This window comes from Scomber japonicus, chromosome 5, assembly GCF_027409825.1.
Source record: "Scomber japonicus isolate fScoJap1 chromosome 5, fScoJap1.pri, whole genome shotgun sequence".
NCBI classification, from domain to species: Eukaryota; Metazoa; Chordata; class Actinopteri; order Scombriformes; family Scombridae; genus Scomber; species Scomber japonicus.
Window position 1 is genome coordinate 28905312 of NC_070582.1, and position 72089 is coordinate 28977400.

At 39.1% G+C, this 72089-nt stretch overlaps 1 protein-coding gene across 1 annotated transcript; it reads right to left on the reverse strand.

The window, feature by feature from the left end:
- Positions 1–3818: 3818 nt before the first annotated feature.
- Positions 3819–58497, reverse strand: nrn1la (neuritin 1-like a). The gene is made up of 4 exons (XM_053319979.1): positions 58355–58497; positions 29203–29264; positions 27371–27521; positions 3819–4110 (listed from the first exon to the last, which is right to left on the reverse strand). Exons 1-4 carry the CDS (start codon positions 58495–58497, stop codon positions 3819–3821), a joined length of 648 nt encoding a protein of 215 aa, XP_053175954.1.
- Positions 58498–72089: the final 13592 nt, after the last annotated feature.

A 72089-nucleotide genomic window follows, 5' to 3' on the forward strand; every position in this document is an offset into this window, starting at 1 on the left:
ACTAAATGTACTGTACCGTTAATGTGACAATGATACATTGGTGTTTAATCATGTTTCTCCTGCAGTCCTTCCTGTCCAATTTAACCTATTTGTCAGAGCGCCAAGGTTTTGCTGGAGGCGAAGAGATGTACAGTCTCAAATGCAGTGCTGGAGAAGAATTCCCTGCTCTGCTTTGGTCAATAACGTTGCATTTTCACTGCAGTCTTATTGAAAACCTCTCTGAAATCAGATTTGTCCATCTGCCTTACATGAAACATATCTTCTCATAAAAGAGTTTTCATGAGGTTTTTTGTGTGCGTGCTTTAGACCACTGTGGAAGTAACACCTCTAAAATCTAATCTGAACTAGTTATATTCCCATAAAAACGATGATATTGGTGAGGTTATGAGGACTGAGCTCACTGAAGACATGGATTTACACACCAACACATGCAATCTGATTTTCAAACATACAGTACGTAGCCACATGTTTATGATTTACTCAGATTTAGCTTCCAGTGACAACACCTTATCCGAGCTCCATGGAGATATTTTTCAGATTGTTGCACCATAGTGATTTAGCCATTGAGGCCTCTAATTGCTAATTCTGTCAGTTTAATTAAAGTTCAAAACTACAGCAGCCTCTTTAAACCATCCAAGCATATCTGTGGATATCCCTTATGTAAAAAAAAAAAATAGCTGTGGGCTGATTGGAGGTTTTTTTTTCCATTTTGAAAGCTTACTCTCTTTCTGCACAGTTCCTTTAGCCTATGAGATTTCCTCACAGTGTTGCTACTGGGTTTAGTGAGTGTGTGTAAATCCAGGGTCAATATGTACATAAAACTGGTAAAAAAAAGAAGAAGAAGAAGAAGAATAACAAAGCTATAACAAGCTTTAGATGAAAAGTTTACATTTGATATATATATCCAAAACCGAATAAGACAAAAAATATCTCACATCTTTATAACTGTCTCCGGATCTGTTTTCCACAATGAATTCAACCCTGTAGGTATGTCTAATGAATTTGATCTGGCGAGGTAGACAGGCTCAATCAGTTCTACTTGTGTAACCTGTTTTTATTTATTTTCACCTCTCTTAAAGTCAGCATACCGTTGCAGCCTCTGAGAATTTTAGGTACTTCAACACATTCTAGCATAACCCTTTAAAGTTGGGCTGCTTTGATTTTTTGATTTTTTATTTGTGAAGAAAGAAAACTAAACCTACAACCTAAAGCCCCCTGTGTAACACACACTTACTGCTAGACAGGTGGATTCAATCTACTGCTTCTCAACTAGGCAGAACAGTGTTTGTTTTCCAGGTGTACTCATCTCTCCTTTTTCTGTGTCTGTCTCTAATCTGATGGTATTTCTGATCCTGGGCCAGACAGAAACAACTGTTACCCACAGCCACTTAGAATAATAAGCAGCTTCAGCAGGCCTGCAGGGCCAAACTATGATTCCTGGAGCATGAAATACATTTGGCATGTAAGAGGATTGTGAGTCTAACTGGAGTACATATTGGTCCCATACTGTAGGGCTACAATATAGGATGCCAAGGAGGAACCCTGGAGGATTTCATACCTGGGCAAGCACCAAATAAAAACAACTCTAGCACACTCTGTCTTCACTTAAACTTCAGCTAAAAAGTCGTGTTTCTGCAGCTGCTGCACAGGAAGCTGTTATATCTTCCTGGAATCCATGACAGTCCATTTTTCATGGTTTGATATGTAAAAGAGAAATGACTATGTATTTTCTCAGGAAATATAGCCAAAGTCAAATTGTATACATTGTCTAAAAAAAAGAAGAAAAAAGACTAGAGTATTAAAGGACCATTCTCTGATTGAAACTATTGATATGCATGAATGTCTTCCCAGCAATATAGCTGAGACCTACACAAATCTAAATCATCTTTAATTTCTTCAGTGTTTCCTTCCTATTTGCCTTTCTACTAACTGTCTGTACAATATGAGCTGTGATGATGTTCATAACGCACAGTGCTGCACAAGCCTTTCCTAAGAACCTTTACAATCAGAGAAACAAAGTAAGGCTTTGTAACACAAAATAGTTCCTTTTTTGGAGGAGAGTACACTATTCCATTCTCTGTTTCTGAAGCATTGTTCTGATAATTGACTTTGGGCTTTTGTTTGTTCACTATATTGAGCCAGGACCATTGAGAGAGACTATATTTAGTTTATATGTACAGTACCGTCAAGGCAAATGGAAAAACCTCTATTCTTGTGTTTAACCAGACTGATGACGACACTACAATTATGCTATCACAGAGGAAAGGCCTTGAGGAACCCACTCTCACTCTGCAGCAGGTACACACAAACATTCTAAGATGTTTGAATCTTTTAGACCAATCAAAATCATGAAGGCTTTAAAGACACAATGAAATATCAGAGCCAATATAAACCTAATGTAATTTGATGTATTTTTGAGTGAAATAGATAGATGGGTTCATGGATTTGACCAGATTGTTGGGGGATTTGATGGGTGCAATATAGCAAAAATGAAGTCTGGAGGATCTTCAAGCTCAAGAAGCAGATGGCTCTGTTCAAAATCTGCCTGACACAAAACACTCTTGACAGAATTGCAAGACTTCACAGTATTTTAATGCAGGACTGCAGATGAGATTTTGGAAACATTTTTTATTTTTATTTCAATGTGTCTCTACAGCCCAGTATCCCCAGGAATTTAGCTGTATTGGACAAGTATGAACCTCACAATTCAGGACGAAAGCCAACGCTCATTGCCAACGCAGGAAGTAGTGTGTCTTTTATGCACTAAGGCGAAAAGTAAGGGTTTGGATAGGCTTGTAGCAAGTTTGACTTTCATATAGGCGACTGCAATTTGCATCCTGACACAGATCTGTTGTCAGTGTACCAACTGTAACCATAATATCTCCCTACCCTTAACCAAATATTTCAGTTGCTATTTAACATTTTGATTAAAAATGTCATTAAACATTTTTGCAGAATTGTCCAATTTAGATAGACGCAGTGTTCAGAAAGCAGAGAGGAATTTGGAGTTAGTCAACCAGTTGGGTCTAAAATCAAATGGTTAATATTAAGTGATAAATGAGTGAGTTTAGCTGGAGCTAGTCGTGGCATCTGGCCTCACCTCTTTTTTTTTAGTTTTATCAAGCGGGACATTTAATATTCTGCTCCTATTACTCTCAGGAAGACAAACTCCCCTGGAAACATCATATACAAGCTCATATTTATGACATACGGAGATAGCATATAAAGACAGATGACATGTAGCCCCTGTTATTCAGGGATTCCACACTATTGCCATGAAGAAGACCTGTCATTATGACAACTTTGCTTTTTTACACTGAACCAAAAAAAGCTGACATAATGCCGCTCCCATGTGTCATTTTAGATAGCATGCCGGTATTTCAGACTCAGAGGCTGGATGTGTAACAAAACAGCGTTAGTGTCTAGTGTGTATAGTCCCAACATGCCGGCTCTCCCTTTGACACAGATGTCAATCTGACAATGTGACTACCTCCACTGCCAACCTAATGGTGGAACAATAATGCATCCTCATTTCATGTTTACAGGCTAAATAACAGCACCACATTCCCACCTTGAACAGGCTGTGTGAAAGGGGCTTGTGTATGTGTTTGCAGGTCTGTTTGTAGAGTGTTATTTTCTATCTCTGTATGATATTTTGTGTTTTTCCAACAGGGTAACTAATTAAAAAGGCAGAGAATATGCATGAAACAGCCTCTCTAGCAGAGCAGAGGCAAAACAGTGAAAAGTCTATGGACTTGAGGAGGAAAAAATACATAAAGTTTATATCTATTTACATTAGTTCCATTTCTTAAGGGGAGTTATATCCAAAACAGCAGCAGCAGCAGAGGAGACAGTAGCATGAGACAGTGGGGGCAGAAATGACCGGCACGCCCTCTTAGGGACTCTTGGTTGATCTCTTCCTGGTTGGGCGAGCCGTGTGGGGAGACTGAAGCTATTGGATGGCTGTTGCGGTTGGAGCACATGTCGTAGAGGTTCCCTGAGAACTGCATCTTCTTGGACTCCTGACGCAGAGACTCCCAGACAGCTGCTGCTTCTTCTGGACAGCCAGCCATCGCCACGTTGGCACAATCATGGAACTCATCCCATGACCTAAAGAAACAAAGATGAAAAGGAACATAGAGACACATGAAAGGGTGTTTCTCAGACATGACATCAAAATCAATTAGTAGTTTGACTAATTTGGGACAAAAACAACTGACAGTTTCAATTACCATTTTCATTTTTAAGACAAATTATTGGGGTGAGGACTTCCCGACAGGACAAGGTTGCTCACCACAGATAGGGCCACAAATAATATTATTGTTGTTGCTGTGCTTCTCTGTGTCTCTCTCCCTCTCTCTCAACCCAACCAGTTAAGGCAGATGGACGTCTACCTAGACCCCACTTGTGCTCACGGTTTTGTCCCATTAAAGAGAAGTTTATGCCACTGTCACCAAGTGATTGTTGATGGGGGAATGTTGGGTCTCTGTAAATGAAAGAGTACGATCTAGAGCTGCTACCATGGCTGTAAAAGGTTAGTCTTGTTTTGCTTACTCTTTATTTTCTGCTCGCTTTCAACATAGACACCAGCATTGTATGAAGTATGTGTCATGTTTTTCAGTTCACACTTTGACTGAGTTGACTTTCTCATATTCAATGAAAAACTCAGACCTACTTTTTTTTGTTGCCTTTATGCATTCATGAATTAGTTCCATAAAGCCTTGGAGTAAGTGCAATTTCTTAGCTCAAGTTGAACATTAAATTTGTACAGACAGCTTTGACTGCATATTCAATGTAGCTGCATTTAAAATTCACCTGAGCCAAGAAGACACATGATCACACTGACTGGTGCACACTAACATGATTTAACAAAATGAAGATCTGAAAATAACTGATGAAGATGCAGCGAACGTGAAGCAATACTCTTGTCACTGAGAAAATCAGATTTGATCGATCTGTTTGCTCCTTTGACTTCTTTTGGTAGTTGCCAAGAGACCATCTGCTCATCTTCACCACTCTGAGGGCAAAGGTCATCTTGTGGGTTAGACGGAAACTTGGAAAACCTTCATTAGTTAACAGAGAGTGGTAAAGCTGTCATGAACTGGGTGTTTGTTGAATCACTGCTGTGTTATATCCATCAGGACCAAAACGTACATTTGAAACACACTGTGATGTGAGAGGAATGATAATAGGAAAGAAGAGTTGGGGAAGATGAGAGACAAAAGTAATATTGAAGAGGGCCGACTCTTTTTTTCAATGAAGCTCAGCATTAAACTTTATTCCAATAAACATTCAGATGCTAGAACAATTGTATAGGTAGCATATTTATGTCATTGTGTCTATACACAGTATCCCCAGGAATTATGTCCGTATTGGACATGGTATGAATCTCACAATTTAGGATGAAAGCCAACATTCATTGCCAATGCAGGAAGTACTGTGTCCTTCATGTAGTCAGGCGAAAAGTAAGGTTTTGGATGGGCTTGTAGCACATTTTATTTTCATGTAGGGGACTGCAGTTTGCAGTTTACTGTAACCAAAATCTTTCCCTACCCTTAGCCAAGTTTTTCAGTTGCCATTTAACATTTTCATTAAAAACATCATAAAACATTTTCTGTGGTTTTGCAGAATTGCACAAGATTGACATTGTCTGACAACAGGATTGGTCACAAAGCATAGATTAAACTGCTATCTAATGCTGGTCACAGGGAACATCTTGACCATGACTCTGTATATTTAAAGCAATCCACAAAATGAACCGAGCAAGCAAATCTTACTGAACAACTCATGTCTTTGTCAAAGACCTTTTCTTTATTAGCAATCATGTTTTTAGTAATTGAAGTTGGTCACAGAGATGTGGACTTTGATGGACACAGTGTTCAGAAACCAGAGAGGGAGTTGGAGTTGCGCTCCACATCTGCTAAGTCAAAACTGGTAACCAAGATAGGTCTAATATCAAATGGTTCATATTAAGTGATAAATGAGTGAGTTTAGCTGGAGCTAGTCGTGGCATCTGGCCTCATCACTTTTTTTTAGGTTTATCAAGCAGGAAGTTTAATATTCTGCTCTTATTACTCTCAGGAAGACAAACTCCCCCTGGAAACATCATATACAAGCTCATACTAATTAGATTTAAGGAGATAGGAAATAAAGACAGATGATATGTAGCTGCTATAAGCATCTGTTTAACTATGTATGTGTTTGCAGGTCTGTGTCTACCGTGTTATTTTCTATCTCTGTATGATTTTGTGTGTTTTTCCAACAGGGTAACTAATTAAAAAGGCAAAGAAAAATCATGAAACAGCCTCTCTGGCAGAACAGTGGACAAACAGTGGAAAGTCTACGGACTTGTGGTAGAAAAAATACACAATGTTTATATCTGTTCACATCAGTCCCATTACTTTGGGGTAGTTATCACTAAAACAGCAGAAGCAGCAGAGGAGACCCTAGAATGAGAAGGTGGGGGCAGAAGTGACTAATGCTCCCTCTTAGATAGCTAATAGAAATATCCAATTTCATAAAACTTTACTTCTTTCCTTAACTGACCATACGTTTTTTGATGGGATTGTCTCAACCCAAACCACATCACACCTTTTATCCACTAAGACTGAACCAACACCCCGGCATTGCCTTTACAGTATGATGCCCTTAAAGTTCTGATTTTGGTTACCCTACCTCAAAATCTACAAGACTACAAAGCAACAGACGCAAAGTTCCTCCACCCAAGTCAAGTCCTTTTGTAAAGGATCTGTTACAGTACCATTGCTTCCCAACAAGAAGAAGACCAAGGTTGAAAAGGTATTGTTCATCAGTTTAGTTACTGGTTTGCAGCCGTCCAGGCGTATGATTTCAAAACGTTAGGCCCAAACACTGTTGAACAAGGCATTCAAGGAAAATAATTAGGACCTGTTGGCTGAACCTTCTGAAGTTGATGCTGTATGCACAACAGCAGATGTGTCTCAGAGAAGCTCTGCAGTACTTGCATGCCAGCTTTTCAAAGGAGAACACATACAATGGGTTTGAAAAAGCGATGTCAGATGTGCATAAAAAATTTAAAATCCAAAACAAGATTGTGTGTACCATGATGGACACACTGCAAATTTTGTTTTGGGCAAATGTTGCTGTTGATTATCCAGAACCAGGTGTTAACAATGATGAAGACCAAAAATCATGATGTAGGGCTCAGATGAAGATGATGAAATGGAACTTAAGCATCTCTCTGCTTTAGAAGATCCCTGTTGTCCGTCTCACAGAAGATGCATGGCTCACACCTTAAATTTAATTGCCAAAGATGTGGAAAAGATCATCAAAAGACAATACAAAACACGGTCTATAGGGCTGTTTTTGCACAGGTGTCTGCTCTGTGGAATGGGTACACAAAGCCCAAAAGCATCTCATTTTGTCAAGGAAAAGCTTGGCCTTTGACACACAATGGAACTCTACAGATCTGGCTATGAAGCAACAGTCTCACATTGCAACATTAAGCCCCAAGGCAGATACCATTTAGACTGATATTGTGGCCTTTTCTGCATATGACAAACTTATCCTGCACACTGCTTGTGATGAGTCAATTCTCTCCAGAGGAAATCAACTTCATACACAAGTTTGTGGATGTAATGAGGCCCTTATGATGTGCACTGAACATCCTCCAGGGGGAGAAAAACATCTTTCTTGGGTACTTGGCTGCAACCATTGCACAACTGCTAAGTGATGTGAATGGCTTGTTGGTTAAGTGCACAAAGCCTACTCCTACACAAGATCTGATTGCATGCCGTCCCCTCATAAAGAACAGCATGAAATTACTAAAAACAAGACTGGGAGGCTTGCTCACACCTGCAGTTCAGAGCAATGTTAAAACAAGAATTTAAAACTGTGGTGACATTGACAAGAAATACGAGGCAGCATCACATTTCAGATCTAAAAGAAATCCACAGAATCCTTTGAAAACTTTATTTGGACGCACCAATCACAGATGGGTTTGCTGAGTTCATGCTGCTGCCTAATCTCAAAAAGCTGTTAATAAAGTACAACACTGCACTCCCCTCAAGCGCTACAGTGGAGACGCTCTTCAGCACTGGTGGTTAAATATTTAGGCTTGGTGATGCCAACTTTGAGAAGCAACTGCTCTTGAATGCCAACAAAAAGATTTAAACTCCTTTTATCGGTGGGTTGTACTGTCAGTATCTATTGTTGTAACCTTTTTTGTGGAGCTATAGAAGTGGTACAACATATTGGAAACGAATGTATTGGTGTGCAGAGATGTAGCTGCATGATAACATCAAAAAATGAATTACTTTTTTTTATGTTTGTCTACTCAATGTTTACTTTTTCTTTTTAGAGGATGTTAAAATATGTTGGCTGAATATTGCTCTGTAAAGCTTTGGCTAGAGCCTCTGACTTGTACACAGGGGAAATCTGCCCCTAAAATAGAGTTGTGTTGAAAACTGTATGTGTGTTAAAAGCTGGAGCTGTGTGTTTCTGAGATTTAAGAGCTGTGCTTTTTTGTAAGGGCTAACAACAAGTCAGTGAGATAGAAAATCAAACCGAATGAGAATGACTTACTCATTGTTTACTCAGTGTTTACTTTCAGTTCTTTTCTTTTTAGAGGATGTTAAAATATGTTGTCTGAATATTGTACCCTAAACAGACTAGGCTACACTTTAGTTTACATTTCCTTTCCTTGGTACTTAGGATCTTGTTGATACTTGGCATCTTCTGGACTCTGGTGTTCATAGTAACTACAGTTCAGAATATTCTCATGGAGGTTTTTTCTTAGATGCAAACCATGGTCTTTTTCCCTCATGATTGCTTTCTCTAAATTGTGCTCTGTAGAACTGAAATCATAACACATCTTTCAGCTTGCGACTATAATGAAGGCAATGGTGGCGCCTGTAAAAGCTTGTTCTTAAGTATATGAATCTATTTCATGTTATTGAATGGCTATATAGTTTGTTTCATGCGGGTTAAATAAAATGTCCATTGAATCTACTCTCTTTTTTCACTTTCTGCATATTATGGCACATTGTAAGTGGTACAATGGTAAAACATAAGCTCATCGTTTTTCTTGGCTTTTAAAAGCAAACTATGTGATTCTATACAGTCTGGTAAGTAGGAATGATTGGGGGGTGGGGATTGATGGGTAGGAAGAGGTTCTATTCAAAAAGAATAGCTTCGAGCAGCTCATTAAAAAAAATAAAAATAAAAACCCAGAGGAAATTAACATGCCCTAGTTTATTTTTTGGGACAGTGGACTAAGTTCAAAATTCAAAATTGTGAACTATGGATGTGAACATCGTGAACAGGACTTTGAGATTTTCTTCATTCTTTAAGAACTCTGGTGAATCCCTAGATTTCCTTTCAAATGCTAATGATGTAGTGAACTGCTTCGATAATATGTGCACAACCGCTTTAGTTAATGTTGCTCCACAGAAACATACATTTAAATTTAAATCAAAAATCATCTTGAGAATCACCTTGGATTACTGAAAGAGTTCGTGGCATGGAAATGGAGTGTATGAAGACTAAGAGACAGTAGAGGAAATCAAAGCTCAGTACGCTATGCTCATATGACAGTTTTATTACAATCTTATAGCAGTGAAATTAAAGATGCAAGAGCAAAATATTTTTCATAGCTCATCACCTCCAACTAGCACAAGGTTCTTACTTAGGACAATCGATCATTTAGTCAACCCTGGATCACCATGTTTCCCTATTGCTTCAAATGCAGACTGTGAAAGAGTTTGTAACCTTTTTCATAGACAAGATTGAGGACATTTTCTTCAGCTTAACTCCTCCTCATTATAGGCCCTGAGCACATTTATGACCAAGTTCTGCCTACTCACAACTTATACACAAAAATGTGTAACATACATTACGGATACATAACCATGCGCACGTAGACGGAGTATAAATTGGATACCAGAACTTTAGAACTTGGGTTGGACTTAGTGAGGTTGAAAGCTGATCTGAAAATATCTGTTTTGAGTTTACTTTTGAATGAGTCAACTAAACTAGCTGTCAAATTTGGGTAGGAAGATAATTCAAGAAAGAGAGGCTTGATAAGAGAAGCCCTACCATCTACTAACGTTTTATTTATTTTTGAAAAAGTCAGGATGAGCGTTTTAAGATCCTGGAGCCCTAGCTGGTAAGGGATGACTACAGATTATAAGTAGGATGGTGCAAGTCCATGCATTATTAGTTAAAAGTAGAATCTTGAAGTCAGATCTAGCATCAAAGATCAAACATCTTTTAGGATCAAATAGGATCAAATAGGACCCGTCCCCGAGATTTCCAATGGAGGAACTTTGTGAAATTGTGGCGCAAGCTAGGTTCAGAGTAATATCACACAATTTATTTCTAATCTGCTTTGGACTAAGAATTAGCATTTCAGTTTTCTCTGCATATAAAACAGTAAAGTTAGATTACATCCACTGATTGATTTCTGATATGCATTCTTCCAGTTTGACCAGCTAAAGCTAGGCATCAGCCTTGGAGATGTAAAGCTAAGTATCATCTGCATAGGAATAGGAACCTAGTGATTAATGTACTAAGAGGGAACATGTAATTAGAGAAAACAATACGATTGAGCACAGATCCCTGTGACTCAACATAACTGACCTTCTTGTGGTCTGATTAACAGTTGTTCTGTCAGTAGTATGATCTAAACCAGGAGAGATCAGAGTTGTTGATACCAATATCATTTTTTAATTGATCTAATAGAATGCGATGATCTGTTATGAAATTTGTGCTGAGGTGTATGAGCACCAATATTGAAACTGAGTTGAAGTCTGAAGCAAGTAGTAAATCATTTACTACTTCCATCAAAGCAGTTTGTGTGTTGTGGAATTTTCTGAAGCCGGATTGATGAGGGTCATGCAGGTTATTGGATGAGAGGTGATCTATGACTTGCTGAGCCACTGCTTTTTCAAGGAGTTTTGAAAAGAATGACAGATTTGTGATGGGTCTGTCGTTGTCGATCAAATCAACGTCCAGGTTATGTTTCTTTAGGAGAGCCCTGATAACCGCTGTTTTAAAATTCAACTAACAACACAGCTGATGATTATCTGCACCAACAGAGAGCCAAGAATTTGAAAAAGGTCTTAATAACTTGGAGGAGAGTACCAGTTTAGGGAGTGTATCGAGGGAGAATATCTCACAGCGGGTGAGTTTGTGAGACAAAAACTATTAAGATGTAATCGCCCCGTCCTGAGTGGGAATTGAGAGAGTGGAGGATATTGTTTTTCTGATTTCATCAGTTTTAGTGGTGTATAATTCTATAAAGTCAGTTGCAGTAAGGGCGGTGTTACATATAGCTAGAAGGCAGTCTACAAGTGAGTTTAGTTACAGTGTCAAAAAGAAATTGTGGCTTATTTTTATTAATTTGTTTCAGACCAGAAAATATTAGATGCCCTAGCAGCAGGAAGAGCACAAGCAGGTTATTAGACCATGCAAGCTGAAAAGTTTCTTTTGGTTTTTCTGCATTTGTGTTCAAGGTTTTTGTTTAAGAAACCAAGTGTCTCAATTGTACCAGGGGAACAGTCTTGGTCTAGTTTTTCTAGTGCGCAGAAGAAAGACTGAATGAAATGACTCCAACATTGTAAGACTGAAATGATGAATTAACTTGTGAAGGCAGCAGGGTTGATCTATGTTGGTCTCAGCAGATTGGAGTTTCCCAGTGGTAGTTGAGATCATATGATGGGTACTGTGGGTTTCAGAGTGGTAAATACTATGCCTAGACAGTGTAGCCTTAAATGAAACCAGTTATTAACCACTGACATACATTAATATAGTATATTCAATGCTATAATGTGTGCAGCAATAAACTGTTATAGTTTATAGTTTTCTTATGTAATCAGAATGTAATTGTTACCATCTTTTATCAGCAATGATATAACATATCATTTGAAAAATGATTTTATATTACACAAACTAATGAGAAAATAATATACATTACAGTATTACTAATAATTAGTAAACATAATTTAATTCTTTGTGGACGGTAGCAGTAATAAGCATGAACTACAATTTAGTACATATTCATTTTCCATGTATTTATTATGGTTATAAAGTGTTATTTTTGCTACCAGGTATGAGTCATGTGTTCTTTTAGTTATTTCCTTCAGACCCACTCTTCTTTTGTCTAAGTGCATTAACGAATTAAACCCATAAAGCTTTGGAGTAAGTGCAATTTCTTTCCTCAACTTGTATGGATAGGTCTAACATATTGACTGCATATTCAATGTAGCTGCATTTAAAATTCACCTGAGCCAAGAAGACACATGATCACACTGACTGGTGCACACTAACATGATTTAACAAAATGAAGATCTGAAAATAACTGATGAAGATGCAGTGAACATAAAGCATTAGTCTTCACTGAGAAAATCAGATTTGATCTGTTTGCTCCTTTGACTTCTTTTGGTAGTTGCCAAGAGACCATCTGCTTATCTTCACCACTCTGAGGGCAAAGGTCATCTTGTGGGTTAGACTGAAATGTGGAAAACTTTCATCAGTTCACAGAAAGTGGTAAAGCTGTCATGAACTGGGTGTTTGTTGAATCACTGCCGTGTTATATCCATCAGGACCAAAACGTACATTTGAAACACACTGTGATGTGAGAGGAATGATAATAGGAAAGAAGAGTTGGGCAAAATGAGAGACAGAAGTAATCTTATACAGGGTTCACTCTATTTTTCAATGAAGCTCAGCATTAAACTTTATTCCAATAACCTTCAAGCTCTACATCGAGAGCTCAATCTATGACTGTAACTGCCTTTGCTAATTCTTCTTTTCATTGTAATCATGTTGGTGAATATATTTCTGAGGGAATACTGGCACAGAGAGAGGGATTACTTGTGGACAAAGCAGTAACAGATGGTTTTGTTCAAAACCTGCCTGACACAAAACACTCAGAAACCATATTTAAACACTTAAAACATGTAAACACTAAAAACACACAAGTCTTCATAATGAATACCTTCAGAACAGTAAGCAGCCAATTTCATAGAAATATACATTTGCTAATTTTATTTACACACATAACACATACACGATTTTGTCCTGTACTTGTGAGAAGTCTCAGAACAGTCTGCATCTTGGGAGATACTCTTAGTTGCAGCGTAACCTTTGAGCCCATCAGAATATTGATATCGATTTCATCTCTGTCTGGTCACAACAGAACTTGGTCCAGGATGTTATTAGACTCGTTTACACAAACGCTGGAAGCAGAGGGAGAGCTGCTGGCCCAGCTCCATCAAACCTTTCTCAACTCCAAAGCAGTCTTTTGTCTGTGTTATGTCTCATGTGTTGAGCATGTTTATAGGAAATAAGACATCATGGTTTTAGAAGTGAATTGCGTTAGGGTTTCTTTCTTATGCTGGGTGAGATGTTACCAGATTGATGCTCTGTCCTAACAACTAGACCAAAGTGACTCTTGGATGTATTGCTAGCTCACAAGCTAAATGCACAAAATAGCTTTCAACTGGAGACACTTTAGGGAAACGCTATAATATGCATGACAAGGGTTATGACTAAGTGATTAACGTTGTGAGCTAATCTGCTCACCACTGGCTGTGAGTTATTATTACAAGTTATACATCACACAGGCTGTGGACTTGATAATGTTGAGGTTTTTGTTAATTTAAAAAAAAAGTATACATTTCATTATAAAAAGATAATTAAAAATGGTGGTTGTCAGCCCTTGATTAGGCTACACGAGCATATTGTTTGACGTCTCTTCATTATCAGATATGTATCTGGTCATGCCTGAACACAGCTAGATATAAATGTGTGGACCACATATTTAAGAATCTGAGGGATGATTCTGATAATAAAGCTGTAATACAGAGAATAGAAAGTAACTCATGCACTCACTAGTACAATTGATAATTAGATGAATATTCATTAGGCATGCAATTTAATATATTTTGGACGAAATAAACAATTTATTTGACTTTTCTCATAATAATGGCTACAATATATTCACTTTTTTAAAATTATTGTTAAATCGCAAAAACATGGTAGTGTTTTTTCATGCAAAAAAAGAGGTAAGAATAAAGAAACATGGCAGGTTATTATTAAACCTTACCACATTTTCCTATTTGTAGAGTTTTAGCAATTTCTGACTAAGTAGAAGCTGCTGCTGTCAGTCTACCATGTAATTATTAATAATAATTGGGTGGGCCTGAAATGGTAGCTCCATGATGTAGAGGGGCTACTAGAATGAACCCCCTTCCTCACTATATAAATACTAGGGCGCATGTACTCATAGATGCTATTTTTACTCTTACTGTTACTTTATTTTTTAAATATCATTCGTATTTCTTGACTACAGCTACAAACAAGGCCTATTTTAGATTGTGTATTTTTATACAGGAGTTTGGTATGAGTGTTGTGAACTCAGAGGCTGTTCACTTGTGCCATGCTTTAAGTGCCTTCAACAAACATGCCCCCTGCATTTCAGAGTGGAGAATACACCTTATTTTTTCCACAATTCTGAAATCTTCTATCTTCTATATACTTTTCAACTTTTTCAATCATTCTAATTTGGCTGGGTGGATAATTACACATTTTTCTGTGGTGTGACAAACTATTTAGTACTGCTTTACATGAACTTTAAACCATCTACACTTATGTCTTACCATTATAGTGCCAGAGGCAGCTTTGCACACGTCATTATTAAATCATTGTGTGATGCTTCAAAGGAAAGTACACAATAGAGACAGAGATGCTGGTGAGTCCAGCTGCCTCTGGATGGAGTAGTTTTGATGTATCACTATAGTTGGTAAGGTAACTCCTGATGGGATTAAATCATCAGTAATCTTGCAATGTGTATTTGTAATTCTCACCTAACGTGAACTCCTGAATCATAAGTTTAACAGCTCTAAGCATAGAAAAATACCCACAAAGAAGTAAGTGCAATATTTTCTCATTTTGGAGGACCTTTCTCATCTGTAATATGTGTCATTTTGATGACATGTGTTTATGGTTAGAAGCACTGAAAAGCAAGCACACCTTGTTTTTTATCTCCCTCTGACAGATTCAAGCACACACCTTCTCTATTTGCTGTCGCATACACAAATATATATTTTTTAAAACACATCTTTAGCCACTTACTGAAATTTGCGATGGTGGCAATACAGCAAAAAAATACACAAACACACACACACACACACACACACACACACACACACACGCGCACATGCAGCAGCTTTTTAAAATTAACAGTGAACAGGCACCATCACCACAGCAGTTCTGGCCTCCCTTGATGTCTCTGCGTGTGTGTGTGTAGGTGCGTGTACAGTAGATGTGTGTGTGTGTGTGTGTGTTTGGCATTTGTCCAGGACTTAAACACTCCAGCGGTCCACCTCTGGAGGAGGAGTGCCGCTTGCCTGCTGCTGATAGATGAGCAGCTGATGGAGAGGAGGGAGGGCTATGGGGCTGTGGAGTAGCAGCATCTGGCTATCGTCTGTGTACCTGCATGTGTGTGTGTGTGTGTGAGTGTGTGTTTCTATAAGAGTGCATCTAAGACGTGGCAAGAGGATGTCAAAGTCAGAAAGAAATGCTGTTACAGTATGTGCAGTGGTGCAGAGTTTTATGTCTGGGTCTTTATTTGTGTCTTCCTGCAGTGTGCGTTGGTGTGTGTGTGTATGTGTGTGTTTGGGCGTAGATGCATGGGTCTATGCTCAAGTCACAGGTGGTGCAGAGATAGCAGAAACACTGTGAGGACACTGACAGACAACCAGCTGCTTTCACAATAATAAAACCTCCTGAGATGACTTGTGTTCTGCTGCTAACATGCTACTGCTGACTGCTGAAAACTTCTAAACCTCAGTTCTGGGTTTTTTTTTTTATCCTTGAAATGAATGTATACAGCATCATGGTCATCTGAGTGTTGACGAAGTTGAATGATTCTGCTGTAGTTCACAATGAATACACAGTAACAATAACAACCTGTGACAATATTTAACGCACGTATCTGAAAAGTTGCTTCAGTAGATTTGGGGATTCACAGCAAGGTGAAAAAAAGTAAAGCCACACAAGAGAAATTAAGAAAGGAAAGAAAAAGGAAGAACAAAAAGGTTCTGTATGTGCAGCTCCAATGATACAATCTGTACCTTGTTCATTTTGTCAGAAGAGTGAACTCGTGAACTCTTAACAAGCTGGCTTTAGCAGCATCAGTCAATGCCTAACAGGTGTTGGAAAGGCCTTATCTGCTTTACACTTTCAAAAAGTTTGGCTTCGGTCCAAGGTTCATTAGTTGGGTTAAAGCCTTTTATTGTGCCCTGCATTCATCAGTCAGGACTAATGATCTCATTCGTTTCCTCTTCAAAGTGGAGTAAGTCAAGGATGCCCTGTCAGTCTCATACTTTTCATCTTTGCTGTTGAGCCTTTAGCCTGTGTGATCTGTGCTAGAATGGATATACATGGTGTCAACCTATTATTCAACCTTGATAGACCAGTATCTTCTTTACCAGCAGTTCTTATATTAATCACTACCTTTGGAAATTCTTTTAAAATAAAAGTGAGGCAATGCTTGTCAATTCCCACACAAATACATCTGCAGGTTACAGCTTTTTTGTGACAAATGGATGGAATTAAATATTTAGGAATCATAACAATTATCAACATTATATCCTCAAAAATATTCAGAATGGTCGTCCCTGCAGTGAAGGATGAAATGAATAGGTTGACAGCTTTACCACTATCTCAATGGGGCAAAGCTGAAATTTTGAAAATGAATATATTACCTAGGCTTACATACAGCAATACGCTTCTGTATTTACTAATGCACAATGGCTGAAGGAGAAGAAACTGATTTGGTGCTGGATTTACTGGCAAAGCCTTTTTTGAGAATGACATTTTAAGAAAGGTTGAGAGGAGTCAGCCCTATGTTCCCACAGTCCTATGTTCCCCCATTTCTTCCCATCAAAAATAGGCTCTATGTTCCCACAGGCCTACACTCCCACAGCACAGGTATGGCCATTCCCTATTGCACATAATGTGTTGCTGTTTTTCATCTATAAAAATGCTTGAAAGACAAGTGAAACTCTTTATTTTATTATTAAACTGGGGGAACATAGGGTTGACCAACTCCGCAGCAGCTAACCCTCTCAGTGTTTTTGATGATTTCTGAAGCCCATAAGGTGCTCAAATAAAACACAAATGATTTCTGAGCATTTATACCTCCGATCGCCTCCGCAGTCCTACAGACATCAGTTCCCTTATTACATATTATTATCGCCTACTGTAATTTTCTATTTCGGACATTTTTTGTCGCACTCTATGATTTGTGCGCGTGTTATATGTTCCATCTGTTATTGTTTCCATTTGATATCCATTATTATAAATGGGACCCATCTGAGGAGTGATGCTTTTTGCTCTGTGCCAAGCTTTCCAACAGTATGAACACCGGCCGCTACTGACCTGAGAGAGCCTCACCATCTCCACATGCAGGTAGATTATAGCAAAGCACTGCCAAACTGCACAAAAACACAAATGCTAGGATAAATAGGTAAATATCTACAGCCTTTTGTTCATAAGAAAGGCAGAAGAATGATGATTTTTATGAAGAAATTTTATGTTGATGTGTGACTTTGATCTCATTATTTTTAGCATTATTACTATCATTATTATTGTGTTTCCACATATTATAGGCAGATTGCAGCAGTGTCAATAAAAGAAATCCTCTGGTTCCTTCAGTGTTACTTACTGATGTAAGTTACACATTTTATATCAGAGTGGGCTTGTTGTATTTTAGCATTGTGAGGCATATTGGTCCATTTGGACAGGAAAATTTGTCTGAGGCACTAATTTAGCAGTTTCGGGATCTAGGCAGAAGGTTTACTTTACTGTCATTTTCATAAATTCAATATTTCAACACCGTACAGTAATTTGACTGTCTAGTCTGAGTGTGTTTTATTTCGACAGGTAAGAATAGTACATTGAGGAGGGTTTTTATTGTATTTATTTCCGTTGCTTTTCAGCTGTAGTGAGTCAGTGGGGACCTGTTGGGTTAGGCAGTGTGTTTTGTTTTGTTATTTATGATTTGGCGCCACCAGCATTTTCTTTGATAGAAACATATGACATATATCAGACCGTTGCTGTAGTTGTACTGCGGATACATTTTATATTGTGTCTAAAATGTTCAAAATAACTAGGCAAAACATTTTTAACTAAGAAGTTTGCGACTTTTTTAACTTCAGTAATTACACATTTTAGTACATACTCGTCAAGGCATTACAGATTCAGAGAAAAGTACTGTTGAGTACTGATACAGAACAGCTGATACCGCTACCTGTATCAGTTCGAATGTGAAATGTATCCAACCCTATATATAGGTCTTTTTTCCACATGCTGTGAAAACCTCAGAATGCGTCGTGACTACTCTGTCCAAGGTTGATGTACTAAAAGTAAAGAAACCAAAAACAAAACACCTGTCACAGCCTCTCAGCTCCATTGAGTTTTATGAATTGAAAAGAACCAAAGAAATAAAGAGAATTCAGCTATTCCTGGGGAGGAGGATGACAAAGCTTTTATATTAAAACCAACACACTTCAGCTGCAGTGGCCTTCATCGGGGTTACCAGATTGACGTGCTTTAAGAAGGCTTCCTTCACCTTGTTGAAGAGAAGAATAATTTCTACCTTCCGCTCGCACAAGGCTTGATCTATATTTTGCAGCTGCAGTATCTCAGCAACAAAGGTTACAAAGTAAAATGACAATTTTTATATGTTATACAAGATTTCACATGTATTTTGTGAGCAACAGAGGTTATTATAGCTCTACATTTGCACTGTTATTTTTGACTTTTTTTTGTAAAAATATGAAAAAAGTAAAACAACAGGATAAAAGAGAGCGATGCAGAATTTAGAAATAATATGGCGTCTTTGTTTGGCAGCAGTTTAAATCCTAACTGCTGCATCCTAAATGAGCCGTAGAGCTGAAAGTGACTTTAAACTGAGGTAGGAACAGGAACAGAGAGTGCCGCAACGAGATGCAATGAAAGCACGGATGGCCTTATCTAAACCTGTGGAGGATAAAAAATATGAAGGCAAATAAAGAGACTGTTATGAAAGAAAACTCAACCTTGTGAGTTTTCTGATAACACCCGTTTTAAAGATTGGAAGACTCTGCCTCTGTTTATATGACTGTAACCAAGGAAACAAATGCCATATTTTTGCTTCTGTTTATCTTTCATAAATTCTTCAGTGAAAAGATCTGAACGAGGAGCTATCTCTGTGTTATGCTGAGATTACATTTAACTATTTATTGATTGGGACCTTGTCGTAAATAAAGTTTTTTTTAAAACGTTTCATTTTTGGATCGCTTTTAGGTTTTGTGATCAAATGTATTTTTTTGTCCTTCAAAAGCTTTGTACATCCATAGTACAAAAATATCAGCAGGGCAGGCAATAGTCCATGAATCCAAGGCCAGTAATGTATCTGTGTGATTAATAGGTGATCCTCTATCAGCCCTGTATCTCTAATAATGGTACAGGCTCAATAAAAGCTACCCAATCATTACAGAGGTAGTAAACACTTGATGAAATGATCTGTGGAAGCAAAAACTGGTCATAAAGATTTTAATTCTATAAGCAACTGAATACATAATTGTGAAGTTTTCTTACTACTGTATAAATATTGTTGAAATGTAATTGCATTTAGAACCAAAGCTGTCTGAATTTTTGTGGTCTGAATTCCCCTTTCTGAAATTTAAAGTGGTCAAATTGCGTTATTTAAAAAAGTCTTAAAAAATTCCCAAATGTATTGTTTGGGGTTTACTAATTAAAGCACAAAGTATTAAATATTATTAAATTGCTCAAAGCTCAACTCTAATCTAAAAATTAAAGTCAAGTGAAACAAACAGGTTGCTCATATTGGATTGGCGGAATTAGACACTAAAATTCTAAGTATGAAGCCTAGATCTGTGCTACCAAGATCTAGATGGATAAACGTGACTAAACCCCATTCATTTAACCACACACACACACACACACACACACACACACACACACACAAACACACACTGGGAAAAGAGAAGATCTTTGTTAAGATCTTTAGTTAAATTTGGATTCACACTTCCAGGAATGAAGTTATCAATAAAGTTTTGGGGGATCTCACCTAACAATTACCTATGACACTAAATTTGACCCAAAGTCTCCACTCATTTTAGAGGAAAATCAATACAATGGTCAAAAAACAAATTTTCACGTTACTTTCTCTCTGCTCTCTAGCATGTCTGTCTGTGTGGACAGTCAGCCCCTCTCCTGTCAGCTATGCTCATTACAAATTTACTTTAAGCTGTCAACAGCGTTCATGTACTGACAGAAATGTTTACTATTGTGTACAATGCTGAAAACGTTTCCTGCATAACAGATAGGTAACGCTACCAGAAGCAAGTAATACTACTTCCAACAGATCTCAACTCTTTACAGTCATATCGGGGCCCATACCAACCAAATAGCTGAATCGGGTATCAGTGACAATGGGGCTGATCTTGGCTGGTTTATTATCTAGAAAGGACACACCAGCAGGGTGGTGCTGTTAAATGATTTTCTCCTGCCAGGGCTAGGTTGCTGCAGTTGTTTGAGCACTGTTTGCACAAGGCTTAAGTGTATACTAACTTATAAGTTAGTATGCACATTGCTGTGTCTCAAAATGCTGTACACTTATATTTTGTGCATTCTGTTAAGTATGAAAAAATACCCGGATGGTGCACTCAGAAAGCTCATAAAGTTGAGTGTACTATGCACACTTCTTGCCCTCAACAGTTGCCATCTTGGCTACATAGAGGAAAGCGAGGGAACACTTTTCAAACTGGAAATGGACGTTGCCCTTACAGTAAACTGTAATACAGTAAATCACTGCATTACACAAATGTAAGTTATACATTTGTTGTTGTTTTTTGCTGTAATCACCACTATACTGTTGTCAGATATGAGCCATCAGTAGGTTTATTGGGTTGATTTAGTCTGTAATGATTTGATGACGTGAAATGATAATGCAAATGCTAACACTAGTTTGCTAATTTCAAAGCAAGTGGCTAATAAAAGTCGAGTTTACGTTTTTATTCAGCAAGGACTGGCAGTTAGCATTAGTTCTGCTCCTTAGGCTCACTTTGGGAGCTTTCCCCTCTTGGCATTACTGTCAGTTGCCTTGGAGTGTAGGAATTCTGTGAACACCAACTCTCGGTATAGGTTCACTTGACTCAATCCAAGAAATTCCATATTTATGAGTTACATTTTGCTTTACAATATTAGGAAAGCAAAGCAAGGAAAGAAAAGTCAAGTCTAACGTTAGCTTACACATAAAAGAATAATCACGGTCTCCTCCACATAGTGAGGCACACTGCTTATTAATTAAACACTGGTATTGGATTGGTGCTTGGTATTGACCGATACCCAAAGCCCAGGAGTCAGTTTCAGGGCTGAAGAAGTTGGATCCATGCATCCCTACTTTCTTCCCGAGTCAGCAACATTTCAGAGAAAAATTCATTCTCCTTACAAACTTTAAAAAAAGTGTATCACTGATTATGTATAGAACTGGTTACTGTTCATACCAAACCAGCTTTGAATTGCTATAGCTATGTACATTACAAATCATTTTTGAATCCTAACGTGGGCTATAGCTATACAAAGGCATCAAAGCATCTCAGGGGGAGAGATACACATCACAATGAGGGTTAGTTACCAATCATTAAAATGGTTTTAGCCCTAGAAGCCCTCCTAAGCTAACTTCCCATAGCATGTAATCATAAGGGCTCCTTACAGATTGATAAAAGAGACAAAAGCAAGCAAAGCTGACAGTTCACAACCCCGCAACCCTAATGTTCTCTTAATTCATGGATTATAAAGGATTATTGCTCATTATATGAAGCTTTGATAATGTGATATTTAATCATAGTTGTAATATAACCTGTAAACCCTATATAACTTTGCAGTGTTTTAAAGTGGTACCTATTTTTCATGTGAACCTCCTCTGTTCTTTTTTAAAGGTCCAGCCAAAAGGTTACTGTTTAATTCTATTGTACCGAATTCCTCCGTAACTTTAGCCCCAAATATTTCCTTTTCACCTTACCTACTCTGGATTCACAGTGAATGATTGCAGCTGCATAATGTCTACTGTGAATATGAGGAATAAAAGCAGCGCTGCACTCCTGGGATAGCTCTGACAACGGTGCAGCCTTGGCCTAGATGCAAATCATAGCCTCCTATTCAGTTTACACTGTGGCGTTCGTGTGTATGTGTGCGTGCGCGTTTGAGTGTGCACGTGCTTGCGGATCTTCAGAGGGGGGGCGCCACGCTACTTCCTCATTAGGTGGCTCTGATAGAAGCGCTAAAACCATGTTCTTGAGTGTAGAGAGGGAAGTAGAAATGAACAGAGTGGGAGAAAGAAGACGAGAGAGAGAGAGAGAGAGAGAGAGAGGGAGGAGAGAAGTAGAGATGGAGAGAGAGAATGAAAAATAAAAGAAAGAAGTGAGGCGAGGACACAGAGTGTAGATTTGGGGAATGTGTGTGTGTGTGTGTGTGTGTGTGTGTGTGTGTGTGTGTGAGCTCTTATGTCCCTGCATTAGGCAACACTCACACTAAGGTGGCTGGGTTGCAGGATTAGTAGTTTAATTGGTACCTCAAGGAATAAAAGAGGCTTAACAACAGTGGAGTGGTACCACGGGTGGGCTGCAGGGCCATGGTGACACACACACACACACACACACACACAGTAGTTGTTATTTTACTTGTGAGGAAATTCACTTGAACCATTCCCTTACCAGCATTTAAATAAAAAGTCGCTGTCTTTTAAAATCACAAATTTAACCAAACGGTTATTATAATTTAAAGAAAAAAAACAAACTTTGATTTAGATACAACACACACCAATACTCACTGCCGAAGGGATAAAAATGATGCATAGAAGACAGGAACAGTGAAGGTACGACAGGGAAAAAGCATTAAAGAAAGGAAGGCAAGTGGAAAAAACAGAGTGAGCATAAGACGCGAGATAGTATGAAATGCTAATATGCTGATTAGCAGGTAAAATGTTACCATCCTCCATTTTACTTAAGCGTGTCAGCATGCCAACAGTTGCTAATTAGTACAAACTATAATTATGTCAACATCGTAACGCGAGCAGATAAGTCTGTACTAAATATATTTCTAGTCTATCTCTAGTAAATGTTGACCTGCTGGTGGCACTACATGGAAAAATCAGGGGATTCCCAAACTCATTAATATGCATCTTCTGGATATCTGTAACAAAGTTCATAGCGATAGTTGTTGAGATATTTTAATCTAGACCAAGAGATAGGGGTGCAGGGAGAGCACCAACTGACAGTGCCATCCCTGCAGCCATGCTTCTAGCTAGCTAAAAGCGTAGGTGTTGGTGACTGATTTAGTAAGTGGACGCTCACACTCACAGGAGGATACTCTGAATAACTCCATTAGGTTTTCCTTGAGGACTTTAATGTCATGCTTTGTAGATCTCGATAAAAATGTGTCTTGAACAAAAGGTAAATCCTACAGGGAGTCACACATAGCAAGCTCAGTGACAACACAGCTTGTAAGGTGTGTAAGCTATATTATATAGAGCATGTATGGTGTCGCTCCCTGTTCAAGTGCCCTTTAGTTTATTCATAATGCACTGAGAGAAGAGTACTAGTTACTTTTGCTGTTTTTGCATTGAGAATATGTTTGGCCCTGCGGCATAGCAACTTCATTTGAGTGTAACTTCTACTTTGACCTCTTTGGTTGACTTCTGCTGTTCTTAGTATCTGTAGTCCACAGAGAGGAGTTTGTGTACTTCAGATGAATTCAATATGATTCCAGTTGTGTATAAATTTTACTTGACAGAAACACAGCTCTCAGATCAGCAATCCTATTCTAAGACCCTTCACACATTAATGGATCCTTTCCCTGGTCGAGAGGGTACAACTCCACAAGAAGATAGATGACAGAGGTATGTATAAATAGAGCGGTGAGCGGAGATGACAGAGAGAGTGGGAGGAATGACGGATGGATACAGGATATAGAGAAATGAAGTGGTGAGATGTTCTGCATCTTTAATCAGCGTCATCAGGCCTCTAACCGAAACAAAGAAAGACCAAAAGGAGAGCTGCAGAGTGAAGATAGGTTGGGAGTAGAGCTGAGGCAGCATTATAGGAGTAAGTGTGCATAGTTTAAAAAGTCAAACTGAAATTAAAATTCCCCATTGTAGTACACTTACTTAAGTTATGTAAATAAAACAAAACATAGTATTGAAATATTTCTACTCCACTCCACTTATTTGATAGCTTTAGTTACTTTTCAGATGAAGATTTGACACAATGAATAATATAACAAGCTTTTAAAATAAACTTCTCTCATGGTTTCATTTCAATAAATGTTCAAATGATCCAATATTTCAGAAAAAAGATTAGAAAAAGAAGTCCAAAAACTGAAAACATTTGAGTATCAGAACTCTTTTTCTTCTTTCCTCTACCATTAATCATCTCACCACCCCTCCAATTTATCTGCTGACCCTTTGGAGGGGCCCGACCCCTAGGTTGAGAACCAGACTAGACTAAACTAGCTAAGTGTATATAAAGTAGTGTAAACTAGCTAAGTGTATATAAAGTAGTATAAACTAGCTAACTGTATATAAAGTAGTATAAACTAGCTAACTGTATATAAAGTAGTATAAACTAGCCAACTGTATATAAAGTAGTGTAAACCAGCTAACTGTATATAAAGTAGTATAAACTAGCTAACTGTATATAAAGTAATATAAACTAGCTAACTGTATATAAAGTAGTATAAACTAGCTAACTGTATATAAAGTAATATAAACTAGCTAACTGTATATAAAGTAGTATAAACTAGCTAACTGTATATAAAGTAATATAAACTAGCTAACTGTATATAAAGTAGTATAAACTAGCTAACTGTATATAAAGTAGTGTAAACTAGCTAACTGTATATAAAGTAGTATAAACGAGCTAACTGTATATAAAGTAGTATAAACTAGCTCCACCTCCAGCAGCTACAACAGTAACATGCTGATCTAACACTGATGCTTCACTATTAATAATCTAATGATTAAGTAGGATTTTTCATGCAGGTTAATTGTTGTATGGGTACTTTTATTTAGGTACAGAATCTGAGTACTTCTTCCACCACCACTGGTTTGTCCAGTCAGCCTGATACTGTGCTAGTCAGGTTCTTATTATGTTAATTTAACTTTAGGTTCATCCAGTTGTCCCCATTAAATGAGTAAAAGTCATTAAATATGAAACACAAAAAAAGACGTTAAACATTAAATGGGGTAAAACTGACCCCAAAGATAATAGGAGGGTTAAATAGAGGATCTGTAGAGCTCTTCATCACACTTTGCTAAGAAATGAGTATTCCAGTGTTTTGACTTGTGTGGTCTGTATCAAAATAACTTTAATGCATTATTTGTGCGGGCAGGCTAAAAGTTTGTGATGTTGCTTCAGTTCCAATGGACATACAAGCTGTGAATTAACTGGGGACTAATGTTGTTAGCTCTTGCTTAGTTATATCTATTACATTACTCTGTAACCTTGTACATTACACCATGTTTTGATATAAATCACAGAACAACCTACACAGGGTCTGAAATTAATTCGTCAAAATGTAATACTTCAAATAGGTGGGTTGTTGCTTTGTGTGGGAGGGACTACAGACCTTATCTTGTCCTATTCTTACCTCAGATTGCATTTTGTCACTCTCCTCCAATTTAAGATATTATAAATTATAAACTATATAATATAATTCAGATAATACCTAAAGTTTGTTTGGCATATTTGATACTAAACGATGAATCAGTTATGAAAATAGTTGCAGATTTGATCGACTAATTTATCTATTGACTAATCATTGCAGCTCTACAACGAGGTCATAATTAATGGAAATGATCATATGTTGCAGCCTTACTTAACTCCTACTATGGAAAGGTGAACCTACTCGCTGCAGTCCAGCTACCATGTTGTTTGGCAGATTTGTTTAAAAAACAACAACAAAAAACCCAAAACGATGAATCAATAATCAAAAAAGTACACAACAAAGTCATAATTAATGGACATAGTCATAAATTGAAACTATTAGTTCAGAGAATACCTTAAGTTGGAGGAGAGTGACTGCAACTTCGATAGGATCCTTGTGCTTTCTTTTTAAGGCTGCTGTATGAGAAAGTAACTCTGAGTAGCAACTTACAGTGGACATTTTGTAACATCAACTGGTAAAAGGTGCAGCACTGTACGTTTTACAAATTGTTAAGTGTGAACCACGGATATATTCTGAGCCGGTTAGCCTTAAACTTGTTTGGACGGTTGCTTCACCTTAGTAACCTTAAACTTTAAAAAAGGGTAAAATAATTCATGTATCTTTATTGGTAGGCTATAATATGTTCCAGTCAGTATCACGCCTACAAAGTTGACACTTAGATGTCTTTAGAGTTAAAATATCTTTAAATAAGTGAACTGTGATACCTTGGAATAAAACACGAATCATTGAGCAAGATAAACATCTTGGAAGTGATTTGTCCTTCAACTGTTGATGTGAATGACACACTCAATACTACACTCATACAATCCTAGTCAATAACATCTTGTCTTTTTTTTATTCACTGCTCTGTGCTGTGTGCTTCACAATAGGAATTCTCAATGGCAAATCAAAATTCTGTTTGCAACAGTGGGGGAATGAACTGCTATCAGACCGTGTTAGGAAGCCAGAAAGTCTTAAGAGATGGACGTTGTTGGTTTTAATGCTTTGACCATGTTGAACAGACACTGCAGTGAACACTTTCTCCAGTGCTGACTCTTCTCCACAGTTGCCAATAAACTTTTAGTGCAACTGTCTGATTTGTTTATGCTAAATTTACTGAGTTGACTATGTTAATATTGTCACGATTTATGAATGCTTCCACTCGGCTATTCCAGGAAATATTATTCTTACAACTGCATGTGAACAGATCATGAGTAAGTCCCAGTGAGGGATTAAGGAGCCAAGAATTCGATCTGTGGTATTGTACAGGTGTACAGCCTGGACGTGCCCTATTGATATCAGATAGTAGACTGACTTTGTGGAATTGTAAAATGCTTGTCTAAACTTTTCTCTTTCCAAAAGACTTGCATACTTACTTCCAGCTCAGAGAATGTGCTGCTTTCCCCAGAGAACTTCTGCCTTTGTTTTCTAAACCCTCTCTTCTACAGTAAATGAATACTCACTAATACAAACCTGACTGCTCTGTGAGGTTTAGAAATGCATATTTGAATACAGAAGCATGTTTGAAATTCAGCTGAGTTTCTGTTTGAGTTTCTTCTTGCATTTGATGGTATGTGTTAGCGCTTCATATTATCATATTGAAGCACACACTAACCTGCAGATGGAGTGTATCTCATGTGTGTCCTCATCCTTGCGGGCGTTGTCCGTCAAACTATCGCCCAGAGCCATCAGACACTGAGCGAAACCCTTATAGATGGAGTGACACCTTCTGGTTGAAGCTGCAGTGACAGGGCAAGGGCTCAGCACTGGAAAACACAAAGACACACAAAGTGTATAACCACAAGTGTAAAACCACACGTACACAGAGAAAAGATTAATGCACAGCTAAACTTGCTTTGTAATATGAAATGGAAAATATATCTGAACAGAAATAGCAGCTGGCAATAAATGTACTTCGGTTTCTCTTTGTTTAGTGTGGAGATTAAAAAAAGAGCATCTGTGCAGAGTGCCACTGCTGTCTCTGCAGTTGTTTGTTTCAGTGATGGACTCAGAGGTTGGGCATTATCCATCATATCCACAAAACTACAGACTGCTGCGAGTCCCTCTTCAATCCTTTTTCCTTTTCAGACTTTCAGTGTTTAAAGTCTGCTGCCAATCGACTGTTCATATTAAAGATGAGACGAGTCAAGAGTATGGGAGCCACATTTCCCCACAACCCCACTCCAAACACACCCAATCCAGGTTACAGATCTCAACCAGAAGGACACCATCAACAGCTGTAGATATCTTCCATCATACTGGATTTACATCACGTGATTGCAAAGTCTAATCAGCCTGCGGTTGGCCTGCCTCAGCAAAGGTTGTATTGTGAATAAAAGGCAGAAACACCCGATTACGCTGAGGTTCACACCTGATGATGTGTCCCACATAATGTGGTAGTTGGCTAATCAATAACAGGTTAGTGCTTAGAGCATGTTTTCAAGTACTTTCCTGGGCCAGCAGCAACAATATAAATGCATTAGCCTACAGTGTGTCGCTTAATGACATACGATTCAGATTCTTCCATCAATCACACACACACATTGATACATAGATAGACTTATAACAAATAATACTGTATGTAACTTACATCATACAGGATTTCCACCATATCACATCCTGGCATTAGGACACAGTAATATGAGTAGCCTAATGTTTACCATAAACAACCAGTCAACTGCTTCTCATTGTATTAACACAGTGGAGACAATAATATGTAGACTATCTTCAATTAGGATAGGCCATAATGTGTGAATAATGACATTTAATCAGTTTTTCTGCCAGAGATAAAAACTGTATGGACACAATCCCTCATGTTGTTATTTTATTTTATGAAAAAAAAAGCTTTTTCAATTAAAAAAAAATTCCCCTCAGTTATTTCGTCCTGTTGCTTGGTCTGGATGGTTGAAATAGTTAAAAAGTAATAGAAAAATCATGGGGCTGCTGAACTGGTAACCTGCCCACCACCAGCTTCATGATGATACTCAGCTGAACTAACAGTCGCTGCATTACTGTCTCCTGCTCTTCACTGTTAGTATCATCCTCTCCAGGCTTTGTTTTGTAGACTTTCTAAAAAAAGAGGAGAGAGATGGTATGTTTTTCCAAAGTTCAATGTCTCTTTTCATTTTTCTCTTTGCTGCTCCTCTGCGCTGTTTGTTTGTTATCCATGATGTTTGAAGCATCTTTTACACCCAGTTTTCCTTCCTGCTAAATTCCCATAGTCACCACATGACCTGACCTGACTCATCCTCACCATCATGATACAGCTACACAGTTTAGAAAAGCTCTTGTTAAGGTTCAAGCAGTGAGGAAATAAGTAAGCAGGAGAATGTAAAACTTGTTTTTTATTTACCTCCAGAAAATGGTAATACATTATAGACCAAGAATTCAATAACTAGGCCTGTAAAGTGGTCAATAGAATATAACTGTACTCAATACAAGGACAACTAAACAAGATGTTGACTGAAATAAATGACACAATGACACAGGAAACATGTAGTAAATAGTGGCTTGGCCAAACCAAATAACACACAAGGGGTAGACAATATGGATACCTACTAAAACTAAACACAAAGCAAAACTAACTAAATCCAAATCTCCCCATGACAAGGTATCACATAGTTTGGCCTGGTGAGCTAGGTCAAGCATTTAAAACCCCTCAACTTTCAGGCACACTGTTTGGCTGATTATGGTGGCAATATCATCAGAGAAGTAATAGAAGAGCTAAATTGAAAGTTAGGATACGAGAGAATTTAAAAAGAAAAAGAAACGCCAGACACATTGTCGTATCTGGTCAGAATGGTAGCCGTGACAAGAACAGATGGCATTTTCAACAATCCACATGAGGTTTGAAAGTTTGTTGAAGGAAAAGTTGGAGCTGTTAAATTGGTCTGAATAACTAGAAAAGAGGTGGTAATATTCAAGTTATGTATCCAAGCCCTAGGGATTAAAAGCCCTGGATATTAGAACATATAAAGATGATAGCTGTGTGAAATGTTTCTGACACTGTCAGTAGGTCTACGCTGAGGCGTGTATGAAGCAAGAAGAATGAAAAGATTCAAACAAGGAAAAAAATAGGACAGTAAGTCGATATGTTTGACCTTTTAAAGGAGAAGTACCAGAAACAGTGTGTCTGGATTATGTCTACTACAAAATGAGCCCGTATGAAAACGTTCCCCTCAGGTGTTTCTGCTGTCGGAAGTATGGACGTGTTTCTGGAGTATGTAGAGGAGTTAGAAGATGTGGCACAAGTGAGAAGAACAACTGCAAAATGGAGCATTGTAAAGAGCGGGTAAAGTGCCTGCACTGTGAAGGGTACCACCATGTGGGGTCAGGACAGTGTCCAAAAAGTATTTAAGAAGTGAAAGTGAGGAAGATCAGGGCAGAAAAGGTCTTGTGCCCAAGCTGTTAAGAGAGTGGAGAGACACAACAAGATGGTGGAAGTAGAAAAGGAACCGGAGCAGACAAAACTTGTTCATGGACAAAGAATGGTGTTGGTGTTTATTGCCCTGGTTATCAATTACTGTATGGTTAATACATGGTAAGTCAGAAAGGATTAAGATAAAGTCCAACGTGATCAGGAGACTCTTCAATGTTGTGGACATTTCTGGAGAGGAGCTGGATATAACACTGAGGACGGTATTTGCTCAAACTCAGGCAACACTGTAAATACTTCACACTGTGGAGCTGATAAAGTCCAGTAGTTGACAGTAATTTGCTGAAAGCTGTTTGCCAACCGCCAATGAACAACAAAAGAAGATCCACCAGGAGGGACGCCCCCCCCCCTTTGTAACCCTGCAGTGTCCTAATGTCTGCAACTGTTTGGGCATGGCTGACTGCAAATGAAATGAACCTGTGTAATGACGTGAGGTGAGAGGGTGTGAATTGGGTAAATATTACCATGTGTGGCTGTGGCCATCACACACTAAAACACTAGGGGAACTGCAGAGTCAGGTGTTTGCATCAAGTGACACCTTTCGCATTACAAGTAGCCATTTGACCCATTGTAAATATAAAAATATAAATGTTTAACAATGTAACTGCGGTGCCTCTAAGCTCTACATGCACTAAAGTGCAGAAACACAAATCTTTCAGACAAGAATCCAACCATAAGTAACAACAACACGACAAATCTGTCTGGTGTCAAGAAGCTCAAGTGTCTTGTCAGTTGTCAGTATGGATTGTCAGGACACTAGCTGTCTGAGAACAAGCATGACGAGAAGCTAACTCTCAGTTTTAAATAGGTACAAAGATTTGGGAGGGAAGTGACAATCTATGTTTTGGCAGAGGATCCTATTTTTATATTGGAGATACATTTTAATGACAGGTGCCAGGACTTAATGAACATTATGTACATCTACACTTTTCGGTGTATACACTTTAAGCCAGTAGAATTCATCATATTTTAAGTTTTAATTAAGACCGAGTACTTTATGCTTCATACAGTAACATCAAAAGGCCTTTTTCGTTATAATGATGGTGATGGTGACTGTCCACATATTCAGTTTTAAATATTCAGCAGGTCTTTTCAGTCATACTGTATTCAGACACTCTCTTTATATAAGATGGACGTTAATATTGGGTGTAAATCACATCAGTGATCAGAAAACATTTGAAACACTGATCAAATTCGGTTTAGTTACAGAGAGATGATTGATCATGTCAAACCCAACCAGGAGACCCATTCAGAAAATCACTTCTTATTTATACCTCCTGTCTCCCCTAAAGCTTCTACCGGGATTTCACAGTCAAGTCACCAAAGGGCATGCTTCATGCACGCACACAAACACACACATATCCCCAAGAACCCTGTCTCACAAGTTGTTTACTTTGTGCATAGCTATTTACAGCATCTCACTAAAACCCAAAGCTGTTTGTTGAGTCAGGCTTGAGGAGGAGAAAATTCTTCCAGCAAGATGAACGTTTGGTTAGTGTGTTTTGACCTAGTTATTAGCAATAATTCATTCATGTTGTGTGTTCTACCACCATTTACAGAGGCTACAGAAATGACAGCTAACTAAGCTTTCATGTACACACTGCAGATGACCAGCTCTCTTCTGGGAGGCAGGCACCACTGTTTAATTAGGATGATGATCCTTTCTCATCTTTTAAGCAGCAGGAAAATGGATGCGAATCAAAGTCGTTGAGAAGACTCTGAGCAATGGTAAAGTGTCATGAAAATAGAACCATTGTCTCTTAATCAAACCCAAACCATCTTCATCCTCCTCAACATGTCTCACCTGGTTCCAGACCCTTCAATCACCACGCGCCAGTTTCCTCAGTGATTCAATTAATTCTGGTGTAGGCGGGATTAAGAATTAGTGTGTCAACCTTCCTGTGCTAGAGCCAGAAAAACAGTGTCAGGAAAAGGCTGTAAAGATGGAATATGAAATCAACACAGCTGCACAGGTTGTTAGCCTACAGAAATAGCGACTCTTACATGTGCATATTCTGTTCCGTTAGTCCTCATGACAAGAGACGCTGCTTTCACATGGTCGAGAGACAAGTGATCAATAGGTGAATCATCAGCTGTCACTTTCCTCACAGCCGTGAGATGATGGACTCAAAAAGAAACACACAAACACACATTCAGTAAATTATTAATGCAAACCTTTCTGGACTACATGTTTCACGGATGATACATGGCTCCATCCTTACCCCATCCCCTTACTTGTGGGATGAGCAATGGAGATGGAGGAGATAAAAGAGGCACAGTAAAAAGTTTGGCAGCTTCTTTCTTTCGCCATCTGTTGCTTATTCCTGTCTTTCTTCTATTTGAATTCATCTCTTTACTCATTCATATGGAAGCTCCTGTCTCGTGACGAGCCGTGCACACCAATGACTACCTGCCTATTGAATTACACTGTTTGAATAGATATCACTGCATATACATGAGAGAGAAGGCTGATAACGAGGAGAACTCACTCAACCTGAAAAAAAGAGCTGATGAAAACTGTCCTAAATCTGAAAACAGAACCATTGTTAATAATAGCCACGCATATTTACTGTCCATCACAGCTCTGTTTATTAAAATCATTCAGTCTTTGCACTGCTTTCATTGTTGATAATATGAACTGGTCAGTTTATTAGTTATAAGAAAGATTGATAAAATTATCAAGACAAGAGACAATCAAAATTTAATTGGCTGTGGCCTCTGATTGACATATTGGTCAGTCCACATGGCTAAATGATGAATTACATATTAAATGACAAACATCTTCATCAGATCTTTTATTCAGCGTATTCATTTATTTATCACGCCAAGTTAATATTCATGAGCATATTTGATTTATTTACTTATAATGTTACCAAGCCTGTTGTTATAATGTATTATTTGTGGTTTGCTTGGAGGAGTGAAGGTGAACCATCATTAACACTGAGGTGTGGTGTCCATACTAAGGACAATATAGAGGTGAACTGGGTTTTAAAATTTTAAGTACCAAAAAAATACATATTGATGTCCTTTAGTAATGTGATGTTCTTGTGGTAAGTGTCATATGTAAGAAGAGAGGAAATGTAGCATAACCATCACTTATCCCTTGTCTTTTTGTTTTTGTTAAACTGCTATTAAATTGGATTAGTGTTCAACATGGAGTTCAGCATTCTGAACCTGACGGGTCCTGACAAGGAGTCGTACTGTATGTCCAGTTGGGTTTGAGTGTTGTTGTTTTTTTAACTAAAAAAACTATAGGCTGTGGTTGGGCTTAGGTTGGATAATATTTAAAGGTATGACTGCCTGTCATATATATGTTACTTCTTGTCATGTCGCAAATACATGTGCAATGCCTGAGATGGAGAAAGAGAGAAAGAGTGTAGTCATTACTCTGGAGAATAATCGGTCAGTAGTAGATGAAATCAACATCATTCAAAAGGGGAGCTTCTTAATATCCCCAATAATTCAGGAAGGCCATGGCATTGGGGAAACATTATAATGTTGTTGTGACAACAGATAAAAACCTCCAACCTACCTCGACCAGTCAATTTAGTAGTGACAAAGACACTTGACAATGTTTACAGTAATCACACTGGTGGAAGATCTGGTGTAAAATTTGTAGCTTAGTTTCCTAACTCGTTATAACACCTACAATCTACAATTAACTTTTTAAAATATGAAAGCCACTTAAAACATGACCATTGTGAAGTCTTGAGAACTTGTAGACTTCAAGTTTAGCCCAGAAAATTCCCCCCAAATTGTTTTTTTTCTGTAGTTTTCTCCTCCAGTACAAATCAATTATCAAACTTAATTACTGACATTCATAAATCTTAGTGATGTTTATTGAAGAAATATGATCAAATCCATTTCTTGCTATTTGCAATTTGTGCATTTATTATTATATCTCTGACATAGCAGAGAATATATTTGATTAGAAACTAGCTTCTGTACCTCAGCAGTCATTTTTATGTATTTACATGCTAGCAGGAAAGAGAGTCACATGTTTTCTGTCTTCCACTGTGGCTTCTGTTAGAGGCTGTGGTGTCAACTGCTTGACCTTAATGTGACTGAACAAAACTCAGTTATGTTCACAAACCCAGACACATTTTTGTAAACTGCACCTTACCAAACAGTTTACAAAATCTCAAGAATTAAAATTAGTTAAGAGGGTTTACTTCTTTGTTAAAAAATGAAACAAAATGTTCCCAAAACTGCAAACATTTTGGGTGCAGTGAAAGAGTAACACAGTCCCAAAAGAACCTCCTGACTGATAACAGAAGCTGAGACAACATTATAAAACAGTTAGCTGGTCCCAGAGGAGCCTCATCGTCACTTGTTGACAACAGGCTCTCCTGAACAGTGAGATCATTTTAGAAATGGTAGTGACTGATATTTCACTGAGCTAAGATGGCCCTCTTCAAGGCTGTGATGGGCACAGATGAATCATGTCATGATTAGTGTACAAGACAGCAAGGATGACTCTCCTGAAGAGTGTGACTGTCCCAGAAGAGGCTTGTCGTGATGAGTAAAAGTCAGAATGGAGCCCCGGCTGGAGCCTGGCAGGTGAACAGGAGATGCTAATTGGGTCAGACACTGCATTACCACAACTCTTCCTCCTCTCCCCGGAGACCCGCTGTTTAATATTTAATAAACCAGTCCTTCTCCCACCCCTCCTTTTCTCTTTGTGCTGTTTTTTTTCTAGGAAACCTATTGATTTCAGGCAGGGTTGTTCAAGGGGCCTGAAGATTATTGGCTTCACTGCTCTCCATCAAGTTTTAATGAAGACCTGAGGAGGAAAAACTGCTAGAGAGGGAGAGAGGAAGACGTGTAAGAGAAAAAGAGGTGGAGATGGAGATGATGAGGGATAGAGGAAGAGACGCATAATTGGGAATGATGAAAGAACACAAGAAAGAAGTGACCAAGAATTCTTGACTTAGAAATGATGAGTAGAGGCGTTGCTGAGATATTTGGGAGATTGGTCAGCCAGCCAACAACATTAGCTTAAGTTAAATGGCAATAACATAACAAAATAACTGCAAGAAAAAAAAATACTACTTATAATAGAGAAAAATAAAATAAATAAATGGAAAATAAAAGGAACATTTCAGGCAAAACAATAGTAGTACAGAAGCACAAAACTATCAAAAGTGATAGGACCAATGTAGTACATATTTCAGATGAAGTCTATTCTATTCTCTTGGGTAGTATTACTGTATGGGACACATGCCTGTGTCCTACTCAGCCAGTCAGAGCCCAGAAGCCCCACCCTGCCGTAATGTGATGGTGTATCAACAGGTCCAGAAGTGCGGGGATGGAATTGCGCAAGTGTGTGAGAAACAAAACATCATCGTCTGCATACAGAGACATTATATGGTTCATCTGATCTATTGTGATACCTGAAATATACAGCTATAGCAAGAGGCTACATGGCAAGGGTAAAAAGGAGAGGAGAAAGAGAGCTGCCCTGCCAAAAAATGTAGATACTATGTTGTTAATAAGTATCTCTGTAGTAGGATTTGTATAGTATCTGTATCCTCTCCACAAAAGCTATCACCAAATCCAAGAGGAGTTGACATTTCAAAGATGGAGGGCGTAAAGTTTATTTTTAAACCTTATAGATGTCAATGGGCAGCCGATCAACGCCAGAATTTTAATTTTAGTTCAAGTAACATCATTTTCTGATGTGTAACTTTTGACTTGGAGCTAGTGAAATTTATAAATTGACCTCTTATGAAGGCTTTAAATGTTTCCCATCTAATACAAGCTGAATTTGTTGTATTCATTGAAAAGTATAGGTCAGTTTGCTGTCCAATGTATTTTACAAAACTTGTATCTTGAAGTCATTTAGGTTGCTTGCCATGGTTCCACTTACTAATTTAGTGTCAGAACATATGAAATGCTCGAGCATGGTCAGAGATTACAATCTTTGATTGTTTAGCATAAAGCTGCTTAGAGCAAGAAATAATTGATTTGGGGATATCAATATGTCTAGTGAGTGCTAGAATAACAGGAGTATTCGATGTCATCTGGTTTTATTTCTCTCCAAATCTCTTAAATTAAATCCTTCATAAAGTGATGTTTATCCATCTAACCACCATTTCTGTGTAGCCTCTGACTAAAGTGCAGGTTGTCACAAATGGTCAGTCAGCCCTGTCCAGGCACAGTGGTACCAACCATGGCATCTCACTGTATTGACAAGACTCTGCTGGGCACAGTCACTGAACCTGGCTGTTGTTCAGCAAGAAATAGTTCCAGTACATAACTCAAATCACAAATTGTTACTTTTACATTTCTCTCTGGCTGCTTGCAAGGCTTGATTGAACATTTTCTACTTCACACTGAGGTCAGCAGGAGGTCTGACAGGACAGCATGGTTTAACACTAATGGCTCAGTGTTTTAAATTTGTGGCCTCACAGTATGAGGAATCCCCAGCATCAGTCCAATGGCCTTTACTGTGTGGACTTTATATGTTACCCTGGTTCCTCTCACTTTGCAAATCAGACCTGGAACCAGTAAACAAGCCACAGGTATTCATGTATTTAGAGCCTTTTTAACCAAACAGCCCCTGGATCTAAACTCTAGAACAAAAGGTCTTTTTCTGTCAACATTTTGTTTATTTAATTGTTTATTTGTATAGGGACAAGTATATAGAATGAACTTATGCCACATACCACAGCATTTATAGCCTAAGCTAGTTTGCAATGCCTGTCCATTGGTGGGCCTTTAAAATGCATAAAACTCAACAGTAAAATACATATGGAACTGCACAAAATTCAACAATACATATACATCAATTAAAATGCAAAACTAAACAACACATGAATATATGGTGCACAAAACTCAACTAAGAGTGCATTCAAAGCAGCAAAAAACACAAACAATCTTATGGTCTGAAGAACTGTAGACACTGGCAAATTAGACTGATTATGGATTAATAAAGAAAAGATACTACAGCCACACTAGCAGCTGTGGTTCAGCTAAAGGCAAGGCAAGGCAAGGCAGTTTTATTTATATAGCGCATTTCATACACAATGGCAATTCAATGTGCTTTACATAAAACAGAAAAACATGTAATTTGAGAAACTTAAAACATACAATTAACACCCCACCCCACCCCCCCCCCCCCCCCATAATAAAAACAAAGTACAGATAAATACATGTTAACATGTTCAAAATCACAATGTTGATATGCTATGTTTAGCAGGTATAATGTTTACCATCTTAGTATAGAATTTAACATGTTGATTTGTAGTAAACGCAAAGAACGGCTGAAGCTGTCATTAGCTCTGCAGCTGAGGTGGTTTGATGAACCAAAGTCTTGGCACTAGATCGTCAAACTTAAATGAATGTTCCTGAGTTATCAAGAACTACTGCCTCCAGAGCACAAACTTGTTTAGAGTTAAAGACTCTGACCCAAGACCTAAAACTTTGACTAATTTGATGCATTCAAAATGCAGGTAATGTACCAAGTTTCTAAAAAGGTTTCTGGAAAATCTCCTGGGATCATGAAGGGCCAACAGTTAAATCTGTTGCTCCTGTGATGTACATTCAGTTTGCATAGAGTCTGACCTTGATTCCTGCTTAGTACATGCTGGGATGGGCTCCATGCCCCTTTAGAGGGGATAAGCAGGTAAAGAAAATAAATCATTGAATGAGTCCAAGACGTTGCCAACTCAGAATTTAAATAATCTGGGTCCACAGAGAATTATTTAAGCTCTTGCAGGACTTTTCCCATTAGTCAGTGGCAAGAATCTGTCAAGGTTAGTCCAGATGTGCGCTCACTGGCCTGAATTTGAATGGACTTCTTCAACACTAACAGAGCTGAGCTGCAGATGGCCAGTTTGAATTTTGGAATTTAAATATCAGAGCTTTAAGCTTTCTGACATGAGGAGGATGAAGACATGCACAGGCCTAAAAAAAGAAAGATATGTTCAGTAGAGAAGAGGCTGGAATGTGGACATAAGTAGAAAATAAAGAGACTTGAAAATGCAAATGCTTATAGAAAGTATAACTCCAGCTGCATGGGACATATCAATGGTGAGAGAAGCAGGCAGATCAATGGCAGGACAGTTGATCAACTGCTTCTCAACCTGCCTTGATTAATATTTGATATCTGAACTAAGACTGCGCCCACAAAGAGAGACCGAGAGAGTGAGAGAGAGAGAGAGAGAGAGAGAGAGAGAGAGAGAGAGAGAGAGAGAGAGAGAGAGTAGTGGGAGTAGAGAGGTAGAGTGACTGATTGATACAGACAGCAAGAGAAATCTACAGGCTTTGCCGACTTGATTGCAATTGGAGAGAGATAAAGGGGATAAAAAGAAATGAAGTGCAGCGAAGCATTTTTCTGAAGGGTTTGAATTGCATTAATAAATAGTATTTGTTTGGTAGAATTGTTTAGGAGTGATGTGAGGAATTATTGCTTTTGCTGCACCCTGGGTATAATATCAATATGACAAATGTGATTCTGTATTCTTCTAATCGTCAACAAATCCGATGAAGATACTAACAATGTGTCAGTCTGTTTCTTAATACTTTATGACTTCCCTACAATGCCTGTGGCACTCAGCTCCAAGCCAATTTGTGCCTACTGAAGATGTACATCTTGAAAAAGAGCTCACAAATACATAGTTTCATTTCTTCCTAGAGTCTTTGCAACAGATACTTAGAAAGGAGAAACAGTACATTCTTTGGACAAGGTTGGATTACCAACCTGATCCCCCAGAGCCCTAAAAGCCTCAGGTTCACTGTGTGGAGATTGGATTTCGACATATGCTTAATTGTTACTTTGTTTGGGATTATATGAATGTATGACTACAGCATAGTATTAACCAGCATGATAGTGTCCTTAAGGTGGATCCTTCTTTATTAACGGAAGTTGAGGCCTTTCATAAAGAGGGTCTCTCTATTAAAATCTAGTTTTAAGACCTTTTAATATTTTTGCTGAGTATACATGCTGCATGTTCCTAAACTAATTTGTGGTCAATTAGATTACCAGACCTCTTTTGCACATTCCTCATTTCTGTTTGAGGCTAGCAACTCCAGGCTACATTAGCTTCTACTATGTAGCATCTCAGACCAAACTGTGGCAGTCAAGTTGCATTGTGGTTAATGTAGGCATTTTTAATAGTTTTTGGATTACAGTGGAGGTCTGGGATACAAAATAAGCATATCAGGGTGTGGATACACAGATAATACTTGTTAATACATCAATATATTCTTGGTTTTAATCTTTACTGGGATTTGAAAAATATAGTACTGTATATACTATTGCAGCCTTATCGGTTGAACATGACCTCAGTCAAAAATCTTATATATGCTTCTCTATTTCTTGAACTCCATCAAACACATTTTTCTTAAACTGTATCAGATTCTTTTTTTGTCTCGATTGCAAAAGGCAAAAGTATTTCTTTTGCATGTATATAATTAAATTTTAACCTAGGGTCAATGTGGGAATGTATCATCAACAAACAAAACTATATCAATTAAATTTAAGTAAGCAATAATGATTTATGATGTTTTGAAAGATGCTACATATTTGTTGCCATTTGTGAGGTGTCTGCATTTATTATGATTGTTCAAGAGACTATCTTCTTCTTTAATGTCTTTGATTAGTTTTCAGAGATACCAGACACCTCACATTTACCCCTCGCATATTCTACTGGCACTTTGAAATTCATCTGCACTTCAAAAAGGATTTTCTGACAGTACATCTCTATCATAACAACATAAAGCCATGACATATATATACACTGTGATAATGATGTGAAACTACAATTACATGCCATTGGTGCATCTTCCATGTATTCTGTAGGCTGCTTGTAAGTCTGTTGCTGTGATGTCTTTATAAAAATCTAATTTCAGTTAAGAAAACTGAGCTCTGGAAATCTGCCTGGATTGATGCTGCTGTTCATGTTCGGATAATATACACCTAAGTGTATAGCATTACTAGGTAGAAGGGTTTTTCTCCTGTGCAAACCCTAAACATATAAGCTAAATTAGACGTTAATTTATCTTATTTCCAGTGTACTGTAAATACATACTGTTTATCTCTATCTATAATGTCTAAACTGGTTTGAATCCTACTTAAAGGACAGAGACTATTATGTCTTTAAGTAACTACACATCTGAGCAGACAAAAATGACATGGAGCTCCCCAAGGCTCCATTCTGGGGCCACTTCTGTTCAACATCTACAGGCTCCCACTCAGATTATGAAAAACTAGAATATTTTACCATAATTATTCAGATGACATGTGAATGTACCTAACCATATGAGCCCCATGCACAGCAAGTGCATGTAACAAAATAATGTGGTAGAATTTTCTTTTTTAATTAAATTTTAATTAGATAAAAAATGTGATTAAAAGTCAGTGCCCAGATTCAATCTTTAAGTTAAAAAGCCACAAACGAAGGCAGAAATCTTTGTGTAGTCATGGACTCAAACCTAAACAGCCACATAAAGAAAATAACAGTCAGTCTACTATCACCTTTAAGTGAAATGTCAGTATATTTCAACCTGGACTCCTTAAATATTTAGCCATGTCTTTGGAAATCTTTTAGATAACACTTTCTTCCTTTCTTTTTTCTTTGTTACACATTTTCCCGATATATATTTGTGTTACTGACCTCTCCTCTCGTTTTAGATCCCCACGTCTTGCTCTCATTTGTTTCCCGCTTCTGTGATTTTTTGCCCCCTAGTGTCAAGCGTTCCAGCATTTTCCTACTGTTTATCGTTCCTGGTTTTCTAGATCTCAGCTCTTGTTTTTGACCTCATCTTTGCCTCTGCCTTTTTCTAGACTTTGCCTTACTGACTGATTTTCTGTGTACTGAACTTTTTTTACTTAAGTAAAGACTTTTTGATCTTGCAACTGAACTGTCTCCAGAGTCGTGCACTTGCTTCCTGAAGTGTGAGACTTCCCTTTGAGCAGGACTTGTTCAGACAAAATAACAAACAGACCATATCGAAAGGTAAAGAAAAACGTTTTATTTCTCTGTATGGTCCTATCAATAATGTTGGCAGAAGTGTATAATAATAACTGAGCCTGTCAGTGGCAGAGAAAAGCACTTTTATTTGACATACACTGACAGGGCGCTATTGCCCCCAAAGGATTACATTGCAGCCTGTTGAAGCGATCTCACTCAATACCCGGCCAATTTCAAGAATTGCTGTCCCCATTTATCACAAACAGGAAAACAGGGTCCAGGTTGAAAGTGTTCCTTTAGGAATATGTCAAGAATTAAAGGACTTATGACTTATGATTTCGACTACTGTAATGTTGCCTTTACAGGTCGCTCTAAAAAGGTGATCGGACAGCTGCAGGTGATTCAGAACGCTGCTGCTCGAGTTTTCACTGAGGGTGTTTTCACACCTATAGTTTGTTTGCTTTGGTCTGAATCAGTGGATGAGTTTCTACTTTGTTGCATATTTCCTTTGGGCTGGTTTGGTTTCACACAGGCAAAATTTCAAGGGGACCAAAATGTATCAACAAAAGCCACGTGGGAACTGTCACTCCATTCAGTGGTCAGAAATCTGGCAGACAGCAAAAGAGAGTTTGTTTTTACTCCAGGATAGCTTTCCAAAATGGACCAGCAGAATTAGCATCTCTGTATAGTTGTGGTCATCATTTGGGTCATACACCAAGCTGCCAATATATGAACAAAATGGCACATTTGGACGCACTTCAACGTAACGTCTTACAAACATGTGTTGCTTCATGTTATGCTAAGACGGGCTGCCTTCAGTCAGCTGACGAGGAGAAGGCAATGTATTTCAGCAATACTCCTGCATAATGCACAATGTAGTTGGCTAGGGGAGCTGGTTTTGCCCAAAATGCACAACATTGCCAGTATTTGGATCGGATCACATTCATACCACAAACAAACCACAAAAAGTTTGTTTCTAATCAGACCGAGACCACCACAAAGTTTGGTCCGCCCAAGTGCAATTGCTGCTTTCACACCTGCCCAAATGAACCACACCAAGGGAGGAAACACACTAGAGTTTGATTCAATCGAACTAAACACGACAGGTGTGACACCCAAAGACCGATAAAGTGGATCATATCATATCCAGTTCTCAGATCTTTACACAGGCTTCCTGTTTGTCAAAGATTTCATTTTAAAATAATGCTGTTGGTTTACAAAGCACTGAATGGTTTAGGTCCAAAGTACGTTTCTGATCTACTGCTACGTTATGAACCATCGAGACCTCTCAGGTCGTCTGGACCAGGTCTGTTTCTGTCCCCAGAGGCAAAACTAAACATGGAGAGGTTTTATGCACCAAATATCTGGAACAAACTACCAGAAAACTCTTATTCTCTTAATTTTGACCTTTTTTGCCTTATTTGTATGTGTTTCTTTTACATTTTGTGTTGCACTTTGAATTGCCTTGTTGAAATTAACGATATAAATAAACTTGCCTTGTCTATAATAGACAGTTATGCTCAAGAGGGTTACTGCAATGAGAAGATGTCCTTCTCTGGGAACCATGAACATCCACATCCATTATAATACAGACATTAGATGTGCTTGTTAATTTCCATTCAACAATGGTGCAAGATTTTGACATTTCTTGTGTACAAGTAGAAGTTTTGACCAGTGCTTTAATGAAAGATTAACAGATCATTAAAATAATTAGTACTTATCCTCTGAGAACCATGAATATCCACAGACAAGTTCACAGAAACCACTAGTTATCAAGTTTTTGCACAGGTGGATAGACTAACACACCACCACGACCAGGGCAAAAAGGTTAAGAAAGCTATCGAATGAGAAACCTTCATGATAATGGCTTTGATTAAAACTTGTTTTCTGTTGTTAAGAGTGATCAGATAAGCTTGAAGGTCAATGTCAATTTTGTTTGCATATCTATTGAATTAAGTTCCTGATCAAAGCAAGGCTTTCTGCCTGAAGAGACTTACTCTAAATTGCACATTTGGTTTAATTTGAAACAAATCAAATGATCAAACGAGCAGCAGCATGCTGTGTTTCACACCAGACTAAGCAAGACAATCCACCAGTCAACCTGAAAATTCTCTCCTGAAATGTGTGAAGCTGACAAATTGATTTCACAAAATGACTATGATGTGTGACACACTAAAACACAAAATCTGAGCTGCTACAGATGCCGGCTTCTTCATACCTCTGTTACTCATGAGACAAACTGCTCATCTCTATTACAGCCATCAGACAACAGGCATCACCATCAGCCCCTGAGGCAACGCTGAAGCCTGTAAACAATCCTCCATGGCTCATTTTGTCTTTACACAGTTTAGTTGTTGCATCCAGTGCTTATGTATACAAAACTCAAAGCTCCTCATCCATAACTCATACAGAGTACCATGGAATGGATTTACTGATTCAAAAAATAATGTAAAATAAAAATAGCAATCTACATGGCCTGAGTTTTATGGAAATTTTCAAACTCCATGAAACAATTCAGAGGTTGACCTTTTGACATCTGGTTCGCCCGCAGTCCCCGAAGCTGTCCCACAATAGCAATGTGCAAACACATCATTATTCTGTAAAATCAAAGTGAAGAGCAGAACCTATTTGTTGTTTCTTGACAAGACACAAATACACAAGACTGCACCTCAACAACAGGTGTTTTCAAATTACCTACAGGACTAAATATGGCATACAAAACAGCATATTGGCTCTGTAGGACAATGATGTTTCCTGGATATTACGTTTCTATATGCATGGCATTTATATTAGACATACATAATCACATTTGAAAGTAATGTGTTAGTGGGGACCCAGGAGTGAGCATGATATATTAAAGCTGCAGTTGGTAAGTCTTATGAAAGTAACTCTTTGTCATATTTGCTAAGACTGTTACGATGTAAAGACAGCATTACATGAAACTAGTAATCTGTAAAAAAAAAAACAGGCTCATTTAGCCCCGCCTACTGCTCCTACTGCAAATTGCCAGAATCCACCGCGAGCGGACAAGAAGAACCAATCAGAGCCAGGATTGTGTCTGATGGAGTGTCTGACAGCTGTCAATCACTGCTCACGCACACAGGCCCTTCCCCCTTACTCCTCACAGACCCCTCCCCCTTCTTCCTCAGCTTGGTCAAGCTCATATCTCTAGTTTCTAGGTAAGCTATAGCCATGTGAAAGTCACTGTAAAGCGTTTTATATCTAGCTGTGTGGAGGGTAGTTCATGTATTACCGATCGTGTGCACATGGACGAGACCACGTCAGCCTCCTCTGGGGGAGGGACTTTGGAGGTAGGGCAGGAGTGCAGCGGAGAGGGAGGGGGAGGGATCTGACAGTTGTACTTCTTCAAATTTGATGCTAAGTCCTCTCTCTCCTCAAAGTTACCAACTGCAGCTTTAACTTGGAATGCATTATGGGTTGTTAGTACTCCTTAGTGTATCTTTCAGACTTAATCAGCCCTAAAAATGGTCAGTTGGCACCGTTTAACATGACAAGACATGTAACACAAATGGAGTATTTCACTTTTACAAGACAAAGGGGGCAATATTATATAACTCCTGCAAGAAAAGCCTGATATAGTGTTCATTATCTTTAAAAAGTAGGTTTCCCAAAAGCAGGAGTTTGGAAAATACTATCACACTAATATGGTTCATGTTAGCTAGTGATTCAACCAGCTAGTGAATGAATGAAAAATGTGCTGATGGCAAGCAGTAGCACAGGAGGTGTTCCCTGTGCGTGGGCTAAGAGGACTAAAAGTGAGATATGTCAGGGTGTCACACTGTTTCTATAAACCTCTGCTGCTCTACAAACTCTACTAATGTTTGTGTTATAGCTTGTTTCAGCTTAGGTGTTGTTTACATTTGTGCGTGTGCGGCTAGGAAACAGCTGAGTGGAGCAGCAAGAATACAGTGATGCCCTGCTGACAGCACAGTGTTCAGAGGATGGCTGAGAGCTGCTGCCGTGTTTCTGCTGAACGGTCCAATACATGAGATGGACCCACAGACAACATGGGCATCCAGATACACATATACATACATACACACACACACACACACACACACACACACACACACACACACACACACACACACACACACAGCGTCCTGTTTCCATCACTTCAGAGGACATTACACTGACTAGCATTATTTAATCAGTTCTATCTAAACCTTAACCACCACATACCTAACCCTAACCATTTAACTAACCTTAATATAACCCTAAACTAACTTTAACTTTAAACTGAGTCTTCACCCTTAAAATGAATGATTTAGGTTAAGGGGATTCGCTTTTTGTTCCAATAAGGAAGGCGAGTTCCCACAACATGACTGTATAAACAGATTTACGTCCCCACAACATTAGCAATACCTGGACCGCACACGCGCACACACACACACACACACACACACACACACACACACACACACACACACACACACACACACACACACACACACACACACTGTCCTGATCTATTCATGAGTCTGGTCGTGCAGAGGCTGGCAAGATCACTGCTGACTGGACTGAAATGCTGCTGATGCCTGCTGCTCACCTCACCTGACAAACAAACAAACACACACACACACACACACACATGCATGCACACACACACACACGTGCACATGCACACACAGGGCAGTATCTCAGGGGAGCACATTCAAATTGATTAGACCTGCAGCTATTTTTCTTCAGGTGTCAATCCATCCCTGAGTGATGCACACTGCTCCCTGTGACCCGACCGCCTACTCTACATCCACACGCACACGCACACACACAGTGAGTGTTTTTTATGTGATGCTATGGTAACTTTCACTATGGAAACTTTGGTCTCTGACATACCTCATCCACTTGAAAACACATGTAGGACTAATGATGGCACTCAGGGTGATGGGTCTCATAGCGTGAGAAACAACATCCCATTGAGACTGTTTACATTATGTATATATGTGTGTGGGCTAGTGTGTGGCACATGTGTGTGTGTGTGTGTGTGTGTATTATGTAAATCATTATAAACTCAAAGAAGAGAGCAAATTATTGTATGTATGTATATGCATATAAACAAATTGACAATATATTCCTGCATGCATAATAATACGTGTATACGTGTGTGTGTGTGTGTGTGTGTGTGTGTGTGTGTGTGTGTGTGTGTGTGTGTGTGTGTGTGTGTAGTCTGTCATAGGCTACTTTTGGGGACAAATTTCAGATTTAGGGCCAAAAAAAATGATATTTGTGACTGTCAGTGGTTATTGTTAGTGTAAATCTCCAGGAGGTTAATGTAAGTCTATGTAATGTCCCCAGAAGTGACCATGATCTGATTTGTGTGTGAGACACCAGAAGTGAATAACACCTTATAATTAGACCAGTCCAAGTCAGGTGAGTGTCCGGTAGATGAATGGAAGTCTCTGTAATGTCCCCAGAAGTCACCATGATCTGACGTGTGTGTGTGTACGTGTGTGTACGTGTGTGTATGTGTGTGTATGTGTGGGACCAGAAGTGAACAACAACACCTTATAATTAGACCAGTCCAGGTCAGGTGACTCTTCACTGTGACTGGGAAACCTGCTCTAGAGTACCTTTCCATTAACACCTCTGTGTGTGTGTGTGTGTGTGTGTGTGTGTGTGTGTGTGTGTGTGTGTGTGTGTGTGTGTGTGTGTGTGTGTGTTGCCTAGTGCCTGTTGTCTCTGTTGGGGGGGAATTGTTACCACAAGAGAGTAGAATGGAATGGAAATGAAAGCAAGAAAGGGAAAAAAGATGAAAGGAAGGAAAAGGAAAAGAAAGAAAGGACGTAAGGAAGGAAAGAAAGGCGTCCAATCAGCAGGTCCATCATTAGTAAAAGGCTTGGAGGAGTGTGTAAAATGTGAAAAAGGGATAAAAGTGTGCAGAGCTTGTTTGGGAAAGTTCAAAACACTTGTTAACATGAAAAGATAGTGAGAGAGATACAGAGAGAGGGGGAGGATTCCTCGTAAACTTAATTTTCCAGTCGTTTGAAGCCTCATTCTGCAGCGCTGAAGTTCCTCCCACACAGGACCCCTTTCCTCCTCCTCAGATGACAACTGTTTAAATTAAGGCTCATGCTTTATCCATGCAGGAATGTTCAGCAGAGTTAAAAAGTTATTAATGTATAAACTGTGCCGACCCCCAAACAAGCCACACCGACCTCAACAAGGCCAATATCTACTGTAAATGAGACGTATGAATCCTTTAAGTTTCCCTCTGCAGACTACTGATCTTTGTTCTTATTCTGTTGTACATGATAGTTTGATTCAGGAAGGATTTCTGAAGGGTTCTGTAACAACTTTAAGAAAAGTAATGTATAAATGAATGTATTATGAAAGTAGTCATGGTTGAGGATTTAATCAGAAAGATCTTCTTTTTAAAATATTTTGCCTTCATCCCATTTTGGTATTTCTGCTGTGTCTTCACAAATTCTTCAACTTCAACATACAGAACAGAATTTGATTTCCCCCTTTTAGCCCACCAAAGCATGAAAGCAGCATAACACATGTAACTAATATATCAACTAGGGGAATGAAATACATACAGAAATAAAATAATAAACTGTGGAATAAAAAGATTTGAGGCTTAGCTCAAAAAAAGAAGAAGTATGGTCACGAAAGACATCTTGCAATGTCTACCAGAGTTCAGTCTCAAATTGAGGAGATAAAGGCTGGGAGCTGTCTCTCGGGATGCTCTGGGCTTTAGCTCTCATCCTAAAGTGACTCAGCTTCTTCTGGGGTTTCCCAATTATTTTACAAAGCGTGACAGCTATGCTCTCACCAGCTACCTCCTAAACCTTCTTTCCAGGTGACCAAAACCCTGATGTCCAGTGTAATGTTAAACCACCCTCAGAGTATTGTTAGCTATTTCAAAGATAGACCGGCTCAATTATGGGACTGTGACTTGAGATAAGGGACCAGTACGTTTAAACACAAGGTTACTTTGATTATATCTATGAACCAAAGTTTTATTCACATTACACTATTAATTAAGGCAGTGTACCGGCCAGTACCAATCCAACTTCTCTTTTACTGATACTGATACCAACTGACTACTTCATTCCATACACATCATTAACATTCAATTGTGACTTCACCACCACAGACGGGTTGTAGCTGCTGTGGCAGTGGGCCAATCACACGTCGCATTAAATCGAAGAAAGCTTGCATCGATTGGCTGTAAGCAAGTCAATACAAATAGTCATATTTTCTAGGTCTGGGTGTGAAAAGGATGGATTGCAGGTATCGTTTGACAGGAGATGTTTCCATACTACTTGATATCGATTTATTTAGGTTGATACCTTAAAAGGTAGAGAGTACTGCTACCCAACCCTACTATTGATCCAATCACAGAGCAACAGCACTAGTGCTACAGTATAATGATAATGATAAAGAGATGAGTTTATTTCAAGAAACCAGATGTTTGCAGTTTTTCCATTACTTTTACTTTATAGTTTGTTTCTAGTTACTTTGCACCTTCAGATCTAACTTGTAAGACCTTAAGATTTTAACATTTATTGCTTTACAACTGCCCAAGTATTTGTGAAATAGTTTCACCTCATGGATCAACATTACAATGCGTATGTGCTGCCTGGTGGCCTAGAGGTTAAGTCGAACTTTACTGCATATTATTCTCTCTCCTCATTTCCTGTCATCCTTCTCGCTATCTAATAAATCCTAAAAGAAAAAAAAAGAAAACTCATTACAATGCTGCTTATACTTGAACACATTAACAGTTTAATGCTTTCAAATAAGTCATTTGTCAATATGAGTGATGTTACTTAGATACATAAATACATTTAAAGCTGATAGTTATTCATTTTTACATAAGTTCCTCTCTCTGTCAACCTGTTTCATTGGTTCTTGCTGTGGGCTTGTTCACATGATGCATTTGTGGTTTAACTGCTCAGAGCTGAAAAACAAAACAAAAGAAGGAACTTATGTACTTGTTAAAGTGCTTCAGGGTCACTGATGGAAGGAGACAACTTCTTGCATTTTTCCTTCCGTGCAATAGCTTTCTGTTTATCAAACCCATAGAAGCGATGTAAACACTTGTGAATATTTAAACGCATCGGTATGCAAATTTGATGTAGAATCATAAATGCATTTATTGCATTACGCCTCAACGGCTGCCCAGAAAACCTTGATTAAATTCCAGTTTTATCTTCTCTCCATTGTCTCTGTGTTACTTATACTATAGGACTGATTTCATAATGTTATTCTTGATATACAGTACAAGGCATTACATGGTCAAACCCCTCTATACTCAGAGTTGCTGTGCTCTCTGACCTCTGGGAAGAACAGAAGCTCTTTTAAGCAGAAATTTGCCCACACCTTAAAAAAATCCATCTAAAAGCCTTTTTTTATTTTCATTGGCTTATTTTTTACTTAATAACTTTTCTTTACCCTTATTGTTCCTTTCATTCTGTCTGTTTTCTATACATCTCTTTTATCTTCATCTTTCTCCTTTTCATCTTCCTGTAAAGCACTTTGGAACTTCTTTCAAAGAATGATGTATAAAGTTTTCTTGCTTGTGTGCTATGGACATAAATCAATAGATACACTTTTACACACATGCTGGCTTAAGGGTAATTGGACCTACAACTATGCACACACACACATACACACACACAGACAATCGAAACGAAAGCTGGCAACATGTATGATTCTGTGACAGGCAGTGCTGTCAGTGCAGGCGGTCGATTGAACTCTTTGCAATGTGGTTTCATCACAGCCAGTCGGTCAACACACACACACACACACACACATATGTATCACTGTGTATCCATGTTTTCACATCGCCCAATAAGCTGTGAGTGGAAACTCGGCACAGTCACAAGATGCTGAAAACAACCTCACACCTTCAAAAAAAAATCAATTGCTGTGCTGCAGACTACCCACAGAGCGATTTTTAAATGAGTGATTAACACTGTAATAATAATAAATGGGGAGAAACTGTGATGAACTCGCTGCTTGTTAACAGCAGACACCATCAACACTGAAGCAGTCGAGCCAAGTGTGTATTTACTAGAGCTACTTATAAAAATCAAATCAAATATCGCTTACGATTGCTGAAAATCTTCCCTTTATCCCACTTTTCCTCTCTCTCTCCACCAGAAATATTATTAGTACCGCAAACAGCAGGAAGAATTTCTTTCTCACAACTGGGCCAAATGTTGTATTTATACCAACAAGCCGTCAGCATAACTCTGTGCAAGTTACTGCTCTGGCAGACAGATCCAGCTCTGATCTTAATACGTCTGGTGCATTAGATAGTTGGCAGGAGCGAGTTGTTTAATACCAACAAGGCAGATGAGCACGACTTTCCTTCTAAAGCAGAGATGAAATGAAATGAGTCTCAGAGTTTACACACTTTTAAGTCTGATAAGGCTTGTGATCAGTGATTAAATTGGCTTTAATAGCAGGGAGGTCTGAGCATATATGTGTGCGTGTATGCGTGTGTGTTTGTGTGTTCCTCTGGTTTGATATAAATTGGTCAAATTGGAGCTTGAGGCTGTATTTACATCTCTCGCTGCAGTGCAGTGCAGGTGCTCTGAAATAAAAAGTATTTGAAAAGGAAAAAAAAGTTTGTCTTTCATCACTGAAGTCAATCCTCTCCCCTCTTCGCTCAGTAACCAGATGTTCTTCATCCTTGTCGCCACCTCTGGATGAACTTGGAGCTCTGTTTGAAGGTAAAGGACGGAACAAGGAAGTACTAGGAGACAAGTTTTGGCCCCTGCTGGCTGGCGCTGCGTGACTGCAGGTGCATGAATATTCATAGATATACCACACATCTGAGGTCGCAGCTGGAGTTTATCCTCGGAGCAGCCAGAACACACAGGCTTCATTCACCCTGCAGTGAAATATGGCTGGTTTCTCCTCATTCTCCTCATGGGACACTTTAAATCCTTTACACATGCTAATGAGCCAGAGTGACAACTCTACTATCAGGGCGAACATGAAGTGCTGATTCAGATGATCTGTGCAGTATGTACCAGAGGAGCTCCGGATCAGTAGCTCAACACTCTTAATATGATGTTATAATATGATATGACAAAAGCTCAACGATCAAAGCCATTTTCCACTCGCTGAATATGTGGAGAGTACGTCAACTGAAACGCCCAAAGAAAGTTAGGGCGAGGTATATTACAGTGAGGCATTTGCTGTCTTCATTCTAAAATGAATGTTGCTATGGTTACGGCATGCATGGTTACATTCAATACGCTAGGTCAGCAGAACATCCGCTTCCACTTTGTATGCTGTTGTAGTTGTTCCTTTGTGCTCCACAGCAACATTTCCTCAGAAAAATCAATTCCACTCTACACCAGGTATACACTCAGACATACTCTAGTTTAACCATCTCCTGCTCGCTGAACGTGCTTTTGCAAACAGGTGCGTTACAATTACAGCACTCTCACTGACTCCCAGTAGCATGCAGCCAACAAGTGGAATCCCTGAACCACCAATATCAACACCATCGTACCTTTAGTCTCGTCACATATGCAGGCACACACAGCAGGTGCTTGCTGCTGTTCACTCTGTGGAGTAAATGAGGGTGGCTCACTGCTTCTCTACACTCCCAGTCTAAGCTTCTACTTCACTTAATTGATGTTCTGCTGCTGTCAGTCAATATTTTCCATGATGGAGAGGGGCTGATATCTTCATTGCTTCGTGGCTTGTCACAACTCTTTCCTCTCCACTGTGCTGCTCTCTGGGCCACAACTTGAAGCACTGCTTTTCCAGGTATTTGGCACTAGTTGTGTAAAGTAGGTGTTATTCACAGTTATCACAGGAGACCAGGTAAACAGACCAACGGCGCTCGTCTCACTCTGATCTGCTGTAACATGTGCAACACGTCTCTTAACTCGCTTTCATTTAGTTGTCGCTTCTGACCAAGGACACCATTCTTCTACTGTCAACTACCCTCAATTAACAGCTTCGATCCAGGCTTGAACGGCATTTAGACCGACATCAGCTCTGTGTTAATAAAACAGCCCTCTTGCTCATTTGGATGGGGCCAAAAACAGGTCGGTTGATCCAGATATTGGAAATATAAACATCTGACAGCTGAAATGTGTTTTTGCAATTATGAGGCATACCATAAATTCAGCAGAGCATTGAAGCTACGGTTGCATTAGCTTACTGATATCATTCGTCATTTATGCTTCACTATCACTGATTTATTCACTGGCTACAAGCTTCCTGGTAACGTCCAATTAGATAAGTTGATATTCCTCTGATGTCTGATGTGATTACTTTCCTGTAATGCCTCGAAGACTATCTATCTATCTATCTATCTATCTATCTATCTATCTATCTATCTACTAATTCGCTATGTTCAAAGAATTTATTCATACAGAGAATGAGCAGGAAGTCATTAAATTTAAATGAAGCAGCTTCACAAAGTGTCTCTTGATGACGTCACTGACAAGGGTTTCTGGTCCCTTTCACACAGAGAAGATGAAATTGCTTTATTTACAAATGCAGCGTTCCGGGTCTCTCTGCCATTAACACTGCACTCACTGTGCTGCATTAGACCTGCAACGTCTTCCATCCCCTCTCTGCTTTTTACTCGGCGCTCCCTCTCAGTTCACCAGGCACATCTGCTGCACTGAGGTCGTATCCGTTCCCGTCTGTTCCAGACAACATTAGTCTACCATTCAACAGAGTGAACCGATAAAGATCACTCAGGTGACTGTATGTTGCTGATGGGTGTACTGTGTCTCCACCGGCAGATACACTATATGTCTGTGGCATACGGATCAATAAGTGTGAGTTAACTGCTGGAGTGAGAGCCTTGAGTACAACTCTGCTGGGTTTTTTTTCCTTTTCCTTTGCTCATTCAAAAAACTGTTGATGTATTCAGTTATGTCTTTACCAATTCATGTACTTGTTTATTGTTTTATCTATTCTTTAATTCATGCGCATGCAAATTTTTGCATTTATTTACTTATTCATTCCGAACAACAAAATCCAGTACTGCGTATCAAACTATCACTGGATGAAATCCCAATTTGGTGTAGGATTTACTGAGGAATAGCTGCGTAATGAGGCTCTGTCTTGGCTTTAAGTTGCTGGTGCATAGCCAATTACTCTGACTGACTGCCAAACCTATATTGCCCACTGACAAACAAACATCGAGAGTGTGATTAAGGTGGGTTGAAGCCCAGACAGGCCGGCACCTCTGCTAACAAAGTTGGACAGATCAGAGGGAGCCTGAAATGAACACCAGCCGGTGGATTTTGGCATGTTGGCTGTCTCAATCAGCCATTTTTGGCAGATAACCAACCTACAAGTTGATTAGTGGAAAAAGATAAGTGATAAATATGTGTTTAAATGATTGAAGACAGTTGTACGTTAGGCTGATTGAATCTACAGCTCCAGTACAGCCTGCGGACATGAGGTGTATTTCACTCCCTGGATACATTTTTACACCCAACATGTAACTCAATTAAAAACTATGCTAACTTTATAAAGCAAATAAGCAACCTAGGTTCAGTCTGAACTTTGGCACCTGATTTTGATTTGACTGGTACATTTGTGGTACATTTTAATTTTCATATCTTGTGCTCTCCACTGCAGAGTAGAGTGGTTTATCAGTCACCTGTTGACTAAACTACTGTTGAGTTTAGCTTCAGACAAGCTGCCAAAACATCACATAACATTATAGAAGTTATAGTTCCTTAATGGACATCTAGAGGAACGTTCAGATGAGTGACAGGCAAAATGAATCCTCCACTTATTCCTGTTGATAGCTTAATAAACACAAAGATAGATGACTGAAAGTAACATCATTGGGGTCATTAGCAGTTTTAATGGTTGTCGCAACTATTTAGTTGCTGCTCCTTGATGAATTTTGGTTGAATTTTGTCCACAAATCTTCAGGGCTGCCAGCTTTTGACTTCAGCTTGGTGTGAGATTTGTTCCTGTGAGGTGGAAGGGTGGTGGTGTGTGTGTGTGTGTGTGTGTGGGGGGGGGGGGTCATAATTCCTCTCTCTGGTCTTATGAACCAATACCTTTTTCATAAGATGTTCCTCTTTGCTAATTTGTGTTTATTGGGTAGCATTTTTCATACACACTCCAGATATTACACATATATTTCTTCTAGACAGATCTATGCCCCTCACCAAGTCGCTCCTATCATCCAACACTACCCACTTTAGTTTCCCAGGTCTGAAAGAATACAATATATACAATACGAAGAATGAAAACAGCAGGGACAAATCTGGAACAGTCCGACTGTATAATTTACCACTCTCTCCCACCTAACCATTTGGATTGAGTTGAGAAACAGCCACCTGCACTAGTCTAGATGAGTTAGATTGAATATGCTATGAATACCAAAAATGTATCAAGAACAGTAGATAGTTGTGAATCAACAAAAGTTCCAGAGCAAGTGTTCTTGTTGACCATACTGACTCACCCTCACTCCTCCATCTCCTCTCAGATGCTGCTTCCAGAAGAGCTGCTGACTGAGATGACTGTGAGCAGCATGCATGAATACATTACAATATAGATTTGAGTATGTTTCTCCCTGATGGTCCGTGCGCTGTCAGTGTCATCCTTTAGTGCCACCATGTTAACAGATGGATTTTCTGTGTAACATTTGGCATTAGAACATGTGAAAAGTATCAATTGTGTGAGTCTAACGGTCAATGTGGGAGAGATAGCAGTCTTGGGCTGGGTATTGGAACTCCATACCTTTAAAGTGTCGACTGAATAAATCGATACCAAGTAGTATCAAAACATCTCCCATCAAACAATACCTAAAGTTTATCCTTTTTGCACCCAGAGCTAGAAATTATGACTATTTATATGGACTTGCTCACAGCCAATCAACGCAAGCATTCTTTGATTTAATGGGATGTGATTGGCCCACTGCCACAGCAGCTAAAACCTGTCTGTAGTGGTGAAGTCGCAGTGAATTTGAGTTAGTGCGCTTAGCAGTTCAGCAGCCAAGATGCCAAATATACACGCTAAAGTGTGGCTTAACTACACGCCTGTTACACCAGATAAAAGATAATGCACAACAATGTGGAAGCACTCAATTGGTATCAGTATAATTTTAAGGGTACTTGGATTGGTCCCCTATAGCAGTCCAGATTTTTTTTCCTTCCAAGAATTGATAACGTTAGCTAATTTTCTGGTAGAGACATAACATTACTGGAGTGCTACATGTTACCATTTATATGGGTGCAACAGGTCAAGTCGCTTAATTAATTCTGAACATGGAAAAGGAGTTTATTGGGCTGCAAAGGATACTGTTTTACTAATTAGGAGGACACAATGTGTGACTCTGCAGATGCACCCACGTGGTTAAATAAGACTTATCATTATCATTAGGACAGTTCATGTGTCCATTGTGTCTTTCACGTTATTATTTAGGTTTTATTTGGTGCCAAAATTCTGTAACACATTTTCAGTCATAACTTTTGTTTTTATAGATTACTTTTAATGTAGTTGTGGTCTGGCTTTCATTTTGGACTAAATGACTGACAAGTCAATAAAACATGCTGTCACTGCTGCCGAGCAACAATAAATTTACAGTATTCCTAATGCTTTTGCTCAACTTGAAATACAAATGAAACTCGGGAGTAAAAAATTGAGTTTAGGTGAGTTTACCCTCCAATAAATCCCCAGTACTGCTCCATCTGCATCGTCTCAGCAGGCTGAGTTGAACGTATCGTAGCCTGATAACATCGGACAGAAACACATCAGGCTTTTCACATTTTTTGGAAATATTCTAAGTTATGTCTTTGGATATGTATAAGCCTCAGTTTGAACTACTGCAGCACATGTGTACAGTCAATTCCTCGTGAGACCGACTCTGATGTGTACAACCTAACTCTCTCACACTAGACGATCTAACGGCTACAATCCTCTGAGTGGGAGCGACTGATGCACTTATCTGAGAAACAGAAAGAGAGAGTGAAAGAGGGGTAGCTGGAAAGAGTTTTAAGAGAGGACAAAGAAAAATGGGAGGAAAGTTAGAGGGAGCTCTGGGGAAAGCTGGGACGATGGAGTGAGGAAGAAAGGGAAAAAAAGGTTGAGAGAAGGGTAGATTTGGTGGTAAAGAGGACACCTTGAGACAGAGAGAGAAGAGGAAGAAATGTTAGACGGTTGAGGGAGTGTGCGGTGGGTAAAATGCAGCACTTGACTCAGGTGTATGTTTTTTTATGTGCAGTGTAGTTAGTAATGCTGCGCAGGAAGGAAGGGGTAAAAGTGCCAGAAGAGTATAAGGCATAGTAGAAAAAGAAGTAATGAAAGGAAAGAGAAAGAGATATGGAAACAAAGTCGTTCTGCTGTGGTAAATATCTGTCAATCTCTCCTGTAAAACAAAGAAGGCAGCGATGTGTTGCCATGATTGTTCTTGGTGATTTCCCTGCTGGTCGCTCTCTCTCACACACACACACACACACACACACACACACACACACCCCAGTAAGTGACGGGCTTCCTCCTGACAACACACACACACACGTACACACAAATTGCCTGAGTTTCAGTCCCCTCAGAGCAACGCTGGGCTGATTAAAAAGACCTTTGAACAAATGGCGTTTGTTGAGGAATGTCTGTTCACCTTTCAAAAGAGGCATGCGTGTGTGTGTGTGTGTTAGTGAAAAGTGGTTGGGGATCCTCCAGGCGTTTAAAAACTTTCCATACACACACACACACACACGCACACACACACATACACACACACACACACACACACACACACACACACACACATATATACATACACACACCTCAGTGACTGTTGCATCTCAGGAGGTGGAGGATCTAATCATTTTGGCAGGAAGCTTTTAACATCGGTACCGGTGTTTTATTCAACAGACTTGCTCCCATCAGCCCTGTGCATGTCAGGACGGGGTCTGACAATAAAACAAACGCACCCGGTCACAGGAGACCACGGGGAGCCATGAGGAAAAGTGTTCCTCCAAAATCAAAATAAAAGGCTGTTTCTTGGAAAAGGTACATCTCATCATGGAATATAGATGATATTTTGAGCTTACAAGTAAAACATTTTTGGATTGATAAAGATAAAACCATCACTGATGCATTGCAGTCCTCACCTTTGGACTGCATGCACCTCATGACCCTCACTTGATATACACCACCTTTTGTCAGTTTTTGACCATCAGTAATTAAAAACTACTTAAGTGAACTTTCTCTCCAACTCATTCCAGTTGTCTTTGGTTGTCTTGTCTGATGACTGCCGGCTCTGTGGGTGTTAAACTGCAACCTGCTGAGCAGTAAACTCTGATAGTAACATTAAAAAAGAGAGAAACTAACAAAAACATTAGTTGCAATCTACAATTTAAAAAATGTGAGCTGACTGACTTCACCTCTGGGAAGTTCATTAGGCACAAGAAGACAAACACAAAGTGTCTGTAAGCAGAATCACTTCACTTTAGTAGGATTTTTGTTTTTACTCCTTCACGCCAAAAAACCCGGAGATAATTACCTTGTTTATAATCTTCTGGCTGCGGTCATTTCTGATTCTACTCAAAGCTTATGCAAATTTAGCCTCGCTCCAAAAATAATTATCACAGTTTCTGTCAAAATTATGCACAGTTACAGTGCCTGCTTTATTCATAAGTGCCCATGCAGCATTATGAGTTTGTGTGTAGGAATACACAACATTACGTAACAGCCAGTCAGAGAGCACTGAAATGGCACAAATAATGCTCCAGACTACACTGTGCAGAATGGAAACCTCATCTGTTGACACAGAGAGCAGATTACGTTTACGTTTATGACAGCTACACTAACTGGCTTTTGACATTAGCAGAGAGTAAGATGATCCCCTTGGTAACTGATTCATTTTCAAAACAAATATTGTTGCAGTCTGTAACTTGTATAACGTCTTAAAAGCAGCACATGTGACAGAGCGTCTACTGCCCTGTTGACCCGACCAAAGTGAGCAGAAGAACTTCATATTGTCTTCACTATCAACAGTCTCCACCAGCACCAAGAACATTATAGAAGAGAAAACAAGCAGATCAAGCCAACCAATCCAACCAATCACAGTTCTTGCAGCATCCATGTGGTATCTTCATACTCACTGTAACCTCTATGTAAAGTTATGTTTCAGACAAGTGTCGAATGTGAGCGATGTCATGTCCTAAAGCACTGCTACACTGGCTATGTGCATAAACTCAAAAGCTATGCTGTAAAACCTGAATTGACGACTATAAGTTCCAGTCAAAGTCGGTGTTAGTGGGCTGACGTGAGGAAGCCCAGATGGTCCTCTCCCCAGCCATGTGGTCCAGGTCCTCCTGGGGGATACGAAAGCATTCCCAGGCCAGATGAAATGTGTAATCTCTCAAGAGCATTGTGAGTCTGTCCCAGGGTCTCCTTCCAGTCGGACATGCCTGGACTACCTCCCCAGGGATGCATCCAGGTGGCATCCTAATCACATGTCTGGACCACATCGACATGAAAGAGCAGTTGTTCTACTCTGAGGTCCACTTCAGACATTCAAGCTCCTCAGCTCGTCCCAAAGGTTGAGGAAACTTGTTTTGTTTTGATGCTGTGTGCATCAGTGAACTCATTCTTTTGGTCACAACCCAAGGCTCATGATCAACTCCACCACAATTGACTGTACAGTACAATACCAAGGTCACAGTTTACACCAATCTGCCTGTCAATCTCATGGTCCAATTCATCTTCATGAGCAGGACCTCAAGGTACATGAACTGGACTGAGGCAACAGCTCACTCTCAACCTGAAGTAGCTAGCCCACCATACTGAGTACTATGGTGTCAGACCTGGAGGACCAGCTAATGGGAACAAAGAAAGTATTTTACTGATATTATCAAATAGATGAAGTGAAACTTGATCTCACCAGCAAAGTGTAGAGAGCAAATCTAACTTATGTGCCACTCCAGTATACTGTACAGACAAAATACAGTAAAACAGTATGCATACTCTATGACAACTGGAGGAGTCAACAGAACACTTGAAGCCAATATCAGCTCCTCAACAACATGGTGCAATTAAATATCCTAAATCCCACAAAAGAAAAAGATGACTGTGTAATGTAAAAGGTTTTACTGAACATTGTAGCTTCTATTCATTGTTTTGGTTTTACAGGCCACAACTTCACTATTTTGGTTCTCACTCACCTCTCAAATAATTCATTATACACTACCTGCCCAGACCCATCGGCAGACAAAGTTAGCAAATATATATGGAGATATATATATGAAGATATATATACATATTATAGATACACACAGGCTAAAACAGCTGTCCAATGAAAGTATCACAGTATTTGTAGTAGATGCTAGCCTAGCAGGAGTTCTGTGTAAATAAGAGAATAAAATAGTAAAGTAAAAAAGATGATTGGGAATGTTGCCCTGAGTCTGCTTGATGCGTAAATAAGACAACCAATCGACTTTATGAGACAATAATAGCCCAATTTTAGATTCTGGGAAATACCCTAAGGTATTAATTAAAGGAGCTTGAGACTCCCTGTGTTTCATACACTTGTGCCAGGTCATTGTGAGATCACCTACCTATGACTCTGTGGCCCAGCTGATCTGTTAGTCACTCAATAGCAATACTTTTTTTAAAGAAGTGAGTCACGTCATTTAAACATTAACTAAATATACCCAGACCTGCCACCGCCCCCTGCTTGTAAGTATGACCTTAGTAACTCTCCACAGATTCATTACAGCCACCATCCACCTTTTGGACATTTACCCATGTGACACAGACTATTGATTTACAATAATTAACATGTTTGAGGCAACAGATGCCTATCCCTAATTTAATAGAATATAGATCACGATGCTAGTTTCTGGTTGCAAGAAGGAGAGTCCACTGACGATGAGGACAAAAAAACCTGTAGTCGCAATTTTATACCTGACCATCAGTGTTTAGGGATTATAGTGCCACATGCGATCAATTGTTGTCACTATTTAATTCATTCTCTTCAGTAACTGTGAACATGTCCAGTGATGTCATTCCAGTCAGGTGATCCAACAATCCAGCTGTAACTGATCGTTGTGGGGAAGTAAATAACTGAGAAACAGACAGATCAGAGTGGCAGCCAATCCTCTCGTGTGCTTAGATGGGTGTGTGCAGAAATTAACCTCCACATTAATGCCAGTCCTATACAAAGTGGATGCCGTTCCCTCCCTTGCCCATACGACCTGCTGGCATGCCCATGGGCAAGGCACTTAACCCTGAAACTTCCCTCCAGGGGCACAGAGCTGTCAAGCGCAATGTCAGCAGCAGATAGATCAATGGAATGACTACCCACTCTGTCACGGAAAAGAATCTGATCTACGACAACGTGAATCTGACACACACACACATTACTGATATTCATAGTCCTGCAGCAGGGGCCACTGGACACCAGTTGGTGCATTATTCAGCCTAAAAGCTTGTTATGGAGAGCTCACAATGGAGCTGTAATGAAAGATTGATATGTAAAAAACAGTTTAGTTAGCCGCCGTTATGTAAAGCAATATAACAGCGGTTGAGAGATGGGTGTGTAAATGCAGCAAGAGAGAGAGAGAGAAAGGTGAGGTCAGAGGGAATTACAGTACAGACACAAGGACAAAGATGAGAAGAAATGTGAGGATGAGAGAGATGACAAAACAAGAGCAGCAAGAGGCAGAGAGTCATAGAAAACCACAGAGTGAAAGAGATACAGCAGCAGAGGCAAAGGAAAGAGACAGAGGGGGATCTCAGATGAATTAATGGAGTTCTCCCTGAGGCTCACAGCTAGATTAGACACAAGTTACAACCTCTCCAGACCAAATACGAGTCAGCAGAACACAGTGCATTACGGCAACGAACTGCTTAGACCAGTAAATACAACCTATGAAAAGTTTTCATCATGAAATTAAAAAGTACAGTAAAAAAATCTGTAGCCTTGGGGGGAAAAGTACCTCAAAAAAACGTGGCAACAAAATCACATATAATTACTACCAGACCCTGAAGACTCTCCTCGGCTCTAACAAACCATTTAGTAAACACATTAGCCCTAGAAACTTTATAATAGGGGATAAAATGCCAAATTTGTTGTTATAGCTTGTTCTGCTGCCCCCAAGTGACCAAAAAAAAAAAGTCAATGTTGCTTTAATCAAACCTGGATTGCTTAATTTTTGATGAATACTAGATGTACTGAAACTTTTTACAGCAGATATTTTGACTTGTGGTGAATACACAGCTAATAACATTACCAATGCCTCACTTCCAGTAAGATATAGACTGTGTCTGAAATCATTCCCTATTTACTATACAGTGCTCTACATTTACCCTCCACCATTTGATTGGAGTGTCTGAATGCTGTACATATCTCCACCTTATAGATAGTGGAGATATTCCACCATGGAATGAAAACAGTAGCGTCCATGGCATGTAAACGCTACTTTCCACTAACAGTCCTACAATGCAATGCTTCACATTTTAAAGACATGAAAACTACCGTGACGTGACTCTACAGCTGGTGGCGACGACACAAAATAACAAAGATAAATTAGTGTGTGAACTCTTGATCTGCTGCTCACTATTAAGTGAACTATTTAGTGTGTATTATATAGGGAGTAGTGAATGAGCAAGTGATTTCAGTTTGGAGCTTTTTAATGTGATTAATTGCATCTGTGCTTTTCCTGAGATGACCGTTCAAAATAAAATCTATCTATTACTTACCTTAAACTATTTTGGAGTCTCTGCAGGCAGGGTTCACTCCCAGGCTGGTTTGAAATGAGCTGAAACCGTTGGGAAATCAATCTAAATACTTTGGGATGTGTTTTGGGAAATGGTCGGCAGTCTGTTTAAAATATTATGATAAATTCTGTCGTAATCACTGTTTTTATTGATCGCATCACTGTTGTTGTTCTGTTTCATTTATTTCCCTCCACTATCCCACCTCCACCCCCCCCCCTCTTTAAAGTCAGAGGAAATGAAGCATGCGGAGCAGCTGATCCAACTGCTCACACATGCATGCATACATGAAAAAAACCCACAAAAAAACTCCTGCACACACACACACACACCCTCACACACTCACTTCAGTCCCCTGTGAAGAAGACAAAGTGGGAGGTATATTATGGTGGACGGAGCCACTGACCCTCTTGTTGAGTTAATGAGCTTTTATTGACTTCAGCACCTGAAGCTGCTGCTGTAACTTATCACTGTTAGCACCTTACTCCCAAGATGCACAACACACAGGGGAGCACACACACACACACACACACACACCCACACACACACACACACACACACACACACACACACACACACACTATCTGTTTGGGTGAGCTCCATGGAGACACAGAAACTCACACGCACCTTCAACTCGCAGTTATGGTCAAACTAGAGCGTCAGAAATGCAGAAGAACTCACACACACGGCTTTAAACGTATTAGTGCTTCAAATTATGAATGGATGAGGTGCACATTGATATCATGTGTGTCATTATAAAACATGTTAGATGATTGGTTGATTCACACCAGTGCTTTAAACCCTCAGACAAAATTGAGACAACTGCACTCTGTCACAGAAATGATTTGAGTCCTGGTTATTTTTGCCTACATTTATGTAAATTTTTTTGTCAATTTGGTATAAAAAAGTCACTTCCTGTCTGTGATGTATTCATGGATGTACAGATAACTATCACCAGATGACTTAGATACTGAAGAAAACCTTTAAAATATGAAGATTCTCAGGTTTTGGAGTAATAATTGAAATTATTTCTAAGTGGATTTATAGACATTTATTAGTGATGAACACTGGAGATAATAATGTTGGTTAGTGTAAGTCATGCTGAATCTAAAAATATGTTTATCATGTCTGTGTGTTTTGGATTTGACTGAGTTATGACCCTGAGAAGGAGTAACTCATTTTCACACTAATTAAATAAGCCGTGTGAGCTGTGTGTCACAGTCACTGCTGCAGCTCCGACTCATGAACGTGTTATCAGCTGGCCAAACTACATTAACCAACACTTCCCGTTGTTTTGATGCACCTGTCTCTTTAACCTCAGGCAGTATCTCAGCCTCATGTCCTCCCACCAGCCCGTCCCCTTCAACTCCTGCATGCCTCACATTTACTAGGCCTGGATGGTGTGATACATTTACTATTTTCTTCTTGAGAGTGTGAAATGTATACACTAGAATGAAAGCAGTAGTGTACATGTGGTATGCAATGCCTCATATATATATATATACATGTGAAAATGACTACTGTGTGACTGTACAGGTTACAGTGATGACACAAATGATGATTAGTGAGTGTCTGAGATCTCATTTGCTGCTCACTATGTAAAAAGTTATTGGGTGTCTATTATATAAGGAGTAGTGAACCAGTTAACAAGTGATTACAGACACAGCCCTGAGGTACATCTCAAGTCTCTTTTTTGATATTTCCATCTTGAAGGTCGTCTCAGCCCTCTTATTTCTGCTCTGAAGGATCGAGGATAAACGAGCAAGGAGCCATCTCTGAGGAGCCATGTGCCAGGATACTCTTATTGGATATTAGTTATTGATTGGATGATGTAGCTGATTGGACTAATCTGATCCTGCAGTGGAGACAGAGATCAGATTAAACTCAGGCGTATGACTCTGGGTTATTATATTTTCTTTGATTCATCATCTCGTTAAATAGTTAAATATCTGTGTTTGTTGTTTTTCTTTTCATGATCCATTATTTCACCTATTGACTGTTATTATAGATCAAATTAATGTTAGAAAGAGTCTGACTTTTTAAACATATTGATATTATACATCAATCCTCATTTCCATTCAGTCACATGTGAGGCTGCAAAGCTCTGAGTGTGATGTAGTTACATCATTTCCATTTTCTCTGAAACATTTAGCCTAATAAATTATTTCCAGTGTTAAAAAATCAAAATCACATTCTGGGTTATTAGATAATGAATTCATAATCAGAATATCAGTAAATACAGATGCATATAATAAATAAATAATACAAAGACATTCTGCCAGTAGAAATGTGTCTCTGAGCAGGACACAGTACACAGTATTAATACAGAATGAAGGTTTTTATTCATGTGCAGGTGTTTGTCAAACAGGTAACAGTCTGCAGAGAGGAAACACTGCTGCTCTGTCAGTGATAACTGTGCACCTTTATTAGTGTTAACACAGTGCACATATGTGCAGACACAAACTCCATCAAAAGTCTCTACAGCTGTTAAAGCCGACTGACAGCTGATCCAGCTGTGATCAGCTGCTGCCATCATCAGAAATGGATGTCACTTCACATGACAATTCAGAGAAAACATTTCATTTTTCTAAATACATACTTCCTCTTTTTCTCTCTCCTCACATGGTTTCCTTGGATCTCTCCATACTTCCTCAGTGGAATAGGCTAAGATGAAAGTGAGGGAAACATGGATGCAGTTAAGACACTTGAGATGTACCTCTGGTCTCCACACACACTAGCACACCTGCTTCACCCAGATCATTTCCTACTCAGCTGACCAGTCCTCTGCTGGATCACCAAGGTTGCATTTCCAGCACAGCGAGTACTTCTACCTGTATCATGAGCCAGCTCCTCTTCTGTAAATCTGTCCAGGATCTAATACTTGTTTTTACTGACCTGCCTGCTCATTTTACACCATCAGACCTGTTTGCCTGCTCTGACTGCTCTCCGGTTGCCAAATGTAAAACTTGTTCTTTGACTGACAATTCTTAGTAAGTTCTACTTAAATTGTACATTTAACAACTATGAAGAACTGTTAGTGACAATACACAATCCTGCTGCATCAGCTCAGTGTTCAACTCCCAAACAAAGTCAGTCACCATTTCTTAATATCTTCACTGAGTATTTTCAGGGGCTCTGCCAGGGAATTTGGGCCGCATTAAAAAAAAAAAAAAAAAAAGATATCACATTGGCTCCACCATGCTATCCATGCACAATTGCTGTAATGCATCTGTTGGTCCTGGCACCAGGAGCAGGGACAGCTCATTTAGTATCAACAGCTTGCTAAAACTTTACCTGCATTAATTAAAGGTTGGCTAAAAGAGGAGCGAAATGCAAACACTCCTCTTAACCTGCTATAGGCTTAACTAACTGGTTCATTTTCACCACTCATGGACTAGACTTGGGTGCCATATTGTCGCCCTTTTTAGTTTTCTCTGTTATCTTTCTTTTCATTATTGGAAACCTTGGTTTTATTTAATAAAGCTGTTAAGACATTACACTCCTGCTGGACTACAGGACTGAACCATTTCATGTAAATGGGGGGGCAACACTGAGGTTTTGGGTGGCCAAAAAACAGATCAGTAAACCGTTTGTTTAGTGAGTACATAGTAAATAAAATATTTTACTAATGTCTATGAATTATTGATGATGACCCAGAATCATCCTAAAGCACCCCTGAACGTATTCAACAATATTATGTAACATTACATTTTTCAGGAATGAGTAAGGGATTACAATGTGAAATTAAGTAATGACATCACAGCTACTAATCCCAGTAAAAGGTTGTAGTGGTACAATTCTTATTTACGTGTTGAGTCGGTCCATCTGACCAGCTAATATAAACCACTGATAAGGATACATTCAGGACTGAGCTGGTTTAGTTCAGATTTGGAGGATGTGAGAACAGTGCAGCTTCAGAACTTCATACAGTATAGTCACTGTGGCTAATGTTAAGGTGGCTGCTGATACTCAGTTAATTGGTGTCTGCTTGTTAAACCTCAGTGTGTCTTCAAACAGGAGTCTTTGAAGCCGTTTAAAGGGAAGCTTTAACGGAGCTGAGCTGAGAAACCAAAGTAATAACAAGTAATGTAGCTAATTACTTTTAATGTTGAGTAATTAGTAATGTTATTCATGTTATAATGATGAATATGTCATGTAAGTAATTACTAACCCAACAATGATTATGACTACAAATAAAGAAACACTTGAACTCTAATAGTAACCCCTTAATTTATTGCACTTCTACACTGAACAACAAGAAAACACAAAACTCTTCCAATATATTTATGAATCCAGCCTTTATGAGGTTCATCACATTCATCATTCATAAATGAGCTGATTTGCCTGTATCAATCAATCAAACTTTATTTGTATAGCTCTTTTCATACAAGATTATGTAACACAAAGTGCTTTAAATAAAGAAAGAGAAAAAAACAACAACAACAAAAAAACAGGAACTGAGCATAAATCTGCAACGATGAAGCATCAGAGATAAGAATACCCAAGTAAAATAAAAGATAATGAAAGATAAATAAAATAGAATAAAGTAGTACGGCAAGGTCATTTTTATGTATAATTGCCTCTATGATAATTATACTCAAAACTGTTTCATCCACCATCATTTTCCACTATTTGGAGAACAAAATATAAGAAGCACTTATCATCCCAATGCAATCCAATCACCTACAACACCATTACAAGCTATAACCTAAAAAAAAAGACCATTAAGATGATCAAACACCTCTCTGGCATAGTGTCAACAACAATCCACAAAGATGAATTTCAAATTGGTAGGACACTTACTATACAGAATATTCATCTTGTCAAATGAGACTTACTCAAAGAAGTTTCATGGAGACAAACATAAAGGTGGCAGGCAAGCAGCACACACAAGCAAAAGCACAACTGAGCTCTTTGGTTTACATGGCAACACACACAGGAGTAACAACAAACCCCTGCTGGATGATAGGAGCTAAGGTGTGCATCCCTGCAGTCTGAGCACTATGCTGCTTTAGTATCTGTGTCTTCATCTTTACACGTCAACTTAAGTGATGTCATTTTTAATTATGTAGACCATCGCAAATCATTACAAGGACAGCAGCTCAAGGTGAGAATGATCTGTTAACACAGTGTGTGGGATTCATAATGAATAACTACTAAAGGGCAGAAACAAAAATCATGGAATACATTTAAATATAGTCGGCTGCTAACAATGAAACTGTCACTGAGATGAAGTTCAAATGTCATGTCGCTGAAGTGTGTCATCATATTCATGTTACCTTTTTAGCTCTGACCCTTCACCTTTATTCCCTTTAGGCCACACACACACAAAAACACACAAACACACACACACACACACACACACACACACACACACAAAGCTTGCAAGCTACGGAAAGAAAAAACTCATGTACACAACATGGAAAACTAATATCCTGCTTCATGTCTCAGGGGTGTTGTGTCTTATTATGTGTTCATAAAGAAATGATTGGACATGTGTGTTTAAATTAATGTTACTCAACTCACAGTTAATAATTAGGTGTGTGTGTGTGTGTGTGTGATACTGCTCTGTGGGATCTTGCATATTTGTATAGCCATGTGCATATGTTTCTAAATATGATAAATGTATGACTCTCTATATTCTACGGCTCTGTGCTGCTTATGTTAATGTTCCAGATGTGAAGAATCCTTCTATTTGTATTTAGTATTATTTCTTTATAAGGAATTTAAAAGTCACTGAGCAGCTTTCAGTTCATTCATTTTGTGTCTCGAGTCCATTAATGTTTTGGCAGCATTCAGATCGACATCTGTCAGCCTGGCATGAAAAAAAAAAGCACACCCTGCTCCTTCATTTGAATGAGTCTGTCCAGCGGCGCAGCGTGAGCGCCAACGCAAGACACTCCAGCAAAATATAGAGTTGAACCAGACTCAACTTTTGCTGCTATACCTGATGTCATCTGGCAAGGTGCTGTGTTGGCCAATCAAACAACTGCCTGTTGGATTACTTTCTAACATGAAAGCTGTTTATCTGTTAAGACTGTGCACATTGTGATGCAGGATAAAATATCTCCACAGTCATAACTTCACAGAGTTGTAAATTCCTGTCTATGAGGATCATTAACAGCTGTGAAGCAGTCTGGTATCTAATCACAATCATGCGTCTGCTACTGTAGTGGTGATTTGTCCTTACCTTGAAAAATAAGAAACAAAAATTAAAAGATATAAATTAAAAAATAAATTAAAAAAACTCAAAATCAAACAGCCACTGAGGCACTTCAGGAATGAATATTACACAGGTTAAAAAAAGGGCATAGTCCAGAGAAGCATGATGTTTCTTTTGGTTTATTTTACTATTTTTTACAAGCAAACGCATAAAGAACAGTGGTGTCTGCCGCCCCTCTTGCCCTGGTAAAAATAAACATATGCCCTTCCTGGTGCCTGCCTGTCCTACCCCTGTCTACCTATAGAAATACATTCACCTCTGTGCCCCAAGCTGCCCTGCACTTTCAAAACAAAAGCATTAAGTCAAGGCAAGGCAGCTTTATTTATATAGTGCATTTCATACCCAGGGGCAACTTAATGTGCTTTACATAAAAACAATCATTTAACAGTAAGAACAGGAAGCATAAAAACAGCAAAAAAAACCAACAACCCAATAATATTAATAATTTGGAAAAATTAAATCATACAATTAAAAACAAGAAAGAACTAGAAACAAGAAGAAAAAAAGCTAGACTAAAATAGAGCATAAAATACTACTAACCAAAATAATACAATATATTAATAATCAAACTAATGAAGCTATATTCTTCAAAACAAACACGAACAAAAAATACATAAATTAATATTTAATTACTAAATTTAACAAAAACAACAAATAGCTACAACAGTTACTCCAACTGGACTGCTTGGATTGTGTTTCATGCCTCACCTGTACCTGAGGCAACAATCCTCCAGCTATGCACATCTCTGCATTGCTTAACTCTTCCATAAAGGTTCATGTGGCTGCAGGTTTTCATTCCAACCAAGTAGGAGCACACCAGACTGGACTCATTTAATCAACTGATCTCAGTTTTCAGACAGTTGATTGGTCGAATTGTGTGCTCTTGATTGGTTGGAACAAAAACCTGCAAACACACCACCCTTTATGGAAGAGTTTGGACATGCCTACTTTGACTCAATGTGTAAATGCATCTTTTTTTCTTCATTCATACCTCCATCCAGATGAAAACAGTGCTTTCCGCCCCTTAAAAACAGAGCTTTTCCAAAAACCTGTCTCAAAGTAAAGTTAAGAAGGACTCTGTTAATTCTCTCTTAATGTTGACTTTGCCAGCTGACATCCTCACTCTGTAGTGCAGAAGCTTGGGGAATGCCTGCTGCTTAACATGCACTGGTTCATACAGCAGAGACAGGAGATGTCAATTCTACATTAAAACACTGACTGTGCAGCCTGCTCGACTCAGTCAGCTGTGTGACAGTGAAGTAACAAAGACAACTTTCTCTCCTCTCTAATTTTCTCTGTGACATCTCACTGTAAATCCTCAGTATAGCTGATCAAGCAGCTGTTGTGATTAACCTGTTTTTATGTTGACAGCATCACAACCATTAAATCATGATTCGGTCAGCCGAGGTGTCTGTCCCACTCTTTGCCAGATGTTGGCTGTGATGCGCAGTTTGCCAACAGAAAAGAGGATAAAAAAAGACACTTATTCAGCATATTTTTTAAAGTTCAGATATTTCACTGTGGTCAGAGGTTTCTAGAAAACAACCTGGAAACACTACTGTGGATTCAACATCAAAAAATGCAGTGCTGTCAAACATGACTGGACAAGCAACATCTGCCCTCCAGCTGTTCATCATACAAAACAATCATTGTTTTGCTGCTACCGTGACTCGTATTTTGTGAATAGAAAGTGGATTAATCATGATGTCCAATCTCTGACGAACATTTGGAGAGAAGTCAACCAGATGGAGCTGAAATCAACTTGAAGAGATTAAAGGTGTACCAGAAGATGTTTTGGAGGGTTTGTAGGTGTACCACAAGTTGTACAAGTACAGGGTGAAGATGAAGAAAGCCAGACTGTGGATGCGTCAAGGATCTGACAGACAAAATGATTCGACGCAGTATCTCACTGTATTACACTGACTGGGGTGTATGTTCAAAGCGTCTCCATTCGTGAAATATAAGAGAAAAGAACAGAGTGTCAGTCTCAGAGGTTGTGGAGAGGGCACAAATTGTTAACTGCTATATGTCTAAATGTGTAGGTTGACTCAGTTGTGAACAGCTGAGGCGGACAGACAAATGATGTCTTCCTCAACCTTCACTTCTTTGATGACTTTGGTTTGATTTTCCCGTTGGCTTGCTTTTCTCTCCCCCCTCTTCCACTTTGTCTGGTTTTTCTCTCAACTGTCTGGCTTCTAAAGGAGCTGGCGGTCGATTGTGTTTCTTTCTTCGTCTTTAAGCCTCAAAGCCGCTCAGTCCTGCACCCACGAAACCTGGGCTCCGTCCATGTCACCTCCCTCACTCTCCCACAGACGCACAGGCATTTGTGCATGCAAGCACGCATAACCAAACACACGGGGGCAGGTGCAGGTGTCCATACATGCTGATCCGCTGAGGCGTGCACATCTTTTTTTAATGGCAAAGTCACTTCACATCCTTGCGGGTTGTGCACATTTTATTCAAACAACTTCCTGTCTCATCTGTGGCAGGATGCAGACAAACAAAAACACAAGAGAAATGACTTCAAAATAACTAAACTGCTACTTGGAAGGAAGCCGCAAAAGCTGAGTCGCTGAATGCAAATCAGCGCTATGAATCATCTGAGAAGAATAGTTGAGCGTTTTAAGGGAATACAGTCTGGATCTTCTCCTAGAGTGAGATGAAAAGATTGATATCAGCCTCATTTATTGATGTTAGAGTCAGAGCGAGGGGGCGATTTGCTTAGCTTAGCATAAAGACTGAAAGCAGGGGGAGGGTGCAGCCAGTCTACCTAACCCTAACCCTAACCCAGTCTACCTAACCCTAGCCCTAACCCTAACCCAGTCTACCTAACCCTAACCCTAACCCAGTCTACCTAACCCTAACCCTAACCCAGTCTACCTAACCCTAACCCCAACCCTAACCCAGTCTACCTAACCCTAACCCCTAGCCCTAAACCTAACCCTAACCCTAACCCAGTCTACCTAACCCTAAGCCTAACCCAGTCTACCTAACCCTAAGCCTAACCCAGTCTACCTAACCCTAACCCTACCCCAGTCTACCTAACCCTAACCCTAACCCAGTCTACCTAACCCCAACCCTAACCCAGTCTACCTAACCCTAACCCCTAGCCCTAAACCTAACCCTAACCCAGTCTACCTGACCCTAACCCTAACCCAGTCTATCTAACCCTAACCCAGTCAACCTAACCCTAACCCCAACCCTAACCCAGAAGACACCTACCAACACCATGTAAAGTGTCGTATCTCATTAGTTTTGTCTGTGGGTATTTCTGAACTTTGAACAGAGCTGGACTAACTGCTAGACTCAAGACTGATATCATCCTGCTCATCGTGAAGCCATAAAATGCTGATTATGATCAATTTGGTGTCAATATTAACACCATCACACTCATATAATTTACAGTTAACAGCTCTAAGAAACATGTATGCAGTACCTCTTTAAACTGCTCCTGCACACACATTTACTGAAAAGAAAAAGAGAGAGGATGGTCTTTTATCATATTTTTAGGGTGTGTAGAGTCACTAGAGACGCATATTCATGCTGAAAAGACATGAAAAGGCGTATTTTGTATAATCTGTGACTTTTACTGCATCCAGCATATTAAAGTGCACGGTTGAACTGAGGTCACCACCAGTCTGTTTCTGTTTGTACCTTTTCACATCAGCAGCCGGCTGCATTGCTGGTGCTGGTTAGCGCTGTGCCCATCAGGGGAAAGATGAGAGCATTATCAATCTAAAGATGCTACATGATCCTCCCATTTATTACACAGGCTTTATCACATTTTCTACCCATTTAGAGGGACGCCTGATTACATTTTGACTAATGACGACATCATCGGTTGCTTCATGCCTCCGGATCTCTGTTTACACTGCTGCTGTAGACACATCTCAGAAGTCTTCCCCCTCTTAACTGTGTGATAGATTTCATTTGTCCTTCAGAGAACTGCAGGTTTTCTGTGTATGCTGTCTCTTCTTTTTCCGCTTCTCTCTCTCTCTCTCTCTCTCTCTCTCTCTCTCTCTCTCTCTCTCTCTCCCTTTCTCTCATGGGTTTTATTCAA

What these genes read in the sequence shown, in the direction of transcription:
- nrn1la (XM_053319979.1), bottom strand. Translation starts at nt 58,497, where the DNA reads ATGTCCGACTGGAAGGAGACCCTGGGACAGACTCACAATGCTCTTGAG. An exon ending in GACCATCTGGGCTTCCTCAC is followed by an intron (nt 29,265 to 58,354) that starts GTCAGCCCACTA and finishes GGTTTGGCCAAG; the next exon opens with CCACTATTTACTACATGTTT. An exon ending in GAGATACACTCCATCTGCAG is followed by an intron (nt 4,111 to 27,370) that starts GTTAGTGTGTGC and finishes TTGTTTCTTTAG; the next exon opens with GTCATGGGATGAGTTCCATG.